The sequence below is a fragment of the Salvelinus namaycush genome, chromosome 11, assembly GCF_016432855.1.
Source record: "Salvelinus namaycush isolate Seneca chromosome 11, SaNama_1.0, whole genome shotgun sequence".
Lineage (NCBI taxonomy): Eukaryota > Metazoa > Chordata > Actinopteri > Salmoniformes > Salmonidae > Salvelinus > Salvelinus namaycush.
In genome coordinates, this window is record NC_052317.1 from 42797514 (window position 1) to 42865731 (window position 68218).

At 46.4% G+C, this 68218-nt stretch overlaps 3 protein-coding genes across 4 annotated transcripts in view; all 3 read left to right on the forward strand.

Moving 5' to 3' along the window:
- Window positions 1-4961, forward strand: part of rps8a (ribosomal protein S8a) — a 6549-nt gene extending 1588 nt beyond the window's left edge. The window contains exons 4-6 of the mRNA XM_039004437.1: window positions 387-562; window positions 2336-2465; window positions 4809-4961. Coding sequence (XP_038860365.1) covers window positions 387-562; window positions 2336-2465; window positions 4809-4918 — 416 coding nt within the window. The 3' untranslated portion in view covers window positions 4919-4961. The remainder of the gene's footprint in view (window positions 1-386; window positions 563-2335; window positions 2466-4808) is intronic.
- Window positions 4962-12660: 7699 nt separating this feature from the next.
- acadm (acyl-CoA dehydrogenase medium chain) lies at window positions 12661-20824 on the forward strand. Of its 2 annotated transcripts, XM_039004439.1 has the most exons (12): window positions 12661-12742; window positions 13409-13514; window positions 14275-14372; window positions 15113-15283; window positions 15672-15752; window positions 17296-17426; window positions 17617-17725; window positions 18233-18373; window positions 18595-18690; window positions 19121-19369; window positions 19849-19946; window positions 19985-20824. In XM_039004439.1, the coding sequence occupies exons 1-11, from the start codon at window positions 12728-12730 to the stop codon at window positions 19918-19920; spliced, it is 1269 nt and encodes a 422-aa protein (XP_038860367.1). In that variant the 5' UTR covers window positions 12661-12727; the 3' UTR covers window positions 19921-19946; window positions 19985-20824. The 2 variants fall into 2 exon arrangements, with proteins under 2 accessions (XP_038860367.1, XP_038860366.1); XM_039004438.1 differs by having other exon boundaries at window positions 19849-20824.
- A 1325-nt stretch (window positions 20825-22149) lies between these two features.
- rabggtb (Rab geranylgeranyltransferase subunit beta) lies at window positions 22150-45766 on the forward strand. The gene is made up of 9 exons (XM_039004440.1): window positions 22150-22238; window positions 23423-23530; window positions 24178-24375; window positions 31894-31999; window positions 32824-32876; window positions 33763-33873; window positions 35684-35809; window positions 40025-40174; window positions 45444-45766. Exons 1-9 carry the CDS (start codon window positions 22236-22238, stop codon window positions 45582-45584), a joined length of 996 nt encoding a protein of 331 aa, XP_038860368.1. The 5' UTR covers window positions 22150-22235; the 3' UTR covers window positions 45585-45766.
- The last annotated feature ends 22452 nt before the right edge of the window (window positions 45767-68218 follow it).

A 68218-nucleotide genomic window follows, 5' to 3' on the forward strand; every position in this document is an offset into this window, starting at 1 on the left:
ATGTGTGCATTTGACCATAATGTTACTTTTGAAAAGTAAACTATACTTAACATGCAACAATTATCCAATATTTTATTGAGTAAAAATAAACAGTCAATTGAAATGATTTATTTAGGCCCTAATTGAGGGAATACACATACCTTAAAGGTTGGGGCAAGGATGCTATGGATTATATTTCAGCTCATGAAACGTGACCAACACGTTGCTTTTATGTTTTTGGTTCCATGTAAATTTCGCCATTTTTTTAAAGCTACTTAATAAACTCTCACAGGCCTGTTTATTCTACAGACTGTACTTGAAACCCTGTTTCATAACTCCAGTAATTTTACCGCTACACACACAGGTGGGAATGTTAGTGTTGACACGGTCTTGTGTTCATTTTGCAGGCTGCACTCGTAAAACCAGGCTCATCGATGTGGTGTACAACGCCTCGAACAACGAGTTGGTGAGAACCAAGACCTTGGTGAAGAACTGCATCGTTCTCGTTGACAGCCTGCCTTACAGGCAGTGGTATGAGGCCCACTTCGCCACTCCTCTGGGACGCAAGAAGGGAGCCAAGCTGGTACGTACAAGTCCCAAATGGTTTTATGTAGTGCACCTGTTTTGGTTTTGATATACATTGAACAAGATGTGTAAATGCAACATGTAAAGTGTTGGTTCCATGTTTAATGAGCTGAAATAAAATATCCCTGAAATGTTCTCAAATTTGTAAATAATCCTGTATATCCGTTAGTGAGCATTTCTCATTTTCCAAGATAATCCATCCACCTGACCTGGTGTGGAATATCAAGAAGCGGATTAAACCGCATTATTACACAGGTGCACCTTGTGCTGGGGACAAGGCTGCTCTAAAATGTGCAGTTCTGTCGACACAATGCCATATGTTTCCAGTTGACGGGACCGTGCAATTGGCCTGCTAACTGCAGGAATGTCCAACAGAGCATTTAATGTTTCTCTATCATACGCGGTTTCAGTGGGTAAATGCTCACCTTCGATGGCAACTGGCATAGTGTGTTCTTTACGGATGAATCCTGTGTTTCAACTGTGCCGGGCAGATGGCATGTATTGCCGTGTGGATGAGCGGTTTGCTGTTGTCGCCGTTGTGAACAGAGTTCCCCGTGGTGGGGAACATTTTCAGCTTCCAGGAATTGTCTATAATTCCTTGCGACATGGGGTTGTGCATTATCATGCTGAAACATGAGATGGTGGCGGTGGATGAACGGCACGACAATGGGCAACTCCTGGAAGCTGAAAATGGTCCTGTTCTTTCATGACCTGCATACTCACCAGACATGTCACCTATTGAGCAGGATGCTCTGGATCGACTTGGTCCAATTCTCGCGGTCCAATTCCCGCCAATATTCGGCATCTTTGCACAGCCATTGAAGAGGAGTGGGACAACATTCCACAGGCCGCAATCAACAGCCTGATCAACTCTATGCGAAGGAAATTTTTATTTTTTATTTGACCTTTATTTAAATAGGCAGGTCGGTTAAGAACAAGTTCTTATTTTCAATGACGACCTAGGGGCAGATCGACCAGATTTGTACCTTGTCAGCTCAGGGATTCGATCTTGCAACCTTTCGGTTACTAGTCCAATGCGCTAACCACTAGACTACCTGCAGCCCCTGAATTTGTGTTGCGTGAGGCAAATGGTGGTCACACCAAAAACTACATTTTTTTCCTTACGGTATCTTTGACAAACATTTGCAGATCTGTATTCCCAGTCATGTGAAATCCATAGATTAGGGCCTAATGAAATTATTTAAATTGACTGATTTCCGTATGTACTGTCACACTCTAAAATTAAATTTTTATATTTACTGTGTAGAACAGTGAACAGCTTGCGGTTGTCTCTAATTGCAAAACAAATTCCTTAAATGTGTGCTGCTTTTGGCCACAGCGTCTGCCGGTATCCACTACAACCAGTCAACAGAATCCTTAATGTAGAGTACTACTTTGACCCAGTCACCAGCTGACTGAGTCCCAAAGCCAGTACACTATTCCCTAGATTTTTTTGTGTGTGAAACATTGTCAATATGTTTATAATCTCTGGTCTTTTGATGGAGATGCCCCTTGTCCACTTCGGCCTCTGAATGACCTTGGGTTTTATTACCAGAACTGAGTGAAACTAAATATACTGGATAATTTAGTTTTGCGGACAAAATTCTGTGTTATTAGTAAGCCGGGGGTCAACTGCACTAGTTGATCCGTTGAGTCACACTGCAGGTATAAACGGTTCAGTGAAATGCTTTCATGCAGACTCCTCAACAATGTATTAGATATCGTACACGTATTCCATTGGTGCCCATCGTCTTCATTTCCTGTTTTTCAGACTCCCGAGGAGGAAGAGGTGATTAACAAGAAGAGATCTAAGAAGATTCAGAAGAAGTTTGACGAGCGCAAGAAGAACTGCAAGATCAGCCCTCTCCTGGAGGAACAGTTCATGCAGGGGAAGCTCCTCGGTGAGTCTACAACCTCTGTTTCTCCTGGGCAGCTCTGTGCTGAAGGGATGACTTGTACCAGCGCTCCTATTCTGAAATGCTTGGTACATTACACTCCAGGTACTAGTTGTTGTGGGCTTTCATCCTGGTACTCACGGCGTTTAGTTTCCAGTCAGTCCTAAACACTCGTGAGGTATCTAATAATGCTTTTTAGTCTGGGTCAGAACTGTCTGAATCGGGTGTCATGGTGCAGGGCTGGATTAAAAGCCTGTGCTCCTTGTATCTTTTGGGATTGGGCTTGGGGCTCGTTTCTCCCTAGCACTTAACACCTTATTGACCCAACTTCCATCAGTTGAATTGTGTGCTGCTGGGCTGTAACAAACGGGTGTGAGGAACACTGCATTACAATGTGATGGTCAATTTATTCATGATATCTGAATCCTCAGCGACGATAAATCCCATGTCAATTTTCTGGTTGAACTTCTGTTAACCTGTCTAGGACTGGTTAACAGTCCTAGACAGGACTGACAACCCCCCCCCCCACTGAAAAGCCAGGGCGCGAAATTCAAAAAAAATATTTTTTAAAAATATTTAACTTTCACACATTAACAAGTCCAATACAGCTAATGAAAGATACAGATCGTGTGAATCCAGCCAACATGTCCGATTTTTAAAATGTTTTACAGGGAAGACACAATATGTAAATCTATTAGGTAAACACCTTAGCAAAAGAGACCATTTTTTCTTTGTCCACCAACACCACTAGCTATCACCAATTCGGCTAAACTAAGATATTGATAGCCACTAACCAAGAAAAAACCTCCTCAGATGAGTCTGATAACATATTTATGGTATAGGATAGGTTTTGTTAGAAAAATGTGAATATTTCAGGTAGATATCATAGTTTACAATTGCACCCACCGTCACAAATCGACTAGAATAAATAGATAGAGCAACGTGTCTTACCTAATTACTAATCATAAAACATTTCGTAAAAATACACAGCATACACTAATCGAAAGACACAGATCCTGTGAATACAGACAATATTTCAGATTTTCTAAGTGTCTTACAGCGAAAACACAATAAATCGTTATATTAGCATACCACATATGCAAACGTTACCCCAGCATTGATTCTAGCCAAAGAGCGCGATAACGTCAACATCGCCAAAAGATATTAATTTTTTCACTAACCTTCTCAGAATTCTTCAGATGACACTCCTGTAACATCATATTACAACATACATATACAGTTTGTTCGAAAATGTGGATATTTAGCCACCAAAATCGTGGTTATACAATGAGAAAAGTAGCCGAGCTGGTCAGAAAATGCCGTGTGCCATATTAGACAGTGATCTAGTCGTATACATAAATACTCATAAACGTGACTAAAAAATATAGGGTGGACAGCGATTGATAGACAATTTAATTCTTAATACAATCGCGGAATTACATTTTTTAAATTATCCTTACTTTTCAATACAGTTTGCGCCAAGCGAAGCTACGTCAAAAGATGGCGTCCTAAGCCACTAACATTTTTCGACAGAAACACGATTTATCATAATAAATTGTTCCTACTTTGAGCTGTTCTTCCATCAGTATCTTGGGCAAAGGATCCTTTCTTGGGTCTAATCGTCTTTTGGTGGAAAGCTGTCCTCTTGCCATGTGGAAATGCCAACTGCGTTCGGCATGAACTGGAAGCGTGCCCAGAGATTCACAGCGTCTCAGAAATAAATGTCCCAAAATCGCACTAAACGGATATAAATTGCTATAAAACGCTTTAAATTAACTACCTTATGATGTTTTTAACTCCTATAACGAGTAGAAACATGACCAGAGTAATATTACTCCCTACACTAATGCTTGGAACAAGTGCGGGTCGGTGGCCGCCACGCGCATGACGCAGCAAGAAAAGAGTTCCTAGCTACAGGGTTTTTTTATTTATAGTGCCTGTGATTGCGCAATCGACCCCATTCAAATCGTCATCACGTAAAGGCATCCAGGGGAAGACGTAAGCAGTGTCCGTATACTCATAGGAATAACATTGGCCTTAAAACTGACTCCAGAACAAGGGCCAACATTTCTGAAATCTGACTCCATGTCAGGGAAATTGCTGTAGAATGACTTCTGTTCCACTTAGAGACAAAATTTCAACTCCTATAGAAACTATAGACTGTTTTCTATCCAATAATAATAATAATATGCATATTGTACGATCAAGAATTTTGTAGGAAGCCGTTTCAAAAATTACACGATTTCCATAAATAGTGACAACAGCACCCCCTAGCCTTAACAGGTTAACTTCTAATCGGTGTTTCTTCTCTGACTTGGTAATAATTGTTCTTTCTCTCCTCTCTCCCAGCCTGCATTGCCTCCAAGCCCGGCCAGTGCGGCAGGGTGGATGGCTACATTTTGGAGGGCAAGGAGCTGGAGTTCTACCTGAGGAAGATCAAGGCCAAGAAGGGCAAATAGATCTGCTGTTTGATACCATGTCAATAAAAACACAAAAGTCCCACAAGCTTCATGGTCTTTCTTTTAGATGTAACTAAATCAACCTTACAGTCGGACAGGACAAGTTGAATGTGCCAGCGGTGCCCAATTTACCTATTATTCAAACATTCCATCCACACTTCATGTCAAAAGGTGTCGCTGTATCCAGTCGCTGAAATAGAACTTGGTTCTGTTTGGGATGTTTGCCGCGCTGCGAGTCCCGCCTCAACCATCTACTCCTCGGGTTTTCAGAAACATTCAAACCCTGGTGGGTATTTGATAGACTGCTACTGAGAGGAATCTTCCCTTTATATCTGGATTAACAATAGATGTGCCAAGAGCATCATTTTGAGGTCATGAATTTAATGTTTTCATTATTTTAGGCTACATCTATACTTATAGGCCTGTGAAAAACAAATTTAAAAGCTTCATTTAAAGTTTTGGTTTCATGAGCTGAAATAAAATATCCCAGACATTTTTCATACGCACAACTATCTTACCTCCAATGTTGTGCACTAATTTGTTTGCTTTGCTGTGAGTGAGCATTTCTCCTTTATCAGGATGATCAATCCACCTGACAGGTGTGGCTGATTTAAACTGCATGCTCATTTTATTTGTCACATCACATACGTGTTTAGAAAATGCAATTGCAGGTGTAGTGCAAATGTTTGTTCTCAGCTCTGACAATGCAGTAATATTTAACAATACACCTCTAAAGGACCGGAGTTAAGTAGTGTTTGGATGAGTGAAGTCAGCGGAAGACGAAGCTACAGTATATACATATGAGTTGAGTAATACAAAATATGGTAACATTAAAGTGGCCAGTGATCACAAGTATGTATATTGGGCAGCAGCCTCTAATGTACTGGCTATTTAGGTCTGATCGCCTTGAGATGGAAGCTGTTTTTAAGTCTTGGTCCCAGCTTTGATGCAGCTGTACTGACCTTGTCTTCTGGGTTTTAGGTGCTAAGCCACATTTCTACAGCCTCCTGAGGTTGAAGAGGCACTGTTGTGCCTTCACCACACACTGTGGGTGGACCATTTCAGTTTAATGCAGAGGAACTTGACGCTTTCCACCTTCTCCACTGTGGTCCTGTCAACGTGGATGGGCGGTGGTGCACCTTGTACTGAGGGCAAAATGGCACAGTTTTGTCACAAAACAATGCCACGGATGTCCCAAGTTTTGTGGGAGCATGCAATTCACATGCTGACTGCAGTAATGCCCACAAGCGATGTTGGCAGTGAATTGAATGTTCATTTCTCTACCATAAGCCGCTTCCCAACATTTTATAGTTTTTGCCAGTACATGCAACCACAGCACGTGTATGGCGTCATGTGGGCGAGCGGTTTGCTGATGTGAACGGAGTACCCCTCGGTGGGGATGTGGTCTGGGCAGGCAGGCATAAACTACAGACAACGACCGTAGCTTGGTCGTAGCATGATAATGCAAGGATCTGTACACAATTCCTGTGTTACGTTCCCCAGTTTCTGTGTTCTGTTTTGTATTTGAGTGTGTGTGTTTCAGGAGATGGCTTCCTGAAATACTCCCCAACCAGCTGATTGGTCGACCCCAGGCTAATTGGTGATTGGAGCTGACCCCGCCCCCTCGTCAAGAAGCAGCTGACTAATTAACATTGCCACCTGAAGATATAAAAACCAGTGTTCTGTTCAGTAGAGAGGAGATTGGAGAGAGAGGAGATGAGATCATGAGAAAGATTAGAGAGAGAGAGATTTTTTTTGCTGGAGAATTAGATTGTGATATAGTGTTGGTTGTTTAACAGAAAGTGTGGTATGTAATGTGTTAGTTGTTGTTGGTAGCAGCTTTGATATGTTCTGTGTTTGTTGCTTTGTCAAAGTTTCTTTAGTGGCCTGAGTTAGTTTACTCAGTTTTGTTGTAAAGTGTTTGTGAAATTGTTAATAATTATTCTGTTTCATTTGTTCCCAGGGGGGAAGGGGAAGGCACTTAGGGAGTGCTTAGGCAAGAGGCCCGAGGGCATACATATACCCGTAGTATATTCAATGTCTAGGCACACTAGGTAAGACCTGGGCGGACCACCCCCTTGTATTTTGGTTAGGGCACCAGGTGGTGCTAAGATAGGTAAGTTAAGTGGGTAGGCAGGTTAGATAGGAGAGGGGGAGCTTTGATATTTACTTTCTTTCCTTTGGTTCCGTCCAGCCCCTTTTCCCCATATTACCGTGTAGGAAATAAATCCTAGTAACGGTAAATTCTGACTTTTGTCATCCTTATTCGCACCTACAGTCCATACCTCTTTCGCTTCACGGGGAGTTGAGTTGCAGCAGGGAGTTGCGTTCCCTCTTTATAGAGGCGTGCGTAACATACAGTACCACAGACCAGCATTCATCTTGGTAGTATAAGAGGATCAGGAGTTGCGTAACATCCTGGAAGCTGAAAAATGTCCCAGTTCTAACATTGCTTGCATCAGCAGACATGTCACCCATTTGATAGGGATGGGTAGGTTCCTTTATAAATGTAATCTGTTAGTAGTTACCTATCATATTCTAATCAGTAACTTTGCGATTACCCCAAACTCAGTAACGTAATTTGATTACATTCTGTTAGATTACTTTCCCCGTAAGAGGCATTAGAAGAAGACAAAAATGTATGTTACCAATTGAACAACATTTTCTTTTAACCTTTATTTAACTAGGCAAGTCAGTTAAGAACACATTTTTATTTTCAATGACGGCCTAGGAACAGTGGGTTAACTGCGTTGTTCAGGGGCAGAACGACAGATTTGTACCTTGTCAGCTCGGGGATTCGATCTTGCAACCTTTTCGGGTATTTGGCCAACGCTCTAACCGCTAGGCTACCCTGCCGTCCCTAAACTAACCACTAGGCTACCCTGCCGTCCCTAAACTAACCGCTAGGCTACCCTGCCGTCCCTAAACTAACCACTAGGCTACCCTGCCGTCCCTAAACTAACCGCTAGGCTACCCTGCCGTCCCTAAACTAACCGCTAGGCTACCCTGCCGTCCCTAAACTAACCACTAGGCTACCCTGCCTCCAATGTTAAAGTTTACATAGCTGGCCAAATATGTATGTTACATTTTACTTTATGGTTATTTAGGCTAACCTGACGCTTTCTACTACGTATAATAATACAATTAAATGTTATCTTTATGTATTAAACCAAAGTCTATCAGAATTCCAATAAATGTAATACCCATTGATCTTCTAGAATAGGACTTGGTAATATGGAAGTGTAGATTAGCCAAATTGTTTTACCTGAGCATGACCCCAAACCTAAGGACTTATCAGCCAGCCCTACTCTGTTGTTTATGATTTTGTTGTCATTGAGGACTGATTGGGCACATTGAGTTGAAAAATAAATGCTGAGCTCATGGAATGGCATGTTTTGAGCACTACTGAAAAGTGCTATTTACATGTGATAAATGAATGCCATATGCTGCATTTGCTATAGGCCTATTGTTGACCTTTTAGTTGGTGACACTTAATCTTGATAATATGCAGCTGTTTAAAGGGCAAATCCACAGATGAAACAATAACAAAATGGCAAACACCGCCTCTGTTTTGATAAAAAAGCTGAGGGATGGGCCTGGAGAAATGTAACCACTCTCAGATTAATAGAGCTAAGGACTGACTGTCCATTATATCAAAATTATAGTTTTAACCATGTTAAGAGCCTTTACAGTGTTTGTTACGTTTACAATGTTTACCAAAATTGGAGAAAAACAAGGTTATATTTTGGGTTTGACAGTTGAACTAAGATCAGGAGGCATTTCTAAGTTCTATTATTCAAGAATATACACAGTACCAGTCAAAAGTTTGGACATACCTACTCATTCCAGGGGTTTTCTTTGTTACAGACATCAAAACTATGAAATAACACATGGAATCATGTCGTAACCAAAAAAGTCTATATTATATTTTATATTCTTCAATGTAGCCACCCTTTGCCTTGACAGCTTTGCACACTCTTGGCATTCTCTCAACCAGCTTCATGAGGAATGCTTTTCCAACAGTCTTGAAGGAGTTCCCACATATGCTGAGCACTTGTTGGCTGCTTTTCCTTCACTCTGCGGTCCAACTCATCCCAAACCATCTCAATTGAGTTGAGGTCGGGTGATTGTGGAGGCCAGGTCATCTGATGCAGCACTCCATCACTCTCCTTCTTGGTTAAATAGCCCTTACACAGCCTGGAGGTGTGTTGGGTCACTGTGCTGTTGAAAAACAAATGATAGTCCCACTAAGCCCAAACCAGATGGGATGGCGTATCGCTGCAAAATGCTGTGGTAGCCATGCTGGTTAAATGTGTCTTGAATTCTAAATAAACTTACAGTAGAGTGCATACATTTTTACATACTGAGACAAGGATATCCCTACCGGCCAAACCCTCCCTAACCCGGACGACGCTATGCCAATTGTGCGTCGCCCCACGGACCTCCCGGTTGCGGCCGGCTGCGACAGAGCCTGGGCGCGAACCCAGCCCAGCCTGGGCGCGAACCCAGAGACTCTGGTGGCGCAGCTAGCACTGCGATGCAGTGCCCTAGACCACTGCGCCACCCGGGAGGAATGCAAGTCTCTTCTTCTTATTGGTCCTTAAGTAGTGGTTTCTTTGCAGCAAGTCGACCATGAAGGCCTGATTCACGCAGTCTCCTCTGAACAGTTGATGTTGAGATGTGTCTGTTACCTGAACTCTGTGAAGTATATATTTGGCCTGCAATTTCTGAGGCCGGTAACTCTAATGAACTTATCCTCTGCAGCAGAGGTAACTCTGGGTCTTCCTTTCCAATCTGAGGCTGGTAACTCCTAATGAACTTATCCTCTGCAGCAGAGGTAACTCTGGGTCTTCCTTTCCTGTGACGGTCCTCACGAGAGCCAGTTTCATCATAGCGCTTGATGGTTGTTGTGACTGCACTTGAAGAAACTTTCAAAGTTCTTGAAACTTTCCATATTGACTGACCTTCATGTCTTAAAGAAATGATGGACTGCTGTTTTATCTTTTATCTTATTTGAGCTGTTCTTGCCATAATATGGACTTGGTATTTTACTAAATAGGGCTATCTTCTGTGTACCACCCCTACCTTGTCACAACACAACTGATTGGCTCAAACGCATTAAGAAGGAAAGAAATTCCACAAATTAACTTTTAACAAGGCACGTCTGTTAATTGAAATGCATTCCAGGTGACTACCTCATGAATCTGGTTGAGAGAATGCCAAGAGTGTGCAAAGCTGTCATCAAGGCAAAGGGTGGCTACTTTGAAGAATCTTAAAAATAAAATATATTTTGATTTGTTTAATGCTTTTTTGGTTACTACATGATTCCAAATGTGTTATTTCATAGTTTTGATTCTATGTAGTAAAAAAAAAGAAGAAAAACCCTGGAATGAGTAGTTGTGTCCAAACTTTTGACTGGTACTGTAAATATAATTTTTAAGTCCCAAAATGGATGTAGCAACTACATATTGCCCCTTTTAAGTCTATCAAAAGTGTGTGAGTTTTAGCATGTGTCCTTAGGCCTATGGATTTTTAAAATCAGCATGAATTAGATTAAGCAATAAAGGCCCCACTGTTATTCCATAGGCTGGGATTCTCACTATGCAGCTGTTATTCTATAGGCTGGGATTCAAACTGCAGCTGTTATTCCATAGGCTGGGATTCACACTGCAGCTGTTATTCTATAGGCTGGGATTCGCACTATGCAGCTGTTATTCTATAGGCTGGGATTCCCACCATGCAGCTGTTATTCTATAGGCTGGGATCCACACTATGCAGCTGTTATTCTATAGGCTGGGATCCATACTATACAGCTGTTATTCTATAGGCTGGGATCCACACTATGCAGCTGTTATTCTATAGACTGGGATCCATACTATACAGCTGTTATTCTATAGGCTGGAATCCTCACTATGCAGCTGTTATTCTATAGGCTGGGATCCACACTATGCAGCTGTTATTCTATAGGCTGGGATCCACACTATGCAGCTGTTATTCTATAGGCTGGGAATACAGATATGTATCTGTTGGTCACAGATACTGTACCTTAAAAACGATATATTTAACTATATTTTTGTGCAATCAAATTGCCATCGATAAAATTAAATTGTGTTCGTTGTCCGTATTTTATGTCTGCCCATACCCTAATCCCATTGTCATCACGGGGCACTCTGTTCACAGAGTTCACCTCAGCAAACAGCTTGCCTACACAACTTCATACACGTGGTCTGCGGTTGTGAGGCCGGTTGGATGTACTGCCAAATTCTCAAACACGATGTTGGAGGCGGCTTATGATAGAGAAAGGAACATTAAATTATCTGGCAACAGCTCTGGTGGACATTCCTGCAGTAAACATGCCAATTGCGCACTCCCTCAAAACTTGAGACATCTGTGGCATTGTGTTGTGACAAAACTGCACATTTTATAGTGGCCTTTTATTGTCCCCAGCACAAGCACTGTGTAATGATCATGCTATTTAATGAGCTTCTTCATATGCCACACCTGTCAGGTGGATAGATTATCTTGGCAAAGGAGAAATGCTCACTAACATTTGAGAGAAGCTTTTTGTGTGTATGGAAAATGTCTGCAGTCTTTTATTTCAACTCATGAAACATGGGACCAACATTTTACATGTTGCGTTTATATTTTTGTTCAGTGTAGTTTGTACTGTGAACAGTTGGCTGAGGACACACTGCATCGACCTCTACTCTGATAGACCTCTACTCTGATAGCCACGAGGCTCATAGAACGGTCACACAACCATTAATCAGGCTGTGTGACATACTGTATATATTGTACAACCTGTCATTTTCCATTCCGTGCAAGGTGTATCTTTCCATGAAACTGTTAGTGTGAAACTGTATTTTCCCACTTTGCTTGATCTTGACGTTGTTATATAATTATGACAGGACAAGAGCTTATCTTGTCTATATTATAACTACCCTTGCCAACATCACATTCCTGACTTATCCAACATGATAAATATAGGTAATAAAATATCTCTAAGGAAAATATATTATTTTAAGATTATGTTATATAATTGTATTTAATAAAATTCACTAATTTGTTCACAATCAAATAACATCATTATTGTCCTTACACAAACTATGGTTAGTATATACAAATATAAATTATTGAATACAGCATTTAATTAAATGATTTCAAATGATTTATTTTGTAAAATGAGAATATTGTGTTATTGTAATGGATATCCGCACAGAGGAAAAGACGAAGCGAGAGGGTTTACTCCGCCCAAAATCTGTTCACGAAAATAAAACCATGAAGTGAGGAATTTTTATATGGAAGTCAATAAGTACGTTTCCATCCACAGTTTTTAATGCAGTAAAGTCATACAATATATTTAAAAAATCAAAACAGGACGTTCCGGTACAATTGTACGAATGCCGAAAGATCATTTATTTTCTTTATGCAGATTTTAGAATATTCGCATGAAAAAAAATTCTCGCCAATTGGATGGAAACCTAGCTAATGAAAACGTGTCGAATTTGGTCAACAACATTTCTTTATTGTTAATTTTCACATTGGCTAGAATGGTCTCACCTGATCTCGCCTGCCTTCCATCTCTGAGACATATTTATAAATGTCGGTCACTCGTCTATCTTGTCAATATTATAGAAGGTCTTTGTCTTAGGTAAGAAAGTAGGTGAAAAGTCATCTCCCGACTGACATAACGTCATGTGACAGAACCCGCAGCCCTGATTGGATGAAACATGTATTTTTGTGTGGGACGAACGCGATGTGGGTACTCAAGGATTTTACGACACGGACGTCTGAAGTGCAGCAATAGCAATGCTTTTCAACAAGGTAAATACAGCTAATAAACAAATAACTGACGTGCTTTAACAGTTAATGAAGATGTCTTTAAGCTTTGTGTAGTTCCTAGTTGACAGGTTTCTCGAGAAATCGAGATCTTTTCACATTTGACAGCTGTCTTACTAGCCGAGAAAATGCAGCTAGCATTAAGTTAGCTAGCTAGCTATAACGTTAATTAATGCCTAACGTTAGTGTGAAAGGCATTGGTTCCTTTCTGCGCCACATGTACATGCTCGCTTTCTGATAGATTATAGCGTTGCCGTTTTGTTGTGAAAATGTGTTATAAACTAGCTAGTAGACGTGACGCAGCTAACCCCATATTCAAACCATTTCAATCAACCTCTTGGTGTTGTCAATTGTTGACGTAACAGTTCTGCCATTCTTGTACACCTTCTAACTACTGTAGACCAGAAGTAAAGATCCCTCTAAAATCCATTAGAAATCGTAACATTTGACCTACCTATAGTAATATGCTTGTATTCATTAGCTAGTGGGATGAGGTCTCTCTGCCTGTGTCCCAAATGGCACCTTGTTACCTATGGGCACAGTAGTGCACTACATGGGGAATTAAGGTGCCATTTGGCACGTAATCACTGTGTCACCTTGGCTCTTGCACAGCCATAAGGTTGTAGTTGATTTGTTCTACCTCTCCTCAAGGCTCTGAGAGGGGGTGTGCAGTCTGTCCTGCGGCTCCAGAGTACCAGTGCTGCAGCCGTGGCTGCTACCAGCTCTCAGAATGCTCCGTCAACAGGGTTCTGCTTTGGTGAGTATGGGACAGGGCTCTGCTTTGGTGAGTGCTGGACAGGGCTCTGCTTTGGTGAGTGCTGGACAGGGCTCTGCTTTGGTGAGTGCTGGACAGGGCTCTGCTGTGGTGAGTGCTGGACAGAGCTCTGCTATGGTGAGTGCTGGACAGGGCTCTGCTATGGTGAGTGCTGGACAGGGCTCTGCTATGGTGAGTGCTGGACAGGGCTCTGCTTTGGTGAGTGCTGGACAGGGCTCTGCTATGGTGAGTGCTGGACAGGGCTCTGCTATGGTGAGTGCTGGACAGGGCTCTGCTATGGTGAGTGCTGGACAGGGCTCTGCTATGGTGAGTGCTGGACAGGGCTCTGCTATGGTGAGTGCTGGACAGGGCTCTGCTTTGGTGAGTGTTGGACAGGGCTCTGCTTTGGTGAGTGTTGGACAGGGCTCTGCTTTGGTGAGTGCTGGACAGGGCTCTGCTTTGGTGAGTGCTGGACAGGGCTCTGCTTTGGTGAGTGCTGGACAGGGCTCTGCTTTGGTGAGTGCTGGACAGGGCTCTGCTATGGTGAGTGCTGGACAGGGCTCTGCTATGGTGAGTGCTGAACGCTTTGCAACGCACTGACCAAACACTTGTTGCCATTGGTGTCTCGGTGTCTGTTAGTTACACCGTCATCCTGTGCCAGCTGTTGGGACAGAGCTCTCTGTCAATGCATACCTGTGTATTTATAGACTTCCTGTCTCTCTCTCTCTCCCCTTCCTCCCTCCCTCTGTCTGACCATCAACAGAGATGACAGACCAGCAGAAAGAGTTCCAGGAACTAGCCAGGAAGTTTTCCCGGGAAGAGATTGTCCCTGTTGCAGCAGCCTACGACAGGAGTGGGGAAGTGAGTAGAAGACATCAACCTGGTGCTCAGCTCTTTCTCAACCTGTTTGTATAGCGAGCGGTGGCGTCCTTTCTCAACCTGTTTGTATAGCGAGCGGTGGCGTGCTTTCTCAACCTGTTTGTATACCGAGCGGTGGCGTGCTTTCTCAACCTGTTTGTATAGCGAGCAGCGGTGGCGTCCTTTCTCAACCTGTTTGTATACCGAGCGGTGGCGTCCTTTCTCAACCTGTTTGTATAGCGAGCGGTGGCGTGCTTTCTCAACCTGTTTGTATACCGAGCGGTGGCGTGCTTTCTCAACCTGTTTGTATACCGAGCGGTGGCGTGCTTTCTCAACCTGTTTGTATAGCGAGCGGTGGCGTGCTTTCTCAACCTGTTTGTATAGCGAGCGGTGGCGTCCTTTCTCAACCTGTTTGTATAGCGAGCGGTGGCGTCCTTTCTCAACCTGTTTGTATAGCGAGCGGTGGCGTCCTTTCTCAACCTGTTTGTATAGCGAGCGGTGGCGTCCTTTCTCAACCTGTTTGTATAGCGAGCGGTGGCGTCCTTTCTCAACCTGTTTGTATAGCGAGCGGTGGCGTCCTTTCTCAACCTGTTTGTATACCGAGCGGTGGCGTCCTTTCTCAACCTGTTTGTATACCGAGCGGTGGCGTGCTTTCTCAACCTGTTTGTATACCGAGTAGCTGTCAGTTCAGCCAGCAGCTGCTTCGTATTGGACCACATACCCTAACCCTCTTTATCCCACAGTATCCTTTCCCCATCATCAAGAGAGCATGGGAGCTGGGCCTGATGAACTCTCACATTCCAGAGGACTGTGGTGGAATGGGTCTGGGCATATTCGACTCCTGCCTCATCACAGAAGAGCTGGCCTATGGTTGCACAGGAGTCCAGACTGCTATCGAAGCCAACTCTCTTGGTGTAAGTTCACATTGTCATTTGAGCTGTAAAACTATAAAGAGTGAAAAACCTAAGATTTTGAATCTAATCCAAGTGTTCCAGGTTTTACATGTATAGTGGATACATGGCTAATTAGGTCTTAAAATAATCCTGCTGTGAATTGGAGGTTCATAGTGGCTGTTGGTGTGTAATACTGTCATCTTGTAACCCTGGTTCATCCTGAGTTCTTCTTAGGCTGGTAAAAGTCAGACTTTCCTCAAATTCTCTGGTTTTCTAGAATTCCTGGTTGGAGGATTCCTAGATTTCCTGCTTATTCTGGAAAACTGTGGAATTGTGAGAGAAAAAACCGTGACTGTATTTTTGCAACTCTATACAGGCATTAAAGAGCTCTTCTGTTTCTTCCTCACAGCAAATGCCAGTGATCATAGCAGGTAATGATTTCCAGAAGAAGAAGTACCTGGGCAGAATGACAGAGGAACCTCTCATGTGTGTAAGTGTTCATATGAAATACAAGAAGGAATTAGGGATGTGACAAGTGGGAAAACATTTATTCATTGTTTTATGTTTTCCCTTAAAATTATAAAAAAATATAAAACAAATCCCAGTGTCGTCACAATATCCATATGGTTCTATTACGTTTGAGTCATGGTTAAGTATTGCACCTGTACTACTGTTACAGTACCTCAATACAACCTGGCGATGTTAGCATTTTACCAATTTGTCACATAACTTCTCAAAGTATTGCCGTACTGTACTTCACTGTTGTCGCTTGCCTTTCTCTGCCATTTGTCCAACTGCTAATGTTTATGAGGATGACGTAGTGGTGGAGAGTCAACTCCTGGTGTAGACTCCCATTTCTTGAGTGTCAAGATTTGATTCCACTAGGAATTGACTCCTGAGATTCAGTATTTTTTGGAACGGAGGAGACTGATTGATTGCGGTTCTTACACAAACACTCACATCTTGTATAGCGAGAGAGGGGAGGGACACCGTATAGTAGGGCCAGGGTATCGCGATACTCGTCAGTATCGTGGTAAGGATACAAAACACGAAGCAGATTTACCTTCTTTATGAAAACAGCTCTAATGTTGGAAACGCACATCATGAGGATGTCATCCAGAGAAGGGATGTGGCAATTTTGCTTAATGTTTAAACAGCCATTTTTAAAAATTGGTGTTCCGTTAAAACAATTTAAAAAATAATCATAAAATTCCATATCAATGCAGAATAATTCTCTGAATAATTCTCTGATTAGGAATGTACGACCGCTAGGGACAGGCAATGAAGTTCTATCTACCAAATTTTATTTGTCACATGTGCTGAATACAACAGTGAAATGCGTACTTACAAGCCCTTAAACAACAATGCAGTTTTAATTAAATAGAGTTAAGAAAATAGACTAAATAAACTAAAGTTAAAAGTAACCCGATATTTACATAACAATAACGAGGCTGTATACAGGGGGTACTGGTACTGCGTCAATGTGCAGGGGGTACAGGTTAGTCCACAACCCTTTCCAGAGACATAGGCTACAGTAACATGGCAATAGCCTGAAAAGTTATTGCTGCTATTTTTTAAAGTACCGCATCTCTAGACGTATAATTCTTCTCCGGCGTAAAAGGTTGTATTTGTTCCCTGACAACAATAAACGTATCTGATTTAATGTGTTTATGGTATTGTAGCTAGATGTGTTTATTTACATTAAACGTCTTGGTAAGTCACGGTATTCAACAAACTTTTTTAAAGTATATATTTTTTTTTGTCGATTAGTCTGCCGCAGCTAGGTCGTTTTTTATTATTTGATTTAAAACCGTTCTGGTTGCCTAGTGATGGACGTTAGTCCTGCTTCAGAAGCGGTAATCCTTTACAGTAAAATGCCTGTTCATCTCCAGGGAAGGTTTCCGCCACATTCCGTTATATGTCTGAAAAGGGTAATCGATACAGGCTACCGGTAACCTACTGTAATTCCATGAGAGAGATCAAATATTTTGTATAGTATGATAAGAAAATGCTGACTGTGTGTTGACTGCCAGGCGTACGGTGTGACGGAGCCTGGCGCGGGCTCTGACGTGGCGGGCCTGAAGACGCGGGCGGAGAAGAAAGGAGACGAGTACGTTGTTAACGGGCAGAAGATGTGGATCACCAACGGAGGCAAAGCCAACTGGTGAGAGGAGACACGCACACCACCATTTTTAAAGTGATTTGTCAATAAAGACAATCTTCCCCCATGCTGAACACATTAATGCCCCTTTGTGAATGAAATGTTTTCTCCAGAAAAAGATGAGGTTTGTCTTTTTAGTTTCTTCCCCAGGCAGCATGTGGTGTGATTATGACCGGCTTGTCAATGCTCACAGGTATTTCCTGCTGGCCCGTACGGATGCAGACCCTAAGTGTCCAACCAGCAAGGCTTTCACAGGTTTCATCGTAGACGCCGACTCACCTGGAATACTAGTTGGCAGGAAGGTAAAGATCTAGTGTCTCAATGGCTGATCAATTATATCACTCTGTCACCACCACGCCTCGATCAACAATTCTACGTAGTAGTGACTGGATCTATATTTTTTTTGTTGTTGCGCAGACATGCCCAATGATTTAGCTAGCTAGAACTTATAAAATGACTTACTTGTGTATGCTGCAAACTGTAGAGGATCTGAGATTGGCGTCTGAACATGTTACTATAGTAACCTATAATATTGATGTGTGTGTAGGAGTTGAACATGTTACTTATATTTTTATTTGACCTTTTATTTAACTAGGCAAGTCAGTTAAGAACAAATTTTTATTTACAATGACGGATACCGGGGAACAGTAGGTTAACTGCCTTGTTCAGGGGGCAGAACGACAGATTTTTACCTTGTCAGCTCGGGGATTCGATCTAGCAACCTTTCGGTTACTAGTCCAACGCTCTAACCACTAGGCTACCTGCCGCCCCAATATTATAGGTAACCTATAATATTGCTCTGTGTGTAGGAGTTGAACATGGGTCAGCGGTGTTCAGACACCAGAGGAATCACCTTTGAGGACGTCCGGATACCCAAGGAGAATGTTCTGATTGGAGAAGGAGCTGGCTTCAAGATTGCCATGGGAGCCTTCGACAAGACCAGACCACCAGTGAGTCATTGTTTCCTAGACAACACGGCGGGCTGCATTGTTTGACACCACTGCGGTTGGGTTTGCAAAATTCCCGGTAACCATCCCAAGGTTTTACAGAAATCCTGGCTAAAGGATTGCAGGGTTTTGTGCTAAAAACCTGGGAATTGTGGGAAAGTTAATTTTGTAACTCTTATCTGCCATATTATGAGTTAGTGATGAGAGTTCCTCTGTGCATCCAGGTGGCAGCAGGCGCTACAGGTCTGGCTCAGAGAGCTCTGGATGAAGCCACTGGCTACGCTCTGGAGAGGAAGACCTTCGGAAAACTCATTGCTGAGGTTCATCACTTTGTTTCACAGTTCCACATAGAAATACATGAAGCAATGTCAGTATGGGTATTAGCATGTTGCCTTACTGAAGATGAAGAGATTCAGTCTCAACAAGAGCTCATCACAATTGAAAGTACTTTGTAGTCCAGGAGTAGTCTGAGGAAACTGGCCCTAGTGCTCTAAGGGTTGACCTTTGGCCTCATACCATTGATAATGCTACTGCAGTCTCCATTTGAAAGTGCCTTTTTTGTCAGGATTAGACTTAATCTTAGTCTGGGGAAACTGGCGGGCCGTGTTCAGTTCCTAGCCGTCATGATTCTTTATCCTATCAGAGGCATGTTTATTCTTACATGGCATATCGCTTGTCTGAAAGTTCCAAAACGTTGCGTCCTGCTGAACACATCTCAATACTCTGAGGTTTGACTTCCCCTCCCCACAGCACCAGGCGGTGTCGTTCCTGTTGGCTGAGATGGCCATGAAGGTGGAGCTGGCCAGGATGGGCTGGCAGAGATCAGCGTGGGAGGTTGACAACGGGAGGAGGAACACATACTACGCCTCCATCGCTAAGGCATTCGCCGGAGACATCGCCAACCAGGTGGCCAGCGACGCCGTGCAGGTGTTTGGAGGAAACGGCTTCAACTCTGAATACCCCGTAGAGAAACTGATGAGAGATGCCAAGATCTACCAGGTGGGGGCAGTTCTACCTCATCTACTGTTTTTTTAAAAAGTTCTGTAAGAATACTGAACGACCAATTAGTAGCCTGCACCACTATTGTTGTATGCATAGAGTTATCTGACCAAGGCCCGTATTCACAAAGCATCCGAGTGCTAGAATTCGTTGTCCCCTTTTTAGCTCATAAGGAGTAAGACTATATGGATGGAAGGGACCTGATCCTAGATCAGCACTCCCACTTTGTGAATTCGAGACCTGGATAAACTTGGTCCTAGCTTTAGACTACTTCCTGGGTTGTGTTCAGAGGTACATTACCACCTGAATGAACTTAACCAATCATTTTTGGTTTCCGTTGCAAAATGTTTAGCCACGTTGTGCCTCACTGAACACTTCCCTAGTCTGGTCAACTGGTTAGGAAAAACTCCTGGCTTTTAATGTATGGAAAACTGATAGACTTCATTGGAGACATTTGATGTCTGCTTCTTTCATTCCAGATCTATGAAGGCACCGCCCAGATCCAGAGACTCATCATCTCCCGTGAACACTTCAGCAGGTTCAAGAAATGAGCTCCCAACACCTGTCAAGTCACCAGTTCCGTCCTCTCTGAATGAACACCTGTCAAGTCACCAGTTCCGTCCTCTCTGAATGAACACCTGTCAAGTCACCAGTTCCGTCCTCTCTGAATGAACACCTGTCAAGTCACCAGTTCCGTCCTCTCTGAATGAACACCTGTCAAGTCACCAGTTCCGTCCTCTCTGAATGAACACCTGTCAAGTCACCAGTTCCGTCCTCTCTGAATGAACACGTGTTGTCTTCCTTCCCGGTTCTGTTCTACCTACCTTTTTATTTTATAGTCATGATCAATACAACTCAGGATGCAGTCACACCTGGGTCAAATACAGGATGTCAAGTACTGGCGACGTGTTGGATAGAACTTGAGGGACATGCTGGGTGGGGCAGCATAGCTGCGGCACCCCCTGAAAATTATAAATACATTTTTTTAAATCGCAGCCTGCAATTATGGGATTATTCGGGTGGTTCTATTGTCCCAGACATGCTAACTCGTATGTCAAAGTATTTGTGGTGCAACAGATATGGCACACTCTGCTTTTTATATAGTTCCCTACTTTTGACCAGAGCTTATGGTCAAAAGTAGTGCACTGCATAGGGAATAGGGTGCAATTTCAGACATACACTTTTGACTGAAGTGTGGAATGAAGTACAGAATGTGGCATTACATCACAACAACATGCCTTGTTTCCCCCTTTTTGGTTTCAACGTTCAACTGTAGCTGGAGTGTTAAATGGTTTTGTGTGAAGAAGATTGTAACTTGTGAAAATATAACCGATCAAATGAGTTGGAAACATATAACCCATGTAAAACGTTTTCTAATTGATAAACCTCAAGACAGTCCACCTCAACTTTATCAGCACTTTGTTGAAATGTAATAAACTATGTATACTGATTTAACTTGTATTGTAATTATTACTTTAGTCATTGTACATGACTATAATGAAGTACTGTATAGACCCCTTTCCAGAACACCACACACTGACGTTACGCACAGATGCGCGTCATTCTTGATGGCAGAAAGAAAGCCACGGGAATCTGACACATTCAACATATCTTAGATTTACGTTTTTATTCTAAATAAAATCACTTGATTCTTGCTTGAACAGTTCCAAGCAGTAAAATGGCTCTTTGGCTAGCGTTCGTTACAGCTATATATCGAGCGTTAGATAGAATGCTACCTGCTGCATCCAAAATAGTTATTTTGCAAAGATTATATTTGGTTGTGATCTTTGCAAAATAACTATTTTGGATGCAGCAGGTAGCATTCTAGCTAACGCTCGATATATAGCTGTAACGAACGCTAGCCAAAGAGCCATTTTACTGCTTGGAACTGTTTTAAGTATAACGCAGTTGATTTGCGATGACACAAACATATTAAGCAAGACATTCATACGAACTTTAAAATCAAATTATAATCCGAAAGTAGTGTGAAATGCACTCATAAGCAACATGTAAATAGACTTTTTTTTGCTGGCGTTCTGCAAGAACTCCATTGTTCTGCCACCAACTTGAGGCAATGTTTGCAAACACAGAAAGGGGTCTTACAAGAAATAGCTGATCTATTGGGATTTGGAAAATCCTGTTAATATTTTTCACCACTATGTTCACCCAGCGTTAGATCTATTAACTCAAAGAAACACGTTTGACAGCACAGCAAAAGCCCCCCGGTTGTCACTGGCTTCCATTTATTTAACTAGGCAAGTCAGTTCAGAACAAATTATTATTTACAATGACGGCCTACCAAAAGGCCCTCCTGCCGGGACGGGGGCTGGGATAAAAAATAAATTATATATAGGACAAAACACACATCACAAGAGATACCGAAGACATAACAAGGCAGCAACACATGACAAGATGGTACAAACATTATTGGACAAAGTCAACAGCACAAAGGGAAAGAAGGTAGAGACAACAATACATCACACAAAGCAGCCACAACTGTCAGTAAGAGTGTCCATGATTGAGTCTTTGAACGAAGAGATGGAGATAAAACTGTCCAGTTTGAGTGTTTGTTGCAGCTCGTTCCAGTCGCCAGCTGCAGCGAACTGAAAAGAGGAGCGACCCAGGGATATTCCATAGCCACAAAACCTTGCCCATGTCTACAATTTATCTTCTTAAAATTAGATTTTAAACTCAACCTTAATCACACTGCTAATCTTATGCCTAACCTTTAAAACCGAAAATATATTTTTTTGTCGCCAATTTTGAGTGTGGCTGTGGAAACGTTTTGTGCCCCGCCCTCTCTGTCGCGGTGGTGACGTGTCCAATTCATGAGGCAAACATTCTGCGCCGCCTGAAGATATCAAGGATGGTAACTTGAATCCTGATTAAAATGACTATTCTTCTTGCTGTAATTTTCCATAAATTGGACACAGCTGATTTAGTTTGTTTCGTATTATATGCTTGTACTTAAACAGTGAGAAATATATTCCCTGTCGATTAAAAAACCCCAAGTCTTAGCAAAATGATGGCTAACTGTAGCTAGTAACGTTACTGTCATTGTTTTCATCCAGAGCAGAGGAAATGGCCCGCTAGAAAATCAACTATGTTGTAGCAGCTGCTCATCTCTATCCAACGGCTCTTACTAGAGAAGAAAAAATATATATGTTATCTTCTCAATCTGATTGTTGTATTCTGAGCAGCAGTCAATGTATTATTAGCCAAACTGGTAGTTGCTAGCTAGCTCCATAGTCAGTTTACTAGGCTAGTGTTGATATCACAAGTTTACTGGAGAACTGAGACGAAGTAGAGACTCTGGACAGGGTGGATGAGGTTTAAATAAAAGCAATTTATTCAGAGGTAAAGATATCTGAAATAGCGTGCACGGACCCTTTCATCAAGCTCAAATGGAACTATCCGAAAGAAGCCCAGATAACAGAGTGCATAGACATTTTATACAAAGATAGAAAGTAGGTTGAGTCTGGAAGTTCTTGTCCTCTGGTTGGTCCTGATGAGTTGGGCGAGGTCCCCTTCAGGCTAGTATCACTGTCTCATTGGCTCTGAGTAGATTTCTTTGTCTTCAGAAATGTTCAGCTAAAACAGGAGATTAGGTGTGTGCGTAGATGTTCCTATTTTGACATTTCTGTGTGTCTCTGTAAAATGTTCAGACTGAAGAGGAGATTTTGTGTGTGCGTAGATGTTCCTGTCTTATCAGTGTTTATGAAAGGTTTGCTTCAGCCCTCTGTCCTTGGGTATGTGTGTGTCTCATTATTTCGTGAAATGCGGACCCAAGCACTCTTTTGATCAAGGCCTTTCCTTATCAGTGTTTATGAAAGGTTTACGTCAGCCCTCTGTCCTTGGGTGTGTGTGTGTGGGTCTCTGTATCTGTTTATAAGTGTGTGAGAAACCCTGCTTAGAAAGAAGTTAGTTATAACAATGTAATAGCAATATGCTTGTGTTATTTTAAATGGTATTTATTACACTAGCTAGCTGTGTCTGTCTTGTATCTGACTATGAAATAACAGTTAGCTACATTTCTCCCATTTGTTATTGTAGGGGACCCAAGTAAAAGATGTAGTGATCAAGTCTGATGCCCCCAGTGCTCTACTGTTGGACAAGCATGCAGACTATATTGCTGCCTACGGCTCCAAGAAGGATGACTATGTAAGTATTGGATGTTATGCTGACATCATTTCACTGCCTCCCGTCTGTGGCAGGTGAACAAGGATGTCTTTGATTAGACCAGTCATGGAAAGCATTAAAAAACAAACAACCCTGCACCTCTCCAAGACATGTTTGAGAAACTCTGCTCTAACTACGTGGAGGTAGTTAGCTATCTATGTTTCAATTGTTCATTGATATCATGTGTCCCTCCCTCCCTCAGGAGAACACGTTGTCAGAGTACATGAGGACGAGTGGATGTAGCTAGCGAGCTGTGTCGTCCCTCAGGAGAACACGTTGTCAGAGTACATGAGGATGAGTGGATGTAGCTAGCGAGCTGTGTGGTTCATGTGTGGTTCTTCAGGAGAACCCGTTGTCAGAGTACATGAGGATGAGTGGATGTAGCTAGCGAGCTGTGTGGTTCATGTGTGGTTCTTCAGGAGAACCCGTTGTCAGAGTACATGAGGATGAGTGGATGTAGCTAGCGAGCTGTGTGGTTCATGTGTTGTTCCTCAGGAGAACACGTCAGAGAACCTGTTTCATTTGTTGATTGATTCCCTGTATCATCCCTCTCCTCTGCCTGAAGTGGATATAGTTATCTACTAGTTAACTGGTTTCAGTCATTGATATCCTCTGTTTTCCCGCCACAGGAGTACACCCTGTCAGAATATCTGCGGATGTCAGGTATCTACTGGGGCCTGACGGTGATGGACTTGATGGGTCAGCTGACCAGGATGAACCAACAGGAGATCTCTGACTTCATCAAGTCCTGTCAGCACGACTGTGGAGGCATCAGCGCCAGCATCGGACACGACCCACACGTCCTCTACACGCTCAGTGCTGTACAGGTATAATACAACACAACATGACATTACTTAAATTAACAATAACATCAGCGCCAGCATCGGATACGACCCACATCTGTAGTTCAGCACTGTGAATGTTAGACATGACATAACACCACTCACCTGTAGCTCAACGCTGTGCAGGTTAGACATGACAACACCACCCACACCTGTAGCTCAACGCTGTGAAGGTTAGACATGACAACACCACCCACACCTGTAGCTCAACGCTGTGCAGGTTAGACATGACATAACACCACCCACACCTGTAGCTCAACGCTGTGCAGGTTAGACATGACAACACCACCCACACCTGTAGCTCAACGCTGTGAAGGTTAGACATGACAACACCACCCAAACCTGTAGCTCAACGCTGTGAAGGTTAGACATGACAACACCACCCACACCTGTAGCATCAGCGCCAGCATCGGACACGACCCACACGTCCTCTACACGCTCAGTGCTGTACAGGTATAATACAACACAACATGACATTACTTAAATTAACAATAACATCAGCGCCAGCATCGGATACGACCCACATCTGTAGTTCAGCACTGTGAATGTTAGACATGACATAACACCACTCACCTGTAGCTCAACGCTGTGCAGGTTAGACATGACAACACCACTCACCTGTAGCTCAACGCTGTGAAGGTTAGACATGACAACACCACTCACCTGTAGCTCAACGCTGTGAAGGTTAGACATGACAACACCACCCACACCTGTAGCTCAACGCTGTGAATGTTAGACATGACAACACCACTCACCTGTAGCTCAACGCTGTGAAGGTTAGACATGACAACACCACCCACACCTGTAGCTCAACGCTGTGAAGGTTAGACATGACAACACCACCCACACCTGTAGCTCAACGCTGTGAAGGTTAGACATGACAACACCACCCACACCTGTAGCTCAACGCTGTGAAGGTTAGACATGACAACACCACCCAAACCTGTAGCTCAACGCTGTGAAGGTTAGACATGACAACACCACCCACACCTGTAGCTCAACGCTGTGAAGGTTAGACATGACAACACCACCCACACCTGTAGCTCAACGCTGTGCAGGTTAGACATGACATAACACCACCCACACCTGTAGCTCAACGCTGTGCAGGTTAGACATGACAACACCACCCACACCTTTAGCTCAACGCTGTGAAGGTTAGACATGACAACACCACCCAAACCTGTAGCTCAACGCTGTGAAGGTTAGACATGACAACACCACCCACACCTGTAGCTCAACGCTGTGAAGGTTAGACATGACAACACCACCCACACCTGTAGCTCAACGCTGTGAAGGTTAGACATGACAACACCACCCACACCTGTAGCTCAACGCTGTGAAGGTTAGACATGACAACACCACCCAAACCTGTAGCTCAACGCTGTGAAGGTTAGACATGACAACACCACCCACACCTGTAGCTCAACGCTGTGAAGGTTAGACATGACAACACCACCCACACCTGTAGCTCAACGCTGTGAAGGTTAGACATGACATAACACCACTCACACCTGTAGCTCAACGCTGTGAAGGTTAGACATGACATAACACCACTCACACCTGTAGCTCAACGCTGTGCAGGTTAGACATGACAACACCACCCACACCTGTAGCTCAACGCTGTGAAGGTTAGACATGACAACACCACCCAAACCTGTAGCTCAACGCTGTGAAGGTTAGACATGACAACACCACCCACACCTGTAGCTCAACGCTGTGAAGGTTAGACATGACAACACCACCCAAACCTGTAGCTCAACGCTGTGAAGGTTAGACATGACATAACACCACTCACACCTGTAGCTCAACGCTGTGAAGGTTAGACATGACAACACCACCCAAACCTGTAGCTCAACGCTGTGAAGATTAGACATGACAACACCACCCACACCTGTAGCTCAACGCTGTGAAGGTTAGACATGACAACACCACCCAAACCTGTAGCTCAACGCTGTGAAGGTTAGACATGACAACACCACCCACACCTGTAGCTCAACGCTGTGAAGGTTAGACATGACAACACCACCCACACCTGTAGCTCAACGCTGTGAAGGTTAGACATGACATAACACCACTCACACCTGTAGCTCAACGCTGTGCAGGTTAGACATGACAACACCACCCACACCTGTAGCTCAACGCTGTGAAGGTTAGACATGACAACACCACCCACACCTGTAGCTCAACGCTGTGAAGGTTAGACATGACATAACACCACTCACACCTGTAGCTCAATGCTGTGAATGTTAGACATGACATAACACCACTCACCTGTAGCTCAACGCTGTGAAGGTTAGACATGACAACACCACCCACACCTGTAGCTCAACGCTGTGCAGGTTAGACATGACATAACACCACCCACACCTGTAGCTCAACGCTGTGCAGGTTAGACATGACAACACCACCCACACCTGTAGCTCAACGCTGTGAAGGTTAGACATGACAACACCACCCAAACCTGTAGCTCAACGCTGTGAAGGTTAGACATGACATAACACCACTCACACCTGTAGCTCAACGCTGTGAAGGTTAGACATGACATAACACCACTCACACCTGTAGCTCAACGCTGTGAAGGTTAGACATGACAACACCACCCACACCTGTAGCTCAACGCTGTGAAGGTTAGACATGACAACACCACCCACACCTGTAGCTCAACGCTGTGAAGGTTAGACATGACATAACACCACTCACACCTGTAGCTCAACGCTGTGAAGGTTAGACATGACATAACACCACTCACACCTGTAGCTCAACGCTGTGCAGGTTAGACATGACAACACCACCCACACCTGTAGCTCAACGCTGTGAAGGTTAGACATGACAACACCACCCACACCTGTAGCTCAACGCTGTGCAGGTTAGACATGACAACACCACCCACACCTGTAGCTCAACGCTGTGAAGGTTAGACATGACAACACCACCCAAACCTGTAGCTCAACGCTGTGAAGGTTAGACATGACATAACACCACTCACACCTGTAGCTCAACGCTGTGAAGGTTAGACATGACAACACCACCCACACCTGTAGCTCAACGCTGTGAAGGTTAGACATGACATAACACCACTCACACCTGTAGCTCAACGCTGTGAAAGTTAGACATGACAACACCACCCACACCTGTAGCTCAACGCTGTGAAGGTTAGACATGACATAACACCACTCACACCTGTAGCTCAACGCTGTGCAGGTTAGACATGACAACACCACCCAAACCTGTAGCTCAACGCTGTGAAGGTTAGACATGACAACACCACCCACACCTGTAGCTCAACGCTGTGAAGGTTAGACATGACATAACACCACTCACACCTGTAGCTCAACGCTGTGAAGGTTAGACATGACAACACCACCCAAACCTGTAGCTCAACGCTGTGAAGGTTAGACATGACATAACACCACTCACACCTGTAGCTCAACGCTGTGAAGGTTAGACATGACATAACACCACTCACACCTGTAGCTCAACGCTGTGAAGGTTAGACATGACAACACCACCCACACTTGTAGCTCAACGCTGTGAAGGTTAGACATGACATAACACCACTCACACCTGTAGCTCAACGCTGTGAAAGTTAGACATGACAACACCACCCACACCTGTAGCTCAACGCTGTGAAGGTTAGACATGACATAACACCACTCACACCTGTAGCTCAACGCTGTGCAGGTTAGACATGACAACACCACCCACACCTTTAGCTCAACGCTGTGCAGGTTAGACATGACAACACCACCCACACCTGTAGCTCAACGCTGTGAAGGTTAGACATGACAACACCACCCAAACCTGTAGCTCAACGCTGTGAAGGTTAGACATGACATAACACCACTCACACCTGTAGCTCAACGCTGTGAAGGTTAGACATGACATAACACCACTCACACCTGTAGCTCAACGCTGTGAAGGTTAGACATGACAACACCACCCACACCTGTAGCTCAACGCTGTGAAGGTTAGACATGACATAACACCACTCACACCTGTAGCTCAACGCTGTGAAAGTTAGACATGACAACACCACCCACACCTGTAGCTCAACGCTGTGAAGGTTAGACATGACATAACACCACTCACACCTGTAGCTCAACGCTGTGCAGGTTAGACATGACAACACCACCCAAACCTGTAGCTCAACGCTGTGAAGGTTAGACATGACAACACCACCCACACCTGTAGCTCAACGCTGTGAAGGTTAGACATGACATAACACCACTCACACCTGTAGCTCAACGCTGTGAAGGTTAGACATGACAACACCACCCACACCTGTAGCTCAACGCTGTGAAGGTTAGACATGACAACACCACCCACACCTGTAGCTCAACGCTGTGAAGGTTAGACATGACAACACCACCCAAACCTGTAGCTCAACGCTGTGAAGGTTAGACATGACAACACCACCCACACCTGTAGCTCAACGCTGTGAAGGTTAGACATGACAACACCACCCACACCTGTAGCTCAACGCTGTGAAGGTTAGACATGACATAACACCACTCACACCTGTAGCTCAACGCTGTGAAGGTTAGACATGACATAACACCACTCACACCTGTAGCTCAACGCTGTGCAGGTTAGACATGACAACACCACCCACACCTGTAGCTCAACGCTGTGAAGGTTAGACATGACAACACCACCCAAACCTGTAGCTCAACGCTGTGAAGGTTAGACATGACAACACCACCCACACCTGTAGCTCAACGCTGTGAAGGTTAGACATGACAACACCACCCAAACCTGTAGCTCAACGCTGTGAAGGTTAGACATGACATAACACCACTCACACCTGTAGCTCAACGCTGTGAAGGTTAGACATGACAACACCACCCAAACCTGTAGCTCAACGCTGTGAAGATTAGACATGACAACACCACCCACACCTGTAGCTCAACGCTGTGAAGGTTAGACATGACAACACCACCCAAACCTGTAGCTCAACGCTGTGAAGGTTAGACATGACAACACCACCCACACCTGTAGCTCAACGCTGTGAAGGTTAGACATGACAACACCACCCACACCTGTAGCTCAACGCTGTGAAGGTTAGACATGACATAACACCACTCACACCTGTAGCTCAACGCTGTGCAGGTTAGACATGACAACACCACCCACACCTGTAGCTCAACGCTGTGAAGGTTAGACATGACAACACCACCCACACCTGTAGCTCAACGCTGTGAAGGTTAGACATGACATAACACCACTCACACCTGTAGCTCAATGCTGTGAATGTTAGACATGACATAACACCACTCACCTGTAGCTCAACGCTGTGAAGGTTAGACATGACAACACCACCCACACCTGTAGCTCAACGCTGTGCAGGTTAGACATGACATAACACCACCCACACCTGTAGCTCAACGCTGTGCAGGTTAGACATGACAACACCACCCACACCTGTAGCTCAACGCTGTGAAGGTTAGACATGACAACACCACCCAAACCTGTAGCTCAACGCTGTGAAGGTTAGACATGACATAACACCACTCACACCTGTAGCTCAACGCTGTGAAGGTTAGACATGACATAACACCACTCACACCTGTAGCTCAACGCTGTGAAGGTTAGACATGACAACACCACCCACACCTGTAGCTCAACGCTGTGAAGGTTAGACATGACAACACCACCCACACCTGTAGCTCAACGCTGTGAAGGTTAGACATGACATAACACCACTCACACCTGTAGCTCAACGCTGTGAAGGTTAGACATGACATAACACCACTCACACCTGTAGCTCAACGCTGTGCAGGTTAGACATGACAACACCACCCACACCTGTAGCTCAACGCTGTGAAGGTTAGACATGACAACACCACCCACACCTGTAGCTCAACGCTGTGCAGGTTAGACATGACAACACCACCCACACCTGTAGCTCAACGCTGTGAAGGTTAGACATGACAACACCACCCAAACCTGTAGCTCAACGCTGTGAAGGTTAGACATGACATAACACCACTCACACCTGTAGCTCAACGCTGTGAAGGTTAGACATGACAACACCACCCACACCTGTAGCTCAACGCTGTGAAGGTTAGACATGACATAACACCACTCACACCTGTAGCTCAACGCTGTGAAAGTTAGACATGACAACACCACCCACACCTGTAGCTCAACGCTGTGAAGGTTAGACATGACATAACACCACTCACACCTGTAGCTCAACGCTGTGCAGGTTAGACATGACAACACCACCCAAACCTGTAGCTCAACGCTGTGAAGGTTAGACATGACAACACCACCCACACCTGTAGCTCAACGCTGTGAAGGTTAGACATGACATAACACCACTCACACCTGTAGCTCAACGCTGTGAAGGTTAGACATGACAACACCACCCAAACCTGTAGCTCAACGCTGTGAAGGTTAGACATGACATAACACCACTCACACCTGTAGCTCAACGCTGTGAAGGTTAGACATGACATAACACCACTCACACCTGTAGCTCAACGCTGTGAAGGTTAGACATGACAACACCACCCACACTTGTAGCTCAACGCTGTGAAGGTTAGACATGACATAACACCACTCACACCTGTAGCTCAACGCTGTGAAAGTTAGACATGACAACACCACCCACACCTGTAGCTCAACGCTGTGAAGGTTAGACATGACATAACACCACTCACACCTGTAGCTCAACGCTGTGCAGGTTAGACATGACAACACCACCCACACCTTTAGCTCAACGCTGTGCAGGTTAGACATGACAACACCACCCACACCTGTAGCTCAACGCTGTGAAGGTTAGACATGACAACACCACCCAAACCTGTAGCTCAACGCTGTGAAGGTTAGACATGACATAACACCACTCACACCTGTAGCTCAACGCTGTGAAGGTTAGACATGACATAACACCACTCACACCTGTAGCTCAACGCTGTGAAGGTTAGACATGACAACACCACCCACACCTGTAGCTCAACGCTGTGAAGGTTAGACATGACATAACACCACTCACACCTGTAGCTCAACGCTGTGAAAGTTAGACATGACAACACCACCCACACCTGTAGCTCAACGCTGTGAAGGTTAGACATGACATAACACCACTCACACCTGTAGCTCAACGCTGTGCAGGTTAGACATGACAACACCACCCAAACCTGTAGCTCAACGCTGTGAAGGTTAGACATGACAACACCACCCACACCTGTAGCTCAACGCTGTGAAGGTTAGACATGACATAACACCACTCACACCTGTAGCTCAACGCTGTGAAGGTTAGACATGACAACACCACCCACACCTGTAGCTCAACGCTGTGAAGGTTAGACATGACAACACCACCCACACTTGTAGCTCAACGCTGTGAAGGTTAGACAGATGGATACATAACATAATTTGTTTTTGGACAAGTTCAGATAGTAACAATCTATTTCGTGCCTAGAAAACACAGCTGTAGACATATAACCTTACAGACATATATATATATATATATATATATATAAAACTCTCCCTCAGATCCTCTCGTTGTATGATAACGTGAACGTGCTGGACGTGGACAAGGTGGTGGAGTACGTCAGAGGACTGCAGCAGGAGGATGGGTCGTTCGCTGGAGACAAATGGGGTGAGTTTATGTCTGGGTTTCTGCACAATGTCGAGATGATGGTGGTTGATGCTTTAAAGATCATAGATACATTTTATAACTTGAGATGAAGCTGAATTAATCTAACCAAATCATCCCTACTGCCTCTCAAGACCCTGATGGAGGACTCCATCACTATGGAATCCCAATCCTTTCCCGTTTCAATTATTTGGGAGAATGTATATTTCCTTCCTTAGATAAAACCCTTGCCAGAAACATTAACAGAACGCTCAAATCAATCCAATCCGACCTCAGTAGATGGAATAATATCCCAGTTGCTTTAACCGGCAGAATATCTATTGTCAAAATGAGTACAGTGCATTTGGAAAGTATTCAGACCCCTTCACTTTTCCCACATATTGTTACGTTACATCCTTATTCTAAAATGGATTTCATCGTTTTTCCCCTCAATCTACACACAATACCCCATAATGACATCACAATACCCCATAATGACATCACAATACCCCATAATGACATCACAATACCCCATAATGACATCACAATACCCCATAATGACAAAGCAAATGGACTGAAGGGGGGTTGGGAGGGAGGATGGGGACTGAAGGGGGAGATGGGTTATCTTTGTATGCATTTCTTTGATTGTTTTGTACCTGTAAACCCCCCCCCCCCCCCCATCTGAAAAAACAAATAAAAAGTTGGTCACAAAAAAAAAAAGAGCTGATAGTGGTGGTCCTGGCAGTCTGTTGTTGCTGATGTCTGTAAGCAGGAAGTCACCCCACTGTCTATCATGATGCCATATTGCTGACCTTTAACCTGTCTGTCTTCATCTGATGTCTCTACAGGGGAGATAGACACACGATTCTCTTTCTGTGCTGTTGCAACACTCGCATTGCTGGTACGCCTCAAATTAACTCTGTCATATTGTCTTTGGTTACTAGCTAACGGATTATATGTATTTTAATCATTTATTTAACTTGTACAGTGCTTTTCATTACAGAAAATTATCTCAAAGCGCATAAAAAGAAAAACAAGGGCTGGGAGTGGAGACAGTTTGGGTGAAAGGCTGGGAGTGGAGACAGTTTGGGTGAAAGGCTGGGAGTGGAGACAGTTTGGGTGAAAGGCTGGGAGTGGAGACAGTTTGGGTGAAAGGCTGGGAGTGGAGACAGTTTGGGTGAAAGGCTGGGAGTGGAGACAGTTTGGGTGAAAGGCTGGGAGTGGAGACAGTTTGGATGAAAGGCTGAGAGTGGAGACAGTTTGGATGAAAGGCTGAGAGTGGAGACAGTTTGGGTGAAAGGCTGAGAGTGGAGACAGTTTGGGTGAAAGGCTGGGAGTGGAGACAGTTTGGGTGAAAGGCTGAGAGTGGAGACAGTTTGGATGAAAGGCTGAGAGTGGAGACAGTTTGGGTGAAAGGCTGGGAGTGGAGACAGTTTGGGTGAAAGGCTGAGAGTGGGAGGAAGTTTGGATTGGAAATCAGTGTAGTGTCTGGAGGGAGGGGGCATCGACGGTCCAGCCAGGTCGAGACAAATATATCTTCTACCCCCCCCCCCCTGTATGTACAGCACATTGCATATTGTTGCTTGTTTCCTGTATGTAACGTCACAGCACATTGCAACAAATGTTTATTTTGTATATAAGACACCCTCACCTGTCAGTCATTTTGCCTTTTGGTTGATTAGATTAGGGATTGTATCGTTTGAGGATAGACGTTGTTCTGTACAGTGCTTTGTATCATTAGGTTTGTACACAACAGTAGTTAACTGTTTTGGTCTGTGTGTCTGCAGGGTAAGCTGGATGCCATTAACATGGACACGGCTGTAGAGTTTGTTCTGTCCTGTATGAATTTTGATGGAGGGTTTGGCTGCAGACCAGGATCGGAGTCTCATGCCGGACAGGTATTCTGGGTTCAGCTATTGGTTCTGCTATTAAACTCAGCAAAAAAAGAAACGTCCTCTCACTTTCAACTGTGTTTATTTTCAGCAAACTTAACACGTGTAAATATTTGTATGACCATAACAAGATTCAACAACTGAGACATAAACTGAACAAGTTCCACAGACATGTGACTAACAGAAATGGAATAATGTGTCCCTGAACAAAGGGAGGGTCAAAATCAAAAGTAACAGTCAGTATCTGGTGTGGCCACCAACTGCATTAAGTACTGCAGTGCATCTCCTCCTCATGGACAGCACCAGATTTGCCAGTTCTTGCTGTGAGATGTTACCCCACTCTTCCACCAAGGCACCTGAAAGTTCCCGGACATTTCTGGGGGGAATGGCCCTAGCCCTCACCCTCCGATCCAACAGGTTCCAGACGTGCTCAATGGGATTGAGATCCGGGCTCTTCGCTGGCCATGGCAGAACACTGACATTCCTGTCTTGCAGGAAATCACGCACAGAACGAGCAGTATGGCTGGTGGCATTGTCATGCTGGAGGGTCATGTCAGGATGAGCCTGCAGGAAGGGTACCACGTGAGGGAGGAGGATGTCTTCCCTGTAACGCACAGCGCTGAGATTGCCTGCAATGACAACAAGCTCAGTCCGCTGATGCTGTGACACACCGCCCCAGACCATGACGGACCCTCCACCTCCAAATCGATCCCGCTCCAGAGTACAGGCCTCGGTATAAAGCTCATTCCTTCAACGATAAACGCGAATCCGACCATCACCCTTGGTGAGACAAAACCGCTACTCATCAGTGAAAAGCACTTTTTGCCAGTCCTGTCTGGTCCAGCGACGGTGGCTTTGTGCCCATAGGCGACGTTGTTGCCGGTGATGTCTGGTGAGGACCTGCCTTACAACAGGCCTGTTACGGACAGTCTGAGAGCTGATGGAGGGATTGTGCGTTCCTGGTGTAACTCAGCAGTTGTTGTTGCCATCCTGTACCTGTCCCGCAGGTGTGATGTTCGGGTGTACCGATCCTGAGCAGGTGTTGTTACACGTGGTCTGCCACTGCGAGGACGATCAGCTGTCCGTCCTGTCTCCCTGTAGCGCTGTCTTAGGTGTCTCCCAGTACGGACATTGCAATTTATTGCCCTGGCCACATCTGCAGTCCTCATGCCTCCTTGCAGCATGCCTAATGTACGTTCACGCAGATGAGCAGGGACCTTGGGCATCTTTCTTTTGGTGTTTTTCAGAGTCAGTAGAAAGGCCTCTTTAGTGTCCTAAGTTTTCATAACTGTGACCTTAATTGCCTACCGTCTGTAAGCTGTTAGTGTCTTAACGACCGTTCCACAGGTGCATCTTCATTAATTGTTTATGGGTCATTGAACAAGCATGGGAAACAGTGTTTAAACCCTTTACAATGAAGATCTGTGAAGTTATTTGGATTTTTACTAATTATCTTTGAAAGACATGGTCCTGAAAGACATGGTCCTGAATAAGGATGTTTCTTTTTTTGCTGAGTTTGTTACTGTCATGCATTTAGAAAAATATTTCAGCCATTATTTCATAATTGTATTTCCTCCCTCCCATCTTTTCCTTGGCTACTCTCCTTGCTCTCATCCTCTCTCCCCTCTGCTCTCCTCCCCTCCCTTCTGCTCTCCTCCCCTCCCTTCTGCTCTCCTCCCCTCCCTTCTGCTCTCCTCCCCTCCCTTCTGCTCTCCTACCCTCCCCTCTGCTCTCCTACCCTCCCCTCTGCTCTCCTACCCTCCCCTCTGCTCTCCTCCCCTCCCCTCTTTCCTTCTATCTCCTCCTCTCTTCTTAGATCTACTGTTGTACAGGGTTCCTGTCTATAACAGGCCAGTTACACCAGGTGAATGCTGACCTGCTGGGCTGGTGGCTCTGTGAGAGACAGCTTCCCTCGGGAGGTCTCAACGGACGCCCTGAGAAAGTAGGAGCTTGGGGTTGATTCGGTCATTAATATCATATAATTCACAGTTCTATTTCATTCTGTGGTTTGGGATTCAGCACAAGGCCTCTGGCTTACTGACAGAAGTTTAATGTGATGAAACATACTTATAGATTCCCTACCCTCATTGCTGGGCATTTGAAACGATTGACTATGGCATAATTTGTTACCATGTCTCATCGTACCTCTCTCGGCTGCCTGATGTATGTTACTATGTCTCGTTGTACCCCCCTCCCTCGGCTAGCTGCCTGATGTATGTTACTATGTCTCGTTGTACCCCCCTCCCTCGGCTAGCTACCTGATGTATGTTACTGTGTCTCATTGTACCCCCCTCCCTCGGCTACCTGATGTATGTTACTATGTCTCGTTGTACCCCCCTCCCTCGGCTAGCTGCCTGATGTATGTTACTATGTCTCGTTGTACCCCCCTCCCTCGGCTAGCTACCTGATGTATGTTACTATGTCTCGTTGTACCCCCCTCCCTCGGCTAGCTACCTGATGTATGTTACTATGTCTCATTGTACCCCCCTCTCTCGGCTAGCTGCCTGATGTATGTTACTGTGTCTCGTTGTACCCCCCTCCCTCGGCTAGCTACCTGATGTATGTTACTATGTCTCATTGTACCCCCCTCCCTCGGCTACCTGATGTATGTTACTATGTCTCGTTGTACCCCCCTCCCTCGGCTAGCTGCCTGATGTATGTTACTATGTCTCATTGTACCCCCCTCCCTCGGCTAGCTGCCTGATGTATGTTACTATGTCTCATTGTACCCCCCTCCCTCGGCTAGCTACCTGATGTATGTTACTATGTCTCGTTGTACCCCCCTCCCTCGGCTACCTGATGTATGTTACTATGTCTCATTGTACCCCCCTCCCTCTGCTAGCTACCTGATGTATGTTACTATGTCTCGTTGTACCCCCCTCCCTCGGCTAGCTACCTGATGTATGTTACTATGTCTCGTTGTACCCCCCTCCCTCGGCTAGCTACCTGATGTATGTTACTATGTCTCGTTGTACCCCCCTCCCTCGGCTAGCTGCCTGATGTATGTTACTATGTCTCATTGTACCCCCCTCCCTCTGCTAGCTGCCTGATGTATGTTACTATGTCTCGTTGTACCCCCCTCCCTCGGCTAGCTACCTGATGTATGTTACTATGTCTCGTTGTACCCCCCTCCCTCGGCTAGCTGCCTGATGTATGTTACTATGTCTCATTGTACCCCCCTCCCTCTGCTAGCTGCCTGATGTATGTTACTATGTCTCATTGTACCCCCCTCCCTCGGCTAGCTGCCTGATGTATGTTACTATGTCTCGTTGTACCCCCCTCCCTCGGCTAGCTACCTGATGTATGTTACTATGTCTCGTTGTACCCCCCTCCCTCTGCTAGCTACCTGATGTATGTTACTATGTCTCATTGTACCCCCCTCCCTCTGCTAGCTACCTGATGTATGTTACTATGTCTCATTGTACCCCCCTCCCTCGGCTAGCTACCTGATGTATGTTACTATGTCTCATTGTACCCCCCTCCCTCTGCTAGCTGCCTGATGTATGTTACTATGTCTCGTTGTACCCCCCTCCCTCGGCTAGCTACCTGATGTATGTTACTATGTCTCATTGTACCCCCCTCCCTCTGCTAGCTGCCTGATGTATGTTACTATGTCTCGTTGTACCCCCCTCCCTCGGCTAGCTGCCTGATGTATGTTACTATGTCTCGTTGTACCCCCCTCCCTCGGCTAGCTGCCTGATGTATGTTACTATGTCTCGTTGTACCCCCCTCCCTCGGCTACCTGATGTATGTTACTATGTCTCGTTGTACCCCCCCCCCTCTGCTAGCTGCCTGATGTATGTTACTATGTCTCGTTGTACCCCCCTCCCTCGGCTAGCTGCCTGATGTATGTTACTATGTCTCGTTGTACCCCCCTCCCTCGGCTACCTGATGTATGTTACTATGTCTCGTTGTACCCCCCCCCCTCTGCTAGCTGCCTGATGTATGTTACTATGTCTCGTTGTACCCCCCTCCCTCGGCTAGCTGCCTGATGTATGTTACTATGTCTCATTGTACCCCCCTCCCTCGGCTACCTGATGTATGTTACTATGTCTCATTGTACCCCCCTCCCTCGGCTAGCTGCCTGATGTATGTTACTATGTCTCGTTGTACCCCCCTCCCTCGGCTACCTGATGTATGTTACTATGTCTCGTTGTACCCCCCCCCCTCTGCTAGCTGCCTGATGTATGTTACTATGTCTCGTTGTACCCCCCTCCCTCGGCTACCTGATGTATGTTACTATGTCTCGTTGTACCCCCCTCTGCTAGCTACCTGATGTATGTTACTATGTCTCGTTGTACCCCCCTCCCTCGGCTAGCTACCTGATGTATGTTACTATGTCTCATTGTACCCCCCTCCCTCTGCTAGCTGCCTGATGTATGTTACTATGTCTCATTGTACCCCCCTCCCTCGGCTAGCTGCCTGATGTATGTTACTATGTCTCATTGTACCCCCCTCCCTCGGCTAGCTGCCTGATGTATGTTACTATGTCTCATTGTACCCCCCTCCCTCTGCTAGCTGCCTGATGTATGTTACTATGTCTCGTTGTACCCCCCTCCCTCGGCTAGCTGCCTGATGTATGTTACTATGTCTCGTTGTACCCCCCTCCCTCGGCTAGCTACCTGATGTATGTTACTATGTCTCATTGTACCCCCCTCCCTCTGCTAGCTACCGGATGTATGTTACTATGTCTCGTTGTACCCCCCTCCCTCGGCTAGCTACCTGATGTATGTTACTATGTCTCGTTGTACCCCCCTCCCTCTGCTAGCTACCTGATGTATGTTACTATGTCTCATTGTACCCCCCTCCCTCGGCTAGCTACCTGATGTATGTTACTATGTCTCATTGTACCCCCCTCCCTCGGCTACCTGATGTATGTTACTATGTCTCATTGTACCCCCCCTCCCTCTGCTAGCTACCTGATGTATGTTACTATGTCTCGTTGTACCCCCCCCTCCCTCGGCTAGCTACCTGATGTATGTTACTATGTCTCGTTGTACCCCCCCCTCCCTCGGCTAGCTACCTGATGTATGTTACTATGTCTCATTGTACCCCCCCTCCCTCTGCTAGCTGCCTGATGTATGTTACTATGTCTCATTGTACCCCCCTCCCTCGGCTAGCTACCTGATGTATGTCTCGTTGTACCCCCCTCCCTCGGCTAGCTGCCTGATGTATGTTAATATGTCTCATTGTACCCCCCTCCCTCGGCTAGCTACCTGATGTATGTTACTATGTCTCGTTGTACCCCCCTCCCTCGGCTAGCTATATGTTACTATGTCTCATTGTACCCCCCCTCCCTCGGCTAGCTACCTGATGTATGTTACTATGTCTCATTGTACCCCCCCTCCCTCGGCTAGCTACCTGATGTATGTTACTATGTCTCATTGTACCCCCCCCTCCCTCGGCTAGCTACCTGATGTATGTTACTATGTCTCATTGTACCCCCCTCCCTCGGCTAGCTATATGTTACTATGTCTCATTGTACCCCCCTCCCTCGGCTAGCTGATGTATGTTACTATGTCTCGTTGTACCCCCCTCCCTCGGCTAGCTACCTGATGTATGTTACTATGTCTCATTGTACCCCCCTCCCTCGGCTAGCTACCTGATGTATGTTACTATGTCTCATTGTACCCCCCTCCCTCGGCTAGCTATATGTTACTATGTCTCATTGTACCCCCCTCCCTCGGCTAGCTGATGTATGTTACTATGTCTCGTTGTACCCCCCCCTCCCTCGGCTAGCTATATGTTACTATGTCTCATTGTACCCCCCTCCCTCGGCTAGCTGATGTATGTTACTATGTCTCATTGTACCCCCCTCCCTCGGCTAGCTGCCTGATGTATGTTACTATGTCTCGTTGTACCCCCCTCCCTCGGCTAGCTACCTGATGTATGTTACTATGTCTCGTTGTACCCCCCTCCCTCGGCTAGCTATATGTTACTATGTCTCATTGTACCCCCCCTCCCTCGGCTAGCTACCTGATGTATGTTACTATGTCTCGTTGTACCCCCCTCCCTCGGCTAGCTATATGTTACTATGTCTCGTTGTACCCCCCTCCCTCGGCTAGCTACCTGATGTATGTTACTATGTCTCATTGTACCCCCCTCCCTCGGCTACCTGATGTATCTTACTATGTCTCATTGTACCCCCCTCTGCTAGCTGCCTGATGTATGTTACTCGTGGTGGGTGCTGGCCTCCCTGAAGATCATTGGTAGGATCCACTGGATAGACAAGTCCAAGCTGAGGTCCTTTATTTTGGCCTGTCAGGATGAGGAGACGGGGGGCTTTGCTGACCGACCAGGAGACATGGTGAGCTCATAATATCATCATCTCGGTTAACCCAGGATGTAGCAGGTAGGAACGGGGGTGTAGCAGGTTGGGGGGGAGTTTAGCAGGTAGGAACGGGGGTGTAGCAGGTAGGGGGGGAGTTTAGCAGGTAGGAACGGGGGTGTAGCAGGTAGGAACGGGGGTGTAGCAGGTTGGGGGGGGAGTTTAGCAGGTAGGAACGGGGGTGTAGCAGGTTGGGGGGGAGTTTAGCAGGTAGGAACGGGGGTGTAGCAGGTTGGGGGGGAGTTTAGCAGGTAGGGGGGGGAGTTTAGCAGGTAGGGGGGGGAGTTTAGCAGGTAGGGGGGGAGTTTAGCAGGTTGGGGGGAGTTTAGCAGGTAGGAACGGTGGTGTATCAGGTTGGGGGGGAGTTTAGCAGGTAGGAACGGGGGTGTATCAGGTTGGGGGGGAGTTTAGCAGGTAGGAACAGTGATGTAGGGGAAGGGAGTTTAGCAGGTAGGAACGGGGGTGTATCAGGTTGGGGGGGAGTTTAGCAGGTAGGAACAGTGATGTAGGGGGAGGGAGTTTAGCAGGTAGGGGGAGGGAGTTTAGCAGGTATAGGGGGAGGGAGTTTAGCAGGTAGAGGAAGAGGGAGTTTAGCAGGTAGAGGAAGAGGGAGTTTAGCAGGTAGAGGAAGAGGGAGTTTAGCAGGTAGAGGAAGAGGGAGTTTAGCAGGTAGAGGAAGAGGGAGTTTAGCAGGTAGAGGAAGAGGGAGTTTAGCAGGTAGAGGAAGAGGGAGTTTAGCAGGTAGAGGAAGAGGGAGTTTAGCAGGTAGAGGAAGAGGGAGTTTAGCAGGTAGAGGAAGAGGGAGTTTAGCAGGTAGAGGAAGAGGGAGTTTAGCAGGTAGAGGAAGAGGGAGTTTAGCAGGTAGAGGAAGAGGGAGTTTAGCAGGTAGAGGAAGAGGGAGTTTAGCAGGTAGAGGAAGAGGGAGTTTAGCAGGTAGAGGAAGAGGGAGTTTAGCAGGTAGAGGAAGAGGGAGTTTAGCAGGTAGAGGAAGAGGGAGTTTAGCAGGTAGAGGAAGAGGGAGTTTAGCAGGTAGAGGGAGTTTAGCAGGTAGAGGAAGAGGGAGTTTAGCAGGTAGGGGAAGAGGGAGTTTAGCAGGTAGAGGGAGTTTAGCAGGTAGGGGAAGTTTAGCAGGTAGGGGAAGAGGGAGTTTAGCAGGTAGGGGAAGAGGGAGTTTAGCAGGTAGGGGAAGAGGGAGTTTAGCAGGTAGGGGAAGAGGGAGTTTAGCAGGTAGGGGAAGAGGGAGTTTAGCAGGTAGGGGAAGAGGGAGTTTAGCAGGTAGGGGAAGAGGGAGTTTAGCAGGTAGGGGAAGAGGGAGTTTAGCAGGTAGGGGAAGAGGGAGTTTAGCAGGTAGGGGAAGAGGGAGTTTAGCAGGTAGGGGAAGAGGGAGTTTAGCAGGTAGGGGAAGAGGGAGTTTAGCAGGTAGGGGAAGAGGGAGTTTAGCAGGTAGGGGAAGAGGGAGTTTAGCAGGTAGGGGAAGAGGGAGTTTAGCAGGTAGGGGAAGAGGGAGTTTAGCGGGTAGAGGGAGTTTAGCGGGTAGAGGGAGTTTAGCGGGTAGAGGGAGTTTAGCGGGTAGAGGGAGTTTAGCGGGTAGAGGGAGTTTAGCGGGTAGAGGGAGTTTAGCGGGTAGAGGGAGTTTAGCGGGTAGAGGGAGTTTAGCGGGTAGAGGGAGTTTAGCGGGTAGAGGGAGTTTAGCGGGTATAGGGGAAGAGGGAGTTTAGCGGGTATAGGGGAAGAGGGAGTTTAGCGGGTATAGGGGAAGAGGGAGTTTAGCAGGTAGAGGGAGTTTAGCAGGTAGAGGGAGTTTAGCAGGTAGAGGGAGTTTAGCAGGTATAGGGGAAGAGGGAGTTTAGCAGGTATAGGGGAAGAGGGAGTTTAGCAGGTATAGGGAGTTTAGCGGGTATAGGGGAAGAGGGAGTTTAGCGGGTATAGGGGAAGAGGGAGTTTAGCGGGTATAGGGGAAGAGGGAGTTTAGCGGGTATAGGGGAAGAGGGAGTTTAGCGGGTATAGGGGAAGAGGGAGTTTAGCGGGTATAGGGGAAGAGGGAGTTTAGCGGGTATAGGGGAAGAGGGAGTTTAGCGGGTAGAGGAAGAGGGAGTTTAGCGGGTAGAGGAAGAGGGAGTTTAGCGGGTAGAGGGAGTTTAGCGGGTAGAGGGAGTTTAGCAGGTAGAGGGAGTTTAGCAGGTAGAGGGAGTTTAGCAGGTAGAGGGAGTTTAGCAGGTAGAGGGAGTTTAGCAGGTAGAGGGAGTTTAGCAGGTAGAGGGAGTTTAGCAGGTAGAGGGAGTTTAGCAGGTAGAGGGAGTTTAGCAGGTAGAGGGAGTTTAGCAGGTAGAGGGAGTTTAGCAGGTAGAGGGAGTTTAGCAGGTAGAGGGAGTTTAGCAGGTATAGGGGAAGAGGGAGTTTAGCAGGTATAGGGGAAGAGGGAGTTTAGCAGGTATAGGGGAAGAGGGAGTTTAGCGGGTAGAGGAAGAGGGAGTTTAGCAGGTAGAGGGAGTTTAGCAGGTAGAGGGAGTTTAGCAGGTATAGGGGAAGAGGGAGTTTAGCAGGTATAGGGAGTTTAGCGGGTATAGGGGAAGAGGGAGTTTAGCGGGTATAGGGGAAGAGGGAGTTTAGCGGGTATAGGGGAAGAGGGAGTTTAGCGGGTATAGGGGAAGAGGGAGTTTAGCGGGTATAGGGGAAGAGGGAGTTTAGCGGGTATAGGGGAAGAGGGAGTTTAGCAGGTATAGGGGAAGAGGGAGTTTAGCGGGTATAGGGGAAGAGGGAGTTTAGCGGGTAGAGGAAGAGGGAGTTTAGCAGGTAGAGGGAGTTTAGCAGGTAGAGGGAGTTTAGCAGGTAGAGGGAGTTTAGCAGGTAGAGGGAGTTTAGCAGGTAGAGGGAGTTTAGCAGGTAGAGGGAGTTTAGCAGGTATAGGGGAAGAGGGAGTTTAGCAGGTATAGGGGAAGAGGGAGTTTAGCAGGTATAGGGGAAGAGGGAGTTTAGCAGGTATAGGGGAAGAGGGAGTTTAGCAGGTATAGGGGAAGAGGGAGTTTAGCAGGTATAGGGGAAGAGGGAGTTTAGCAGGTATAGGGGAAGAGGGAGTTTAGCGGGTAGAGGAAGAGGGAGTTTAGCAGGTAGAGGGAGTTTAGCAGGTAGAGGGAGTTTAGCAGGTAGAGGGAGTTTAGCAGGTATAGGGGAAGAGGGAGTTTAGCAGGTATAGGGGAAGAGGGAGTTTAGCAGGTATAGGGAGTTTAGCAGGTAGAGGGAGTTTAGCAGGTAGAGGGAGTTTAGCAGGTAGAGGGAGTTTAGCAGGTAGAGGGAGTTTAGCAGGTAGAGGGAGTTTAGCAGGTAGAGGGAGTTTAGCAGGTAGAGGGAGTTTAGCAGGTAGAGGGAGTTTAGCAGGTAGAGGGAGTTTAGCAGGTAGAGGGAGTTTAGCAGGTAGAGGGAGTTTAGCAGGTAGAGGGAGTTTAGCAGGTAGAGGGAGTTTAGCAGGTAGAGGGGAAGAGGGAGTTTAGCAGGTATAGGGGAAGAGGGAGTTTAGCAGGTATAGGGGAAGAGGGAGTTTAGCAGGTATAGGGGAAGAGGGAGTTTAGCAGGTATAGGGGAAGAGGGAGTTTAGCAGGTATAGGGGAAGAGGGAGTTTAGCAGGTATAGGGGAAGAGGGAGTTTAGCAGGTATAGGGGAAGAGGGAGTTTAGCAGGTATAGGGGAAGAGGGAGTTTAGCAGGTATAGGGGAAGAGGGAGTTTAGCAGGTATAGGGGAAGAGGGAGTTTAGCAGGTATAGGGGAAGAGGGAGTTTAGCAGGTATAGGGGAAGAGGGAGTTTAGCAGGTAGGGGGAGGGAGTTTAGCAGGTAAGGGGAGGGAGTTTAGCAGGTAGGGGGAGGGAGTTTAGCAGGTAGGGGGAGGGAGTTTAGCAGGTAAGGGGAAGGGAGTTTAGCGGGTAGGGGGAGGGAGTTTAGCGGGTAGGGGGAGGGAGTTTAGCGGGTAAGGGGAGGGAGTTTAGCAGGTAAGGGGAGGGAGTTTAGCAGGTAGGGGGGGAGGGAGTTTAGCAGGTATGGGGGGAGGGAGTTTAGCAGGTATAGGGGGAGGGAGTTTAGCAGGTATAGGGGGAGGGAGTTTAGCAGGTAGGGGGAGGGAGTTTAGCAGGTAAGGGGAGGGAGTTTAGCAGGTAGGAAGGGAGGGGGGTTTAGCAGGTAGGGGAAGGGAGTTTAGCAGGTAGGGGAAGGGAGTTTAGCAGGTAGGGGGAGGGAGTTTAGCAGGTAGGGGGAGGGAGTTTAGCAGGTAGGGGAAGGGAGTTTAGCAGGTAAGGGGAGGGAGTTTAGCAGGTAGGGGAAGGGAGTTTAGCAGGTAGGGGAAGGGAGTTTAGCAGGTAGGGGAAGAGGGAGTTTAGCAGGTAGGGGAAGAGGGAGTTTAGCAGGTAGGGGAAGAGGGAGTTTAGCAGGTAGGGGAAGAGGGAGTTTAGCAGGTAGGGGAAGAGGGAGTTTAGCAGGTAGGGGAAGAGGGAGTTTAGCAGGTAAGGGGAGGGAGTTTAGCAGGTATAGGGGGAGGGAGTTTAGCAGGTATAGGGGGAGGGAGTTTAGCAGGTATAGGGGGAGGGAGTTTAGCAGGTATAGGGGGAGGGAGTTTAGCAGGTATAGGGGGAGGGAGTTTAGCAGGTATATGGGGAGGGAGTTTAGCAGGTAGGGGGAGGGAGTTTAGCAGGTAAGGGGAGGGAGTTTAGCAGGTATAGGGGGAGGGAGTTTAGCAGGTAGGAAGGGAGGGGGGTTTAGCAGGTAGGGGAAGGGAGTTTAGCAGGTAGGGGAAGGGAGTTTAGCAGGTAGGGGAAGGGAGTTTAGCAGGTAGGGGGAGGGAGTTTAGCAGGTAGGGGGAGGGAGTTTAGCAGGTAGGGGAAGGGAGTTTAGCAGGTAAGGGGAGGGAGTTTAGCAGGTAGGGGAAGGGAGTTTAGCAGGTAGGGGGAGGGAGTTTAGCAGGTAGGGGAAGGGAGTTTAGCAGGTAGGGGGAGGGAGTTTAGCAGGTAGAGGGAGGGAGTTTAGCAGGTAGAGGGAGGGAGTTTAGCAGGTAAGGGGAGGGAGTTTAGCAGGTAGGAAGGGAGTTTACTAGGTAGGAAGGGAGGGGGGTTTAGCAGGTAGGAAGGGAGGGGGATACCCTTACATGATGTGTAAACCTTGTCTGACACCTGGAGACTCATCTTAGTTCCCAGTGCTAATGGCTACATTTAGCTAGGTAGGTTCATGTTTCTGTCCTCTTCCTCATTCTGTCTCCTCTCTTCTTCAGGTGGACCCATTCCATACTCTGTTTGGCGTAGCAGGTCTGTCTCTGCTGGGAGAGGGCCAGATAAAGGACGTCAATCCTGTTCTCTGTATGCCTGAAGACGTGTTGGCGAGGCTGGGCCTGCACCCAGACCTCCTCAGTTAGCTCTTCACTCGTCTACACACACCAGGGGCGTGGTCACATCTCTGTTGGCAATTCAGGAAGAAAACAGACAATTCTATTGAATTTACTGAACTGAACCCCAGCCTCCACCTCCCCACCTCCCCACCTCCCCACCTCTCCACCTCTCCACCTCTCCACCTCCCCACCTCTCCACCTCTCCACCTCTCCACCTCTCCACCTCTCCACCTCCCCACCTCTCCACCTCTCCACCTCTCCACCTCTCCACCTCTCCACCTCTCCACCTCTCCACCTCTCCACCTCTCCACCTCCCCCCCTCCACCTCTCCACCTCTCCACCTCCCCACCTCTCCACCTCCCCACCTCTCCACCCTCCACCTCCCCACCTCCCCACCTCTCCACCTCCCCACCTCCCCACCTCTCCACCTCCCCACCTCTCCACCTCCCCACCTCCCCACCTCTCCACCCTCCACCTCCCCACCCTCCACCTCCCCACCTCTCTACCTCCCCACCTCCCCACCTCTCCACCTCTCCACCTCTCCACCTCCCCACCTCCCCACCTCTCCACCCTCCACCTCCCCACCCTCCACCTCCCCACCTCTACCTCCCCACCTCTCCACCTCTCCACCTCCCCACCTCTCCACCCTCCACCTCCCCACCTCCCCACCTCTCCACCTCCCCACCCTCCACCTCTCCACCCTCCACCCCTCCACCCCTCCACCTCCCCACCTCTCCACCTCCCCACCTCTTCACCCTCTACCTCTTCACCCTCTACCTCTCCACCCTGCACCTCTCCACTTCTCCACCCTCCACCTCTCCACCCTCCACCTCTCCACCCTCCACCTCTCCTCCCTGCACCTCTCCACCTCTCCACCCCTCCACCCTGCTCCTCTCCACCCTGCACCCCTCCACCTCCCAACCCTCCACCTCCCAGATTTGGATAATCTAATCCTGTGTAGGGTTAGGGATTTGGATAATCTAATCCTGTGTAGGGTTAGTGATTTGGATAATCTAATCCTGTGTAGGGTTAGTGATTTGGATAATCTAATCCTGTGTAGGGTTAGGGATTTGGATAATCTAATCCTGTGTAGGGTTAGTGATTTGGATAATCTAATCCTGTGTAGGGTTAGTGATTTGGATAATCTAATCCTGTGTAGGGTTAGTGATTTGGATAATCTAATCCTGTGTAGGGTTAGTGATTTGGATAATCTAATCCTGTGTAGGGTTAGTGATTTGGATAATCTAATCCTGTGTAGGGTCAGTGATTTGGATAGTCTAATCCTGTGTAGGGTTAGTGATTTGGATAGTCTAATCCTGTGCAGGGTTAGTGATTTGGATAATCTAATCCTGTGCAGGGTTAGTGATTTGGATAATCTAATCCTGTGCAGGGTTAGTGATTTGGATAATCTAATCCTAGTAGCATCCAACATTTTGGCGCTAAACATTTTATCCAAATCTCATCCTTCATGGAGAGTTACTGAATAGCACTGAGTCACATTCACGTCATCTTCATCTGAGATCCTTAAATGGGTTTTTTTTTTCTCCAGAGGGAGTCTGAGGGTGTGTCCTAAATGGCAACCTATTCCCTATCTAGTGAACTCTTTTTGACCAGGGCCCATAGGACTTTTTGTCAAGAGTAGTGCACTAAATAGGGAATAGGGTGCCATTGGAGAAGCACTCTATTATAGCGATAATCACTTTAACATATGCATTTATTACTGTGTTTTTGTTTTCTGAGAACCATATTGAAGTGGTTGTTAGTGTCATGTGTGGCGTCAACTTGTTGTGCTGTTACCTGAAAAGGCTTGGTGTCAATTCCATTTTAAATGCAGTCATTTCAGGAAGTAGACTGAAATCATCGAGAATAGAATCATTGAGGAGAATTGGAATTTGAGTTTTGTTCGAGAATTGACTGAATTGAAATGGAATTGACCCCGACCCTGTTACCTGAATGATATCCACCTGTCCAAGTGTTAAGCAATGGACAAATAATACACTGTTATGTGACAATACATATCTATCTACTCACCTGCAACAACAGTGTAAACTCATCTTGTAGTAGGCAATAAATACATTGATTCAAGGGCGAAGTTGTGGTATACATATTGGGGGTCCCGAACAGTAGACGGTGAGTCTGGGGGGACATTTAAAACCTGTTTCCTGCAATTCTACACAGTTTGCCATGACTTATTATGCCTCTCCTGAGGGGTATATGGAGGGCTTTTCAGTGGGGTATATGGAGGGGGTATTCGGAGGGCTATTCAGTGGGGTATCTGGAGGGGTATATGGAGGGGTATACATTTCACAGGGTAAAAATTCCCTGTTTTAGGTCATTTAAGATCACCACTTTATTTTAATAATGTGAAATGTCAAAATAATAGTAGAGAGAATTATTTATTTCAGCTTTTATTTCTTTCATCACATTCCCAGTGGGTCAGAAGTTTACATACACTCAATTAGTATTTGGTAGCATTAACTTTAAATTGTTTAACTTGGGTCAAATGTTTCGGGTAACCTTCCACAAGCTTCCCACAATAAATTGGGTGAATTTTGGCCCATTCCTCCTGACAGAGCTGGTGTAACTGAGTCAGGTTTGTAGGCCTCCTTGCTCGCACACGCTTTTTCAGTTCTGCCCACACATTTTCTATGGGATTGAGGTCAGGGCTTGTGATGGCCACTTCAATACCTTGACTTTGTTGTCCTTAAGCCATTTTGCCACAACTTTAGAAGTATGCTTGGGGTCATTGTCCATTTGGAAGACCCATTTGCGACCAAGCTTTAACTTCCTGACTGATGTCTTGAGATGTTGCTTCAATATATCCACATAATTTCCCTTCCTCATGATGCCATCTATTTTGTGAAGTGCACCAGTCCCTCCTGCAGCAAAGCACCCCCACAACATGATGCTGCCACCCCCGCGCTTCACGGTTGGAATGTTTTTCTTCGGCTTGCTAGCGTCACCCTTTTTCCTCCTAAGATAACGATGGACATTATGGCCAAACAGTTCTATTTTTGTGTCATCAGACCAGAGGACATTTCTCCAAAAAGTACAATCTTTGTCCCCATGTGCAGTTGAAAACCGTAGTCTGGCTTTTTTATGGCGGTTTTGGAGCAGTGGCTTCTTCCTTGCTGAGCGGCCTTTCAGGTTATGTTGATATAGGACTCGTTTTCCTGTGGATATAGATACTTTTGTACCTGTTTCCTCCAGCATCTTCACAAGGTCCTTTGCTGTTGTTCTGGGATTGATTTGCACTTTTCGCACCAAAGTACGTTAATCTCTAGGAGACAGAACGTGTCTCCTTCCTGAGCGGTATGACGGCTGCATGGTCCCATGGTGTTTATACTTGCGTACTATTGTTTGTACAGATGAACGTGGTACCTTCAGGCGTTTGGAAATTGTTCCCAAGGATGAACCAGACTTGTGGAGGTCTTGGCTGATTTATTTAGATTTTCCCATGATGTCAAGCAAAGAGGCACTGAGTTTGAAGGTAGGCCTTGAAGTACATCCACAGGTACACCTCCAATTGACTCAAATGATGTCAATTAGCCTATCAGAAGCTTCTAAAGTCATGACACAATTTCCTGGAATTTTCCAAGCTGTTTAAAGGCACAGTCAACTTACTGTATGTAAACTTCTAACCCACTGGAATTGTGATAGTGAAATAATCTGTCTGTAAACAATTGTTAGAAAAACTACTTGTCATGCACAAAGTAGATGTCCTAAAAGACTTGCCAAAACTATAGGTTGTTAAGACATTTGTGGAGTGGTTGAAAAACGAGTTTTAATGACTCCAACCTAAGTGTTTGTAAACTTCCGACTTCAACTGTACGTATCTGCCCTGTATAGTCTTTATCTTCCTGTACATCTCTCTATCCCTTTCTATCTGCCCTGTACAGGAGGTTATCTCTCCAAGCAGATTCTATTACAGTAAGCTTCAAAAGGACTTAGCTTCACTGGGAACTTATACCCCTGGTATTGTCTGTGTGTCTGTCAGCGCATGTGTGTGTATTGTGTCACTGTGTGTGTGTCTGTCATCGCAGGAGGAGGGTTACAGACCAGAGGAGAGCCCATCACTCAGTCACCTTTAACACAGTCTCAGAGTCCAAACCCTGGGAACAGCCACCTTTAACAGTCTCACAGAGTCTCTCAGAGACCAAACCATGGGAACAGCCACCTTTAACAGTCTCACAGAGTCTCTCAGAGACCAAACCCTGGGACCAGCCACCTTTAACAGTCTCACAGAGTCTCAGAGACCAAACCCTGGGACCAGTCACCTTTAACAGTCTCACAGAGTCTCAGAGACAACCAGACCCAGACAGAAATGGAGATAGAACCACAACTCTACAAACAGCTGAAGAATCAACAACAGTTGAATGAATGAAGGAGTGAATTCATTAATTTTATGTGTCACATGCTTCATAAACAACAGGTGTAGACCAACAGTGAAATGTTTACTTAAAGGTCCTTTTCCAACAATGCAGAGTTAAAGATAAAATAAACAAGATAGAAATTGTGACACAAGGAATAAATACACAATGAACAAGGAATAAATACACAATGAACAATGAATAACAAAAAGTTGGACAATAACATGGTTATATACAGGAAGTAGACAATAACATGGCTATATACAGAGAGTACCAGTACTGATTGGATGTGCAGTGGTACGAGGTAACTGAGGTAGCTATGTACTGTACATGTAGGTAGGGGTAAAGTGACTAGACAACAGGATAGATAATAGACAGTAGCAGCAGTATACTGTAGGTAGGGGTAAAGGATAGATAATAGACAGTAACAGCAGTATACTGAAGGTAGGGGTAAAGGATAGATAATAGACAGTAACAGCAGTATACTGAAGGTAGGGGTAAAGGATAGATAATAGACAGTAACAGCAGTATACTGTAGGTAGGGGTAAAGGATAGATAATAGACGGTAACAGCAGTATACTGTAGGTAGGGGTAAAGGATAGATAATAGACAGTAACAGCAGTATACTGTAGGTAGGGGTAAAGGATAGATAATAGACAGTAACAGCAGTATACTGTAGGTAGGGGTAAAGGATAGATAATAGACAGTAACAGCAGTATACTGTAGGTAGGGGTAAAGGATAGATAATAGACAGTAACAGCAGTATACTGTAGGTAGGGGTAAAGGATAGATAATAGACAGTAACAGCAGTATACTGTAGGTAGGGGTAAAGGATAGATAATAGACAGTAACAGCAGTATACTGTAGGTAGGGGTAAAGGATAGATAATAGACAGTAACAGCAGTATACTGTAGGTAGGGGTAAAGGATAGATAATAGACAGTAACAGCAGTATACTGTAGGTAGGGGTAAAGGATAGATAATAGACAGTAACAGCAGTATACTGTAGGTAGGGGTAAAGGATAGATAATAGACAGTAACAGCAGTATACTGTAGGTAGGGGTAAAGGATAGATAGACAGTAACAGCAGTATACTGTAGGTAGGGGTAAAGGATAGATAATAGACAGTAACAGCAGTATACTGAAGGTAGGGGTAAAGGATAGATAATAGACAGTAACAGCAGTATACTGTAGGTATACTGTATGTAGGTATACTGTGGGACTCAGCCTGGATGTCTCTGGTATAGAAACTGTATGGGACTCAGCCTGGATGTCTCTGGTATAGAAACTGTATGGGACTCAGCCTGGATGTCTCTGGTATAGAAACTGTATGGGACTCAGCCTGTATGTCTCTGGTATAGAAATTGTATTTCTATTTCCTGTTCTCTCCAAGTTGTCAGCTGAAGGCTGAACTTAATTACACCTGTCTGTTGTTCCGTACAGAGGCAGTGTGTTTAATAAATATGTAATGCGAAGGAAGAGAAGCACACAGAGAGAGCAGTAGAATACTGAAGAACATGATTCCTTTTGGACAGCCAGGCATCCCTCTCTCCAGTCCACTGACGCCAATGAGACCAATGTTTCACAATGAGACCAATGTTTCCCAATGAGACCAATGTTTCCCAATGTTTCCCAATGAGACCAATGAGACCAATGAGACCAATGTTTCACAATGAGACCAATGTTTCCCAATGAGACCAATGTTTCCCAATGAGACCAATGTTTCCCAATGTTTCCCAATGAGACCACTGACACCAATGTTTCCCAATGAGACCACTGAGACCAATGTTTCCCAATGAGACCACTGAGACCACTGACACCAATGTTTCCCAATGAGACCACTGAGACCACTGACACCAATGTTTCCCAATGAGACCACTGAGACCACTGACACCAATGTTTCCCAATGAGACCACTGAGACCACTGACACCAACGTTTCCCAATGAGACCACTGAGACCACTGACACCAACGTTTCCCAATGAGACCAACAAATGAACAATGCAGACAACACACATTGTAGGAAGATGTACTTCACTGAAATGTTCAACCTCTCCCTGATCCAGTCTGTAATACCAACCTCTCCCTGATCCAGTCTGTAATACCAACCTGTCCCTGATCCAGTCTGTAATACCAACCTCTCCCTGATCCAGTCTGTAATACCAACCTCTCCCTGATCCAGTCTGTAATACCAACCTCTCCCTGATCCAGTCTGTAATACCAACCTCTCCCTGATCCAGTCTGTAATACCAACCTGTCCCTGATCCAGTCTGTAATACCAACCTCTCCCTGATCCAGTCTGTAATACCAACCTGTCCCTGATCCAGTCTGTAATACCAACCTCTCCCTGATCCAGTCTGTAATACCAACCTCTCCCTGATCCAGTCTGTAATACCAACCTCTCCCTGATCCAGTCTGTAATACCAACATCTCCCTGATCCAGTCTGTAATACCAACCTGTCCCTGATCCAGTCTGTAATACCAACCTCTCCCTGATCCAGTCTGTAATACCAACCTCTCCCTGATCCAGTCTGTAATACCAACCTGTCCCTGATCCAGTCTGTAATACCAACCTCTCCTTGATCCAGTCTGTAATACCAACCTCTCCCTGGTCCAGTCTGTAATACCAACCTCTCCCTGATCCAGTCTGTAATACCAACCTCTCCCTGATCCAGTCTGTAATACCAACCTCTCCCTGATCCAGTCTGTAATACCAACATCTCCCTGATCCAGTCTGTAATACCAACCTCTCCTTGATCCAGTCTGTAATACCAACCTGTCCCTGATCCAGTCTGTAATACCAACCTCTCCCTGATCCAGTCTGTAATACCAACCTCTCCCTGATCCCGTCTGTAATACTAACCTGTCCCTGATCCAGTCTGTAATACCAACCTGTCCCTGATCCAGTCTGTAATACCAACCTCTCCCTGATCCAGTCTGTAATACCAACCTCTCCCTGATCCAGTCTGTAATACCAACCTCTCCCTGATCCCGTCTGTAATACTAACCTGTCCCTGATCCAGTCTGTAATACCAACCTGTCCCTGATCCAGTCTGTAATACCAACCTCTCCCTGATCCAGTCTGTAATACCAACCTCTCCCTGATCCAGTCTGTAATACCAACCTGTCCCTGATCCAGTCTGTAATACCAACCTCTCCCTGATCCAGTCTGTAATACCAACCTCTCCCTGATCCAGTCTGTAATACCAACCTCTCCCTGATCCAGTCTGTCCAGTCTGTAATACCAACCTCTCCCTGATCCAGTCTGTAATACCAACCTCTCCCTGATCCAATCTGTAATACCAACCTCTCCCTGATCCAGTCTGTAATACCAACCTCTCCCTGATCCAGTCTGTAATACCAACATCTCCCTGATCCAGTCTGTAATACCAACCTCTCCTTGATCCAGTCTGTAATACCAACCTGTCCCTGATCCAGTCTGTAATACCAACCTCTCCCTGATCCAGTCTGTAATACCAATCTCTCCCTGATCCCGTCTGTAATACTAACCTGTCCCTGATCCAGTCTGTAATACTAACCTGTCCCTGATCCAGTCTGTAATACCAACCTCTCCCTGATCCAGTCTGTAATACCAACCTCTCCCTGATCCAGTCTGCAATACTAACCTGTCCCTGATCCAGTCTGTAATACCAACCTGTCCCTGATCCAGTCTGTAATACCAACCTCTCCCTGATCCAGTCTGTAATACCAACCTCTCCCTGATCCAGTCTGTAATACCAACCTGTCCCTGATCCAGTCTGTAATACCAACCTCTCCCTGATCCAGTCTGTAATACCAACCTCTCCCTGATCCAGTCTGTAATACCAATCTCTCCCTGATCCAGTCTGTAATACCAACCTCTCCCTGATCCAGTCTGTAATACCAACCTGTCCCTGATCCAGTCTGTAATACCAACCTCTCCCCGATCCAGTCTGTAATACCAACCTGTCCCTGATCCAGTCTGTAATACCAACTTCTCCCTGATCCAGTCTGTAATACCAACCTCTCCCTGATCCAGTCTGCAATACCAACCTCTCCCTGATCCAGTCTGTAATACCAACCTCTCCCTGATCCAGTCTGTAATACCAACCTGTCCCTGATCCAGTCTGTAATACCAACCTCTCCCTGATCCAGTCTGTAATACCAACCTGTCCCTGATCCAGTCTGTAATACCAACCTGTCCCTGATCCAGTCTGCAATACCAACCTCTCCCTGATCCAGTCTGTAATACCAACCTCTCCCTGATCCAGTCTGTAATATCAACCTCTCCCTGATCCAGTCTGTAATACCAACCTCTCCCTGATCCAGTCTGTAATACCAACCTCTCCCTGATCCAGTCTGTAATACCAACCTCTCCCTGATCCAGTCTGTAATACCAACCTCTCCCTGATCCAGTCTGTAATACCAACCTCTCCCTGATCCAGTCTGTAATACCAACCTCTCCCTGATCCAGTCTGTAATACCAACCTGTCCCTGATCCAGTCTGTAATACCAACCTCTCCCTGATCCAGTCTGTAATACCAACCTCTCCCTGATCCAGTCTGTAATACCAACCTCTCCCTGATCCAGTCTGTAATACCAACCTCTCCCTGATCCAGTCTGTAATACCAACCTCTCCCTGATCCAGTCTGTAATACCAACCTGTCCCTGATCCAGTCTGTAATACCAACCTCTCCCTGATCCAGTCTGTAATACCAACCTATCCCTGATCCAGTCTGTAATACCAACCTCTCCCTGATCCAGTCTGTAATACCAACCTATCCCTGATCCAGTCTGTAATACCAACCTAACCCTGATCCAGTCTGTAATACCAACCTCTCCCTGATCCAGTCTGTAATACCAACCTCTCCCTGATCCAGTCTGTAATACCAACCTGTCCCTGATCCAGTCTGTAATACCAACCTCTCCCTGATCCAGTCTGTAATACCAACCTCTCCCTGATCCAGTCTGTAATAACAACCTCTCCCTGATCCAGTCTGTAATACCAACCTCTCCCTGATCCCGTCTGTAATACTAACCTGTCCCTGATCCAGTCTGCAATACCAACCTGTCCCTGATCCAGTCTGTAATACCAACCTCTCCCTGATCCAGTCTGTAATACCAACCTCTCCCTGATCCAGTCTGTAATACCAACCTCTCCCTGATCCAGTCTGTAATACCAACTTGTTTGAAGCAGACCACCATGGTCGCCGTGCCCAAGAACGCCAAGGTAACCTGCCTAAATGACTAACGACCCGTAGCACTTACATCTGTAGCCATGAAGTGCTTTGAAAGGCTGGTCATGGCTCACATCAACACCATCATCCCAGAAACCCTGGACCCACTCCAATTGGCATACCGCCCAAACAGATCCACAGATGAGCCAATCTCTATTCTACTCCTCACTGTCCTCTCCCACCTGGACAAAATGAACACCTACATTGTGTTGAAATGCTGCCCATTGACTACAGCTCAGCATTCAACACCATTGTCCCCTCCAAGCTCGTCACCAAGCTCAGGACCCTGGGACTGAACACGTCTCTCTGCAACTGGATCCTGGACTTTGAGTGACGTGCTTTACTTTGTTATTTTAATGCGTAAATGACGCATAACCTGCAAAAGTTTAAGTTCAGCGTAGTCACTGGTTAAAAAAAAAAAAAGGAAACACTAGGCCCAAAACGAGGAGCTGAAGTTCTTCAACAAGTGGAAGCAGCGGCTCCTCCCCGCGGCTCAGCGGAGAAATTAACAGCGAGGATTTGAAGGCCGAGATTCTTGCTGCCCTCAGAGCAGACATTTCGTCCGGAAACTCAAGGAGGCGCTCAGTGAGAGTTTACAAGCAGTCAAGAATGAACAAAGCATACAGCAATGGTTCGTACTGTCTCCCGATCCCTCTTGTCTCAGCCTCCAGTATTTATGCTGCAGTAGTTTATGTGTCGGGGGGCTAGGGTCAGTCTGTTATATCTGGAGTATTTCTCCTGTCTTATCCGGTGTCCTGTGTGAGTTTAAGTATGCTCTCTCTAATTCTTTCTTTTTTTTCTCTATCTCAGAGGACCTGAGCCCTAGGACCATGCCTCAGGACTACCTGGCATGATGACTCCTTGCTGTGCCCAGTCCACCTGGTCGTGCCAGTCCACCTGGCCGTGCTGCTGCTCCAGTTTCAACTGTTCTGCCTGCGGCTATGGAACCCTGACCTGTTCACCGGACGTGCTACCTGTCCCAGACCTGCTGTTTTCAACTCTCTAGAGACAGCAGGAGCGGTAGAGATACTCTGAATGATCGGCTATGAAAAGCCAACTGACATTTACTCCTGAGGTGCTGACCTGTTGCACCCTTGACAACCAATGTGATTATTATTATTTGACCATGCTGGTCATTTATGAACATTTGAACATCTTGGCCATGTTCTGTTATAATCTCCACCCGGCACAGCCAGAAGAGGACTGGCCACCCCTCATAGCCTGGTTCCTCTCTAGGTTTCTTCCTAGGTTCTGGCCTTTCTAGGGAGTTTTTCCTAACCACTGTGCTTCTACACCTGCATTGCTTGCTGTTTGGGGTTTTAGGCTGGGTTTCTGTATAAGCACTTTGAGACATCAGCTGATGTAAGAAGGGCTTTATAAATACATTTGATTTGATTTGAACTGGATACAGTTAAAATAAGAAACCCGTCTCAGACATGGAACAAGTCTTGTCATCATGTCAGGAGGACCCGACTACGCTACAAACCACTGTCTGAGGTAACGTTAGTGAACGTTGCTGGTACCATCAGTTTATGTTATTATTAGATAACGTTAGTGAACGTTGCTGGTACCATCAGTTTATGTTATTATTAGATAACGTTAGTGAACGTTGCTGGTACCATCAGTTTATGTTATTATTAGGTAACGTTAGTGAACGTTGCTGGTACCATCAGTTTATGTTATTATTAGATAACGTTAGAGAACATTGCTGGTACCATCAGTTTGTTATTATTAGATAACGTTAGTGAACGTTGCTGGTACCATCAGTTTATGTTATTATTAGATAACGTTAGTGAACGTTGCTGGTACCATTGGTTGATGATGTCGTTAGGTAACATTAGCTCTGGTACCATTGGTTGATGATGTCGTTAGGTAACATTAGCTCTGGTACCATTGGTTGATGATGTCGTTAGGTAACATTAGCTCTGGTACCATTGGTTGATGATGTCGTTAGGTAACATTAGCTCTGGTACCATTGGTTGATGATGTCGTTAGGTAACATTAGCTCTGGTACCATTGGTTGATGATGTCGTTAGGTAACATTAGCTCTGGTACCATTGGTTGATGATGTCGTTAGGTAACGTTAGTGCCTTATCTCTGGTACCATTGGTTGATGTCGTTAGGTAACATTAGCTCTGGTACCATTGGTTGATGATGTCGTTAGGTAACATTAGCTCTGGTACCATTGGTTGATGATGTCGTTAAGTAACATTAGCTCTGGTACCATTGGTTGATGATGTCGTTAGGTAACGTTAGTGCCTTAGCTCTGGTACCATTGGTTGATGATGTCGTTAGGTAACATTAGCTCTGGTACCATTGGTTGATGATGTCGTTAGGTAACATTAGCTCTGGTACCATTGGTTGATGATGTCGTTAGGTAACATTAGCTCTGGTACCATTGGTTGATGATGTCGTTAGGTAACATTAGCTCTGGTACCATTGGTTGATGATGTCGTTAGGTAACGTTAGTGCCTTATCTCTGGTACCATTGGTTGATGTCGTTAGGTAACATTAGCTCTGGTACCATTGGTTGATGATGTCGTTAGGTAACATTAGCTCTGGTACCATTGGTTGATGATGTCGTTAAGTAACATTAGCTCTGGTACCATTGGTTGATGATGTCGTTAGGTAACGTTAGTGCCTTAGCTCTGGTACCATTGGTTGATGATGTCGTTAGGTAACATTAGCTCTGGTACCATTGGTTGATGATGTCGTTAGGTAACGTTAGTGCCTTATCTCTGGTACCATTGGTTGATGATGTCGTTAGGTAACATTAGCTCTGGTACCATTGGTTGATGATGTCGTTAGGTAACATTAGTGCCTTAGCTGTGGTGAGTCAATTCTCCTGTTGTTGTAAGTGTTATTTTATTACCACGAAGCTGCTCATCTCTGTTTCTCGATGGTACCCGTATCCAGGGTAGATAACGCACAGTTCTATTATTAGGTTATGTCATTTATTTAAAGACGTTGCTGTAAAATGTTTTATACTTTCCTTCAGAACAGCCTTGTTTTGGGTTGTAAAATAAATATTTCTTATTTATTTGTTATGCTTCACTTGTTTTAAATCCTTCACTATTTCATCAGGGCTCTCGACTCGATAGGTTCAGTGTTTTTATAGCCATGTTATTACCTTGTATCCCTGCACATTGACTTGGTCCCGGTAGTCCCAAGGACCCGTCAGACAGCATTTCACTGTTAGTCTACACCTGTTGTTTACCAAGGACCCGTCAGTCAGCATTTCACTGTTAGTCTGCACCTGTTGTTTACCAAGGACCCGTCAGTCAGCATTTCACTGTTAGTCTACACCTGTTGTTTACCAAGGACCCGTCAGACAGCATTTCACTGTTAGTCTACACCTGTTGTTTACCAAGGACCCGTCAGTCAGCATTTCACTGTTAGTCTACACCTGTTGTTTACCAAGGACCCGTCAGTCAGCATTTCACTGTTAGTCTACACCTGTTGTTTACCAAGGACCCGTCAGTCAGCATTTCACTGTTAGTCTACACCTGTTGTTTACCAAGGACCCGTCAGTCAGCATTTCACTGTTAGTCAACACCTGTTGTTTACCAAGGACCCGTCAGTCAGCATTTCACTGTTAGTCAACACCTGTTGTTTACCAAGGACCCGTCAGTCAGCATTTCACTGTTAGTCTACACCTGTTGTTTACCAAGGACCCGTCAGTCAGCATTTCACTGTTAGTCTACACCTGTTGTTTACCAAGGACCCGTCAGTCAGCATTTCACTGTTAGTCTACACCTGTTGTTTACCAAGGACCCGTCAGTCAGCATTTCACTGTTAGTCTACACCTGTTGTTTACCAAGGACCCGTCAGTCAGCATTTCACTGTTAGTCTACACCTGTTGTTTACCAAGGACCCGTCAGTCAGCATTTCACTGTTAGTCTACACCTGTTGTTTACCAAGGACCCGTCAGTCAGCATTTCACTGTTAGTCTACACCTGTTGTTTACCAAGGACCCGTCAGTCAGCATTTCACTGTTAGTCTACACCTGTTGTTTACTAGTACAATTTGATTTGATCACTGGTGATTTGATTACAGGTGATTACAGGTGATTACAGGTGATGTGATTACAGGTGATTACAGGTGATTACAGGTGGGTATAATTACAATAAAACCAGAAGGCTTTATAACGTTGACTGCGACTTTAGGGAGCTCCTAACAAGTAGTGGTGTTTTTCCACTGATGAGTTTGTTACAATGACCTCCAGAGAAACATGTAGCCCAGCAGTTAGAGAGATGGGTCAGTAAGAGAACAGCTTGTTCAAATTTCCCGACCTGAAAAATGTGTTGATGTGCCCTTGAGCAAGGCACTCACAACAAAATGTGGAATAAGTCAAGGGTTATGAATACTTTCTGAAGGCACTTTAATAACCCAAACTGCTCCAGGGTCGCAGGGTCGCTGCGACCCTACTCTCTGAGGGTAATGGCAGACCCTGGCTGTGACCCTACTCTCTGAGGGTAATGGAAGACCCTGGCTGTGACCCTACTCTCTGAGGGTAATGGAAGACCCTGGCTGTGACCCTACTCTCTGAGGGTAATGGAAGACCCTGGCTGTGACCCTACTCTCTGAGGGTAATGGAAGACCCTGGCTGTGACCCTACTCTCTGAGGGTAATGGAAGACCCTGGCTGTGACCCTACTCTCTGAGGGTAATGGAAGACCCTGGCTGTGACCCTACTCTCTGAGGGTAATGGAAGACCCTGGCTGTGACCCTACTCTCTGAGGGTAATGGAAGACCCTGGCTGTGACCCTACTCTCTGAGGGTAATGGAAGACCCTGGCTGTGACCCTACTCTCTGAGGGTAATGGAAGACCCTGGCTGTGACTCTACTCTCTGAGGGTAATGGAAGACCCTGGCTGTGACTCTACTCTCTGAGGGTAATGGAAGACCCTGGCTGTGACCCTACTCTCTGAGGGTAATGGAAGACCCTGGCTGTGACCCTACTCTCTGAGGGTAATGGAAGACCCTGGCTGTGACCCTACTCTCTGAGGGTAATGGAAGACCCTGGCTGTGACCCTACTCTCTGAGGGTAATGGAAGACCCTGGCTGTGACCCTACTCTCTGAGGGTAATGGAAGACCCTGGCTGTGACCCTACTCTCTGAGGGTAATGGAAGACCCTGGCTGTGACCCTACTCTCTGAGGGTAATGGAAGACCCTGGCTGTGACCCTACTCTCTGAGGGTAATGGAAGACCCTGGCTGTGACCCTACTCTCTGAGGGTAATGGAAGACCCTGGCTGTGACCCTACTCTCTGAGGGTAATGGAAGACCCTGGCTGTGACCCTACTCTCTGAGGGTAATGGAAGACCCTGGCTGTGACCCTACTCTCTGAGGGTAATGGAAGACCCTGGCTGTGACCCTACTCTCTGAGGGTAATGGAAGACCCTGGCTGTGACCCTACTCTCTGAGGGTAATGGAAGACCCTGGCTGTGACCCTACTCTCTGAGGGTAATGGAAGACCCTGGCTGTGACCCTACTCTCTGAGGGTAATGGAAGACCCTGGCTGTGACCCTACTCTCTGAGGGTAATGGAAGACCCTGGCTGTGACCCTACTCTCTGAGGGTAATGGAAGACCCTGGCTGTGACCCTACTCTCTGAGGGTAATGGAAGACCCTGGCTGTGACCCTACTCTCTGAGGGTAATGGAAGACCCTGGCTGTGACCTACTCTCTGAGGGTAATGGAAGACCCTGGCTGTGACCCTACTCTCTGAGGGTAATGGAAGACCCTGGCTGTGACCCTACTCTCTGAGGGTAATGGAAGACCCTGGCTGTGACCCTACTCTCTGAGGGTAATGGAAGACCCTGGCTGTGACCCTACTCTCTGAGGGTAATGGAAGACCCTGGCTGTGACCCTACTCTCTGAGGGTAATGGAAGACCCTGGCTGTGACCCTACTCTCTGAGGGTAATGGAAGACCCTGGCTGTGACCCTACTCTCTGAGGAGGTGATCAGAGCTGGTTTCTACAGGCTAGTTAGACCTGGGACATTATATGGTGATCAGGCTGGTTCCACCAGGCTAGGTTATACCCTGGACATTATATGGTGAGTGATCAGGCTGGTTCCACCAGCTAGGTTAGACCCGGACATTATTGGTGATCAGGCTGGTTCTCACCGGCTAGGTTAGACCCTGGACATTATATGGTGATCAGGCTGGTTCCACCAGGCTAGGTTATACCCTGGGACATTATATGTGATGATCAGCTGGTTCCACCAGGCTAGGTTAGACCCTGGACATTTATGGTGATCAGGCTGGTTCCACCAGGCTAGGTTAGACCCTGACATATATGGTGATCAGGCTGGTTCCACCAGGCTAGGTTAGACCCTGGACATTATATGGTGATCAGGCTGGTTCACAGGCTAGGTTAGACCCTGGACATTATATGGTGATCAGGCTGGTTCCCAGGCTAGGTTAGACCCTGGACCATTATATGGTGATCAGGCTGGTTCCACCAGGCTATGTTAGACCCTGGACATTATATGTGATCAGGCTGGTTTCCACCAGGCTAGGTTCCCTGGACATTATATGGTGATCAGGCTGGTTCCACCAGGCTAGGTTAGACCCTGGACATTATATGGTGATCAGGCGGGTTCCACCAGGCTAGTTAGACCCTGACATTATATAGTGGTCAGGCTGGTTCCACCAGGCTAGGTTAGACCCTGGACATTATATGGTGATCAGCTGGTTCCACCGGCTAGGTAGACCCTGGACATTATATGGGTGATCAGGCTGGTTCCACCAGCTAGGTTTACCCTGGACATTATATGGTGATCAGCTGGTTCCACCAGGCTAGGTTAGACCCTGGACATTATATGGTGATCAGGCTGGTTCCACCAGCTAGTTTAGACCCTGGCACTTATATGGTGATCAGGCTGGTTCCACCCAGCTAGGTTATACCCTGGAATTATATGGTGATCAGGCCTGGTTCTCACCAGGCTAGGGTTAACCCTGGACATTATTGGTTATCAGGCTGGTTCCCCAGGCTAGGTTGACCCTGGACATTATATGGTGATCAGGCTGGTTCCCCAGGCTAGTATACCCTGGACATTATATGGTGAGTGATCAGGCTGTTTCCAACAGGCTAGGTTAGACCCTGGACATTATAATGGTGATCAGGCTGGTTCCACCAGGCTAGGTTAGACCCTGGACATTTATGGTGATCAGGCTGGTTCCACCAGGCTAGGTCAGACCCTGGACATTATATGGTGATCAGGCTGGTTTCCAACTAGGCTAGGTTAGACCCTGGACATTATATGGTGATCATGCTGGTTCCACCGGCTAGGTTAGACCCTGGACATATTGGTGATCAGGCTGTTCACACCAGGCTAGGTTAGCCCGGGACATTATATGGTGATCAAGGCTGGTTCCACCAGGCTAGTTAGACCCTGGACATTATATGGTGATCAGGCGGTTCCACCAGGCTAGGTTGACACCTGGCACGATTTATATGGGATCAGGCTGGTTCACCAGGCTAGGTTATCCCTGGACATTATATGGTGATCAGGCTGGTTCCACCAGGCTAGGTTAGACCGGACATATATGGTGTCAGGCTGGTTCCACCCAGGCTAGTTAGACCCTGGCATTATATGGTGATCAGGCTGGTTCACAGGCTAGGTTAGACCCTGGACATTATATGGTGATCAGGCAGGCTGGTTTCCACCAGGGCTAGGTTTAGACCCTGGACATTATATGGTGATCAGGCTGGTTCCACCAGGCTATGGTTAGCCCCTGGACATTATATGGTGATCAGGCTGTTTCCACAGGCTAGGTTAGACCCTGGACATTATATGGTGATCAGCTGTTCCACCAGGCTAGGTTAGACCCTGGACATTATATGGTGATCAGGCTGGTTTCCCATCTAGGCTATGGTTAGACCCTGACATTATATGGTGATCAGGCTGGTTCACCACAGTTTAACCGACATTATAGGTGATCAGGCTGGTTCCCGCTGTTAGAACCCTGGACATTATAGGGTGATCAGCGGTTTCCACAGGCTAGTTAGACCTGGACATTATATGGTGATCAGGCTGGTTCCACCAGGCTAGGTTACCCTGGACATTATAATGGTAATCAGCTGGTTCCACCAGCTAGGTTAGACCCTGGATTATTGGTGATCAGGCTGGTTCATCAGGCTAGGTTTGACCCTGGACATATATGGTGATCAGGCTGGTCCACCAGGCTAGGTTTAGCCCTGGACATTATATGGGATCAGGCTGGTTCCCCAGGCTGGTTATGACCCTGGACATTATATGGTGACATGACAGGCTGTTCCACAGGCTAGGTTATACCCTGGACATTATATGGTGATCAGGCTGGTTCCCACAGGCTGTTAGACCCTGGACATTATAATGGTGATCAGGCTGGTTCCAACCAGGCTAGGTTTAGACCCTGGACATTATATGGTGATCAGGCTGGTTCCACCAGGCTAGGTTACACTGACATTATATGGTGTAGTCAGCTGGTTTCCACCAGGCTAGGTTATACCCGGACATTATATGGTGATCAGGCGTGGTTCCCACAGTCTAGTGTTAGACCCTGGACATTATTGGTGACGTATCAGCGTGGTTCCACAGGCTAGGTTATACCCTGGACATTATATGGGTGATTCAGGCTGGTTACCAGGCTAGGTTAGACCCTGGACATTATTGGTGATCAGGCTGGTTCCACCAGGCTAGTTTATACCCTGGACATTATATGGGAACATGATCAGCTGGTTCTACCAGGCTAGGTTAGACCTGGACTTATATGGTGATCAGGCTGGTTCCACCAGGCTAGGTTTGACCCTGGACATTATATGTGTACAGGCTGGTTCCACCAGGCTAGGTTATACCCTGGACATTATATGGTGAACCAGTGATCAGGCTAGGTTATACCCTGGCATTATATGGTGATCAGCTGGTTCCACCAGGCTAGGTTATACCTGGACATTATATGGTGATCAGGCTTGGTTCCACCAGGCTAGGTTAGACCCTGGCCATTATATTGGTGATCAGGCAATGGTTCCCCAGGCTAGGTTAGACCCTGCGACATTATATGGTATCAGGCTGGTCCACCAGGCTAGGTTAGACCCTGGACATTATATGGTGATCAGCTGGTTCCACCATGCTAGGTTAGACCCTGGACATTATATGGTGATTTCAGGCTGGTTCCACAGGCAGGTTAACCCCTGGACATTATATGTGATCAGGCTGGTTCCACCAGGCTAGGTTAAACCTGGACATTATATGGTGACTTTCAGGCTGGTTCCCACCAGGCTAGGTATAACCCTGGACATTATATGGTGATCAGGCTGGTTCCACCAGGCTAGGTTATACCCTGGACATTATATGGTGATCAGGCTTTCCACCAGGCTAGGTTAGACCCTGGGACATTATATGGTGATCAGCTTGGTCACCAGGCTAGGTTAGACCCTGGACATTATCGGTATCAGGCTGGTTCCACCAGCTAGGTTATACCCTGGACATTATATGGTGATCAGGCTGGTTCACCAGGCTAGGTTTACCCTGGACATTATATGGTGATCAGCTGGTTCCACCAGGCTATGTTATACCCTGGAATTATAGGTGAACACAGTGATCAGGCTGGTTCCACCAGGCTAGGTTATACCCTGGACATTATATGGTGATCAGGCTGGTTCCACCAGGCTAGGTTAGACCCTGGACATTAATGGTGATCAGGCTGGTTCCACCAGGCTAGGTTGACCCTGGACATTATATGGTGATCACAGGCATGGTTCCACACGCTAGGTTATACCCTGGACATTATATGGTGAGTACAGGCTGTTCCACCAGGCTAGTTAGACCCTGGACATTATATGGTGATTCAGGCTGGTTCACCAGGCTAGGTTAGAACCCTGGCATTATATGGTGACAGGCTGGTTCCAACAGCCTAGGTTAGACACTGGACATTATATGGTATCAGCTGGTTCACCAGCTAGGTTAGACCCTGGACATTATATGGTGATCAGGCTGGTTCCACCAGGCTAGGTTAGACCCTGGACATTATATGGTGATCAGGCTGGTTCCACCAGGCTAGGTTAAACCTGGACATTATATGGTGATCAGGCTGGTTCCACCAGGCTAGTTCACCCTGGACATTATAATGGTGATCAGGCTGGTTTCACCAGGCTAGGTTTAACCTGGACATTATATGGTGATCAGGCTGGTTCCACTCAGGCTAGGTTAGACCCTGGACATTATATGGTGATCAGGCTGTTCCCACCAGGCTAGGTTAGACCCTGGACATTATATGGTGAGCAGGCTGTTCCACCAGGCTAGTTAGACCCTGACATTATATGGTGATCAGGCTGGTTCCACCAGGCAGTTAGACCCTGGACATTAATATGGTGATCAGGCTGGTTCCACCAGGCTAGGTTAGACCCTGGACATTAATATGGTTGATCAGCTGGTTCCACCAGGCTAGGTTAGACCCTGGACATTATTGGTGATCAGGCTGGTTCACCAGGCTAGTTTAGACCCTGGACATTATATGGTGATCAGGCTGGTTCCACCAGGCTAGGTTAGACCTGGACATTATATGGTGATCAGGCTGGTTCCACAGGCTAGGTTAGACCCGACATTATATGGTGATCAGCTGGTTCCCAGCTAGTTGACCTGACTATATGGGATCAGGCTGGTTCCACAGGCTAGGTTAGACCCTGGACATTATATTTTGATCAGGCGGGTTCCACCAGGCTAGGTTAGACCCTGGACATTATATGGTGATCAGCTGTTCCATCAGGCTAGGTTAGACCCTGACAATTATATGGTGATCAGGCTGGTTCCACCAGGCTAGTTTAGACCCTGGACATTATATGGTGATCAGGCTGTTTCCACCAGGCTAGGTTAAACCCTCATTATATGTGAACGGCAGGCTGGTTCCACCAGGCTAGTTATACCCTGGACATTATATGGTGAACACAGTGATCAGGCTGGTTTACCCTGGACATTATATGGTGATCAGGCTGGTTCCCCCAGGCTAGGTTATACCCTGGACATTATATGGTGATCAGGCTGGTTCACCAAGCTAGGTTAACCTTGGACATTAATAGGTGTTATCAGGCTGGTTCCACCAGGCTAGGTTACCCTGGACATATATGGTGATCAGGCTGGTTCCCTCAGGCTAGGTTAGACCCTGGACATTATATGGTGACAGGCTGGTTCCACCAGGCTAGGTTAGACCTGGACATTATATGGTGGTCAGGCTGGTTCCACTCAGGCTAAGGCTTAGACCTGGACATTATATCTGAAAATTGTGATTCAGGCTGGTTCCAGCACGCCACCAACCAGGCAGGTAGGTTAACCCTGGACATTATATGGTGATCAGGCTGTTCCACCAGGCTAGGTTGACCCTGGACATTTATGGTGATCAGTCTTGTTTCCACCAGGCTAGGTTAACCCTGGACATTATATGGTGATCAGGCGGTTCCCCAGGCTAGGTTAGACCCTGGACTTATATGTGATCAGGCTGGTTCCACCAGCTAGTTAGACCCTGACATTATATGGTGATCAGGCTGGTTCCACCAGGCTAGGTTAGACCCTGGACATTATATGGTGATCAGCTGGTTCCACCAGCCTATGTTAGACCTGGACATTATATGGTGATCAGGCTGTTCCACCAGGCTAGTTAGACCCTGGACAATTATTGGTGAATCAGGCTGGTTCCACCGGCTAGGTTAACCCTGGACACTTATGTGGTGATCAGGCTGGTTCCACGCTAGGTTACCTGGACTTATAGGGTGATCAGGCTGGTTCCACCAGCTAGGTTAGACCTGGACATTATATGGTGATCAGGCTGGTTCCACCAGGCTAGGTTAACCCTGGAACATTATATGGGTGATCAGGCTGGTCCACCAGGCTAGGTTAGACCCTGGACACTTATATGGTGATCGGCTGGTTTCCACCAGGCTAGGTTAGACCTGGACATTATATGGTGATCAGGCTGGTTCCACCGGCAGGTTAGACCCTGGACATTATGGTGATCAGGCTGGTTCACACCAGTCTAGTTAACCTGGTCATTATATGGTGATCAGGCTGGTTCCACCAGGCTAGGTTAGACCCTGGACATTATATGGTGATCAGGCTGGTTCCACCAGGCATAGGTTATACCCTGGGACATTATATGGTGATCAGGCTGGTCATCATCAGGTACTGAGTATATACACGCCGAGTGAGACATCGAAACCATTTTTTTTTTAAAATAGGGATCAGGCTGGTTCCACAGGCTAGGTTAGACCCTGGAATTCTATGGTGATCAGGCTGGTTCCACAGCTAGGTTTATACCTGGACATTATATTGTGATCAGGCGGTTTCCCCCAGGCTAGGTAGACCCTGGACATTATATGTGATCAGGTGGTTTCCCCAGGCTAGGTTATACCCTGGAATTATATGGGGATCAGGCTGGTTCCACCAGGTCTATGGTTAGACCTGGACTTTATTGGTGATCAGGCTGGTTCCATCAGGCTATGTTAGGGCGGGGGGACCCCCCATGGACATTTATGTCGATCAGGCTGGTTCCACCAGGATAGGTATACCCGACTATTATATGGTGATCAGGCTGAGTTCCACAGGCTAGTTAGACCCTGGACATTATATGTGATAGGGCTGTTTCCATCAGGCTAGGTTAGACGCACTGGACATTATATGGGTGGATTCAGGCGGTCCACCAGATAGGTTAGAACACCTGGACATTATAATGGTTATCAGCTGTTCCATCAGCTAGGTAACCATGGACATTATATGGTGATCAGTGCTGGTTCCATCAGGCAGGTTAGACCCTGACATAATATGGTGGATCAGGGCTGTTCCACCAAGGCTAGTTTAGACCCTGGACAATAATATGGTGTGCAGGGCTGAGGTCCACCAGCTAGTTTATGACCCTGGATATTATATGGTGAACACCAGTGGATCAGGCTGTTCTACCAGGCTAGGTTATACCCTGGCATGTATATGGTGATCGGCTGGTTCCACCAGGCTAGGTAAGACCTGGACATTATTTTGATCAGGCTGGTTCCACAGGCTAGGTTAATACCCTGGACATTATATGGTGAACACAGTGATTCAGCTA

Bases quoted from the DNA above. Each gene is read 5' to 3' on its own strand.
- acadm (XM_039004438.1), top strand. The intron at 17,427-17,616 runs GTGAGAGGAGAC...CAATGCTCACAG, and splicing joins AACGGAGGCAAAGCCAACTG to GTATTTCCTGCTGGCCCGTA. The intron at 18,374-18,594 runs GTGAGTCATTGT...CTGTGCATCCAG, and splicing joins TCGACAAGACCAGACCACCA to GTGGCAGCAGGCGCTACAGG.
- rabggtb (XM_039004440.1), top strand. The intron at 32,877-33,762 runs GTACGCCTCAAA...GTGTGTCTGCAG, and splicing joins TTGCAACACTCGCATTGCTG to GGTAAGCTGGATGCCATTAA. The intron at 40,175-45,443 runs GTGAGCTCATAA...TCTCTTCTTCAG, and splicing joins CTGACCGACCAGGAGACATG to GTGGACCCATTCCATACTCT.